The 70,236-nt window shown below is 51.5% G+C and overlaps 2 protein-coding genes and 1 long non-coding RNA gene across 3 annotated transcripts; 2 read left to right on the forward strand and 1 right to left on the reverse strand.

The window, feature by feature from the left end:
* The first annotated feature begins 33,826 nt into the window (after positions 1-33,826).
* Positions 33,827-38,202, forward strand: Fgf3 (fibroblast growth factor 3). The gene is made up of 3 exons (NM_130817.2): positions 33,827-34,145; positions 35,883-35,986; positions 37,437-38,202. The coding sequence occupies exons 1-3, from the start codon at positions 33,926-33,928 to the stop codon at positions 37,848-37,850; spliced, it is 738 nt and encodes a 245-aa protein (NP_570830.1). The 5' UTR covers positions 33,827-33,925; the 3' UTR covers positions 37,851-38,202.
* Positions 38,203-40,464: 2,262 nt separating this feature from the next.
* LOC108349678 (uncharacterized) lies at positions 40,465-51,079 on the reverse strand. Its single transcript, XR_001836064.2, has 3 exons — positions 50,926-51,079; positions 50,539-50,789; positions 40,465-40,896 (listed from the first exon to the last, which is right to left on the reverse strand). It is a non-coding gene; the product is annotated as an uncharacterized LOC108349678 (long non-coding RNA).
* Positions 51,080-56,598: 5,519 nt separating this feature from the next.
* On the forward strand, positions 56,599-60,455 carry Fgf4 (fibroblast growth factor 4). Its single transcript, NM_001389212.1, has 3 exons — positions 56,599-57,045; positions 57,443-57,546; positions 57,952-60,455. The coding sequence occupies exons 1-3, from the start codon at positions 56,718-56,720 to the stop codon at positions 58,126-58,128; spliced, it is 609 nt and encodes a 202-aa protein (NP_001376141.1). The 5' UTR covers positions 56,599-56,717; the 3' UTR covers positions 58,129-60,455.
* The last annotated feature ends 9,781 nt before the right edge of the window (positions 60,456-70,236 follow it).

Consider the following 70,236-nt stretch of genomic DNA (forward strand, 5'->3'; position numbering starts at 1 on the left):
GCCTTAGGCCAGCCAGGCTTCTTGGGGCTGTGAGGCCAAGACCCATGCATGATTTCTATAGGAGTCATGGACTCTGGGGCAGCCAGGCAGGCCTAGGCTGCCCCGCACACATGTGGGCAAAGGTTGAGCTGCCCACTCCAGCGAGGTGGGTCGGTGCACAGAGCCTTTAATCAGGGGCCAAAATTGCCCCCAGAAGGCACACACAGGAGCCATTAATTCTAGTTTGAGTCAGTTTAATAAATAACTAAATAAAGAAACTGAGCCTGGGCCTCCCAATTAGCCTAGATTCCTCAATAAGTGGTAGGTGGCTTCCCATTTTCCATTGCTTACTGAAGTAGCTGGGTTTGCTGTGGTACAAAGGTCCTTGTGGCCAGGATGCAGTTGGGGTGGGGATAAAGGACCTTGCAACTGGGAAGATCACCAATACTGTGGGTGACACTTACTTAGTTGCAAAATATACAAAACACAAAGGTATCCAGTCCTTCCATCTCCTAGGAGCCAGAGGACCGGTCCCCACCACCCCTCTGTGATCTCCCTGGCAGGTCGCGCTGGCAGCATATTCTTTAGCCTTAAGTCTGCTCGAGGAGTCTGTTCAGCAGCCTTGTGAGGTACATGGAGGTGCGGGTGCACACGGGGTCTGTCTGTGGGCTGTGGTGCTAGATGAGGTGGCACAAGCTCTTGATGTCTGTCCTCTGGACATCGCTCAGATCGGTGGGAGCACACTATCCTGCCTCAGTTTCCCTGGTGGTGATCTGGACTGAGGATCTTGTTCTTGGCTCTGCTTCCTGCCTTTGCCCACCGTCTCAGTCTGCTTTCTGTTGCTGTATTGATGACATGGACCAAAAGCAGCTCGAAGAGGAAAGGGTTGACTTCCCCTCCCAAGTTAGAGTCAATCGCTGAAGACACAGGCAGAAACTCCAGCAGAGGCCATGGACAAACGCTGCCTACTTACTGGCTTGCTCTGGCTCACTCAGCTCTTATATGTCCCAGGCCCACCCTGGGTACCACCCACAGGGGCTGGGCCTCCTACATCACCGGCAATCCAAAGAACGCCCCCATACATGCTCACAGTCCAGTCTGATGGAGGCAATCCCAACTGAGGTTCCCTCTTCCCAGACGTGTCTAGTTGACAACTGAAGCTAACCATGACACTCGGGTGTGCTCGTCATAGCCGCACATGAAGCCCAAGGAGTATAGGCCCATCCAACACTTGGAGACACAAGTAGAAAGCCACCAGGGCCATACAGTGTTGCACTAGGCGAGGGCTAGATCCCAAGTCCTAATTCCTTGACACCTCTCTCCGTCCAGTGTGCTTCCTAGGATGAGGAATCACCAGAATCCCCTGTCCTCAGAGTTTCCATCTCTGCCCGCTGCTGTCCATGTGGTCTAGGTATGAGGGCCTGTTAGCAATTTTCTTTTACAGGAGGTTATGTCCCTACAAATCCCTAACATGGAGACTTCAGCAGGGGGCTGAATGAGGCAACAGGACCTGTCTCCATGGCTGGGGATCGTTTTAGGAAGAGGAGTCAGGATGTCCCACAGAAGGCGTCCACATGAGGACACAGGGAGGTGACACTGCCTACAAATAGAAGAAGAGATACCTTCAGAGAAGTAGGCCCAAGACCTCTTCACCGTGAAACAGAGCTGTGGAATGTTGTCAGCGGGTCTGAGCCCACTCATGTATCTGGGGACTAGTGGCCTCTCAGACACTCCACTCACTGCTCCAGTACATGTGAGACATCAGGCAGGACCCACAGGTACTAAGTTCCCCACACTCCTACCTCAATCTGCTGCATTAGTCGCTAACATTCAAAACCAGCACAGAAAGTGCTTATGTGGACACTGAAGTGCCCATGTAGATGCATCCTGTACACTTAAGCTGTGGTTCTGAGGGGTCCCTAGGGGTGCCCAGCCCCTGGCTTTACCCTGTATACAGTGTTTGGCAGAGTAAGTCCTAGTCCTCAAAGCCCTGCCCTTCACTACTCTACAGTCTGTCTCAAGAGCCATATTGTACACTTCAACAATGTTCAAAAGAATCCTGACGTAGAAAGACTGGGGTCCGGGAGGTGGAGCCCAGCATGCAGTAGTCTCTGTGAACCTTCCTCCTCTGCCTCTGTAGCCTCCAAATTACTGTGGCACCAGACAACAGCAGCATCTCCCTCCTGTGTCCTTGTCCTTTGTGTGGATGTGGTGACTTCGAGTCTCAGTGGCAGCTCCTCAGTCCAGAGTAATGTAAGCGTCTCGCTCTTGACTTCCTATTTTGTCTTTTTACCTCTTTCTTTCAAAAGCTGTATTTACTGTTGTGTTTGTGTGGGAGGGTTGAGGTGGGTGGCTTATGTCATGGTGAGTCAGTTCTCTTCCACCATGAGGAAGCCAAAGGACAACCTTTCCTTTCTATGGTTCTATTCTTCTGTTCAGCTTTTTCAAACAAACAAACAAACAAGGTCTCTATGTAGCCCTGGCTGTCCTGGAACTCACTATGTCGACCAGAGTAGCCTCAAAGATTCATATCTCTCTGCCTTCTAAGTGCTGGAACAAGAAATGTGAACCACTATGCCTAGCCGTGTGTGTGTGTGTGTGTGTGTGTGTGTGTTGCCTAAATGAATGTGGACCATATGCATACAGAGTCTGAGGAGGCTACAAGAGGGCATTGATTCCCATGGAACTGAAGTTACAGAGGATTGTGAGTGACCATGTAGATGCTGGAAATTGAATTCAAGATCATTTGGAAAGGTAGCTAGTGTTCTTTTTAATTAATTTATTAATTTATATGAGTACATTGTAGCTGTTTTCAGACACACCAGAAGAGGGCATCAGATCCTATTACAGATGGTTGTGAGCCACCATGTGGTTGCTGGGAATTGAACTCAGGACCTCTGGAAGAGCAGACAGTGCTCTTAACCACTGAGCCATCTCTCTAGCCCTACAGTCAGTGTTCCTAACTCCTGAGCCATTTATCAAGCCCTAGTTCATTTATTTTTTTGACCTCTGAGCAGCAGCTCAAAGAAAGACCGAGTGACCTGTCCTCTGGTCAAAGTCAGGCGTTGTGATGAAGAAGAAAAGTTGTGAAATTAGGGCAGGCAAATGTGTCATGGCTAGGGAGTTTGTTGTTTTTTGAGGTTTTTGTTTTTGTTTTGTTTTACTTTTTTCCATTATTGAGGCTTGATTGGCAAATGAAAGCACATATATTTATGATAGGTTAGGTGTTTTATGGAATCATTGTGTATTGTGTCAATATATGTGACTGGTGACCTCACTGTGGGGTCCACACATCTGCAGGAGAGACTTCTGTCACCTTGGGTAGTCAAAGCTCTGAAGAGAGAGTCGCTGGACTATCAAGTGTGTTTTGTGAGGTCACCATGCCTCATACTGAGCACTGGGTGTCGAAGCTCCACCCCCACAGCTACCTGGCAACAGCCAGGTATGCTCTGCCCCACAGTTGCCTGGCAACAGCCAGGTTTGCCTGACACTATGTAAGGGGTTGCTTGCCCCCTCCTCGATCCTCTTGTTCTTTACTCTTTTTTTTATTTATTCATTTATTATATATAAGTACACTGTAGCTGTCTTCAGATACACCAGAAGAGAGAATCGGATCTCTTTACAGATGGTTGTGAGCCACCATGTGGTTGCTGGGAATTGAGCTCATGACCTCTGGAAGAGCAGTCGGGTGCTCTTAACCGCTGAGCCATCTCTCCAGCCCTTGTTCTTTACTCTTCTCTTCCCCTCTTCTCCTTTGTCTCTTCTCTCCCCGTTCCCCTCCCCATACCCTTCACGTGCCCATGGCTAGCCTTTATTCCTCTCCTCTTCTCCTCTTCTCTCATTAAACCTTTTCAGGTGGAACCATGTTGGTTTGGTGTGTTCTGTCTAGACACGAGCCAAGATTTAAACCCCAACACTGGGTCTTAGTCCTCTGAGGCCCCCAGCACTTCAGGGGTTCATCAGTTCCAAGAGATGACATAGCCACCATCCTGTCTGTCACTGTAGTGGGGACATTGAGGTCATGGTCAAGGCTAGCTGGGTGATTCACGATCTCTCGTCCAGGTTCACCAAAGCATTGCTGGGCTGGTAACAGCTGGCAAGACCACAGTCCAACTTCCTGTGAAAAACACATTGAGGAGAATTCTGGGTCTATAAGAAACGCAATCTTAGGATCCCAAAATCATCTCACTTGTGAAATGAACAAAGGGACTAGGGAGATGCCTCTGCTCGTAAGATCACAGCCTGCTCTTCCACAGGGCCCAGGCTTCATTTCCCAGAACCCATACAGCAGCTCACAAGCAACCATCTGTAACTCCAGATGCAGGGGGTCTCACACTTTTGTCTTCTGTGGGCACTGCACAACTGTGCACAGACATACATCCAAGAAAAACACCCATGCAATAAAATAAAATAAAATTTAAATAGTGAGCAAAGGATTCAGATGGCCTCTTTGGGGGTTCAAAGACAGATAACCCCTTACATTTGGCTCCTACTGTATGGCCATCCTACAGTATGGCCACAGGGACCAGGGTGAGGGGGGATGACCCCTCTGTGCCCAGGCTGTAGGAGAATGAATGATCTCACACCAGCTACCAAAGAGGGCTGACAGCAAGAGGAAACAGGCCTGCGACCTCCTGCACTCGACCATGCAGAAACTAATGCTGAAGCCACATCTGGAGGGCAGAGAGAATTCCCACTATCCCGAAATGAGAACATGTGTTCAGGGTGAGATGAGGGTTTCCATGCAGAAGCCCCTGATCATTTCACATGACAATTAGCAAATTTTCCCCTTGGAGACTTTCTTTACAAGTATTTATTGGTAGGACACACACCAAATAGCACACATATAGGGGTCAGAGGACAACTTGTGGGAGCTGGTTCTCTCCTTCCATCGTGTGGGCCTGGACAATCAAACTCTGATGGTTGGGCTTAGCCATAAGCACACCTTTACTCACTGAGCCATCTCACTGGTCCCAAACAAGGTGACTTTTGTCATCTAGGAAGACATAGCCACCCATACCAATCATCCTGGTCTCGCCCAGGGAGAAGAAAAATGGCTGCTTTCCCTGGGGCCACTAGGCCACATCTCAACCCCAACCCTTTGTGAAGCCACAATGGTGCTTTTCCCATGAAAAGTCCTAGCCTTGATGGCACCCAAAGGCAGAAGCCAATGCTTGCCCACACCAAATTCCTTTCTGAGTACCTGTCTTCTGAGGCAGGCAAGTGATCTTATAGGCATTTTCTACTGATCAGAGAAAAACTGCAGAGTCTAAAGAGTCTGTGATGTCTTGGATCCTGCCCCCAAGGGGGTCTGGCAGCTCAGGACCCCAGCTGTGCTCTCATATTACATCAGGAGCCTGAATCCAATGAACCCTTCCAGAAGATGATGGGCTGACAGTGGTGATGTCACTCATGATTGTTGCTGGAGCAAATCATGGTAGCCAGCATGCCTCAGGAGGTCCCTTGGGAGAGCGGCTAAGCTCAGGGTTGGGTTGGTGTCTTCCACAGGAATGTGGAACAGCTGGGTCCGGGGCAGAATGAAGCTCTGGGAGTCAGGCTTCATTGTCAACTTAGCACTTGCAGCTCATCCTGCCTCTGGCCCAACACTGTGTGGGGCCTTGCCACCCCTTGTCACCCGGCACTCAGTGTGATTCTAGAGATCTGTGCTACAGCCAGAGGAGCACGAGAGTGTCACAGAGAAAAGTCTCAGTCCACACTCCGTGCTCAGCAAGTCACAGACCTTCCCCTGAGCTGGGGACAGCCCCAGGAGAGAAAAAGAGATAGAAGTCACAGCTCCCTCCTCCTGGGGCTTCCCCACCATTCAGCCCTTCCTGTTTCCTGTCATCCACCCACATTCAAGGCCACTAGGAGCCATAAAGGCAGATATCTAAGGCCCAAGTGACCCTGGGCTAGGTGATAAGATTACTGAAGGGAAGACCACCATGGAATCTCACCCCTAGCCCAACCTACCCAGATCCCACAATCTTAAAACACATAGCCAGGCCTGGTGGAGGGATAAATGGCCCATGGATTGACACTTAGGGGTATCTGCTTTGAGACAGGGTCTGGCTACCTAACTCAGACTAATCTCTAATCTTAATTCTCTTGCCTAAGTTCTGTTTTACCCACTCCCCCCAAAGAGTCCTGAACCACGTGTGTCTGCCATAGTCCCACCTCTGCACCTCCTCCCTTATGCCAGCAAAAAAAACAAGACAAAACAAAACACCATTCCCCTCTTGTCTTGTGGGTAAAAATATCACCTTTCCCAAGAGGCCTCCTCCATGTATGTCCACAGCCATCTGATACAGCATCTGACCCTTTTCAATGTCTCCTGGGGTACATTGTATGGCAACCCTACTGCCATAGTTAACTTCAGCCATCAACACGCCTGGGAAGGGGGAGCTTCAGCTGGAGATCTGTACTCACCTATCAGCCTGAGGGAAAATCTATGGCGCAGTCTCTTGATTAATGATTGATGCGGGATGGCCGGACCCTGCCCACTGTGGGAGTTGCCAATCCCAAAAGCAGGCTGAGCCAGCCATGAGTAAGCAGTGCTCCTCCATGGCCTCTGCTACAGCTCCTTCCTCCAGGCTCCTGTTTTGAGTTCCTGCTCTGACTTCCTTAGGTGTGATTTGTGACCTGGGAGTTATTTTTGATCTTGGTGTTCATCCCAGCAACAGAAGAAAATTGGAGAACTTACTGTGTGGCCTCTGTTGGCATCTCTGATCCTTCTCCAGAAGATGCTATAATAACCCTGACTTTTCCCGAGCCCTGGGCTCTGAGGTCCATGGGAGGAGCAGCTCCCACTAGAAAGGGAAACAACTGCTGCCGATGCATTGCATGGACTCGAAGGCCTGAGCCGCACTCTGTAGAATATAAGATGCTCCTGTACTTCACCCCCCCCCCCAGTGAGGAAAAAGAATCTGACAGTTAAATCCCAACGAGTGCCACAGACCCCTTGGAGCTGAGCCCATGAGTTCAAGTGCTAACTGAGGGAAAACTGTTGAAAGGTTTCAGACCTTACAAAGGGACATCAGAGAGATAGCTCAGCAGGTGAGGACTAAGGACCTGAGTCAGAACCCACATGGTGAAAGGAAGCAGGTAACTTGACTTCCAGATAGATAGATAGATAGATAGATAGATAGACAGACAGACAGACAGACAGACAGACAGACAGGTAGAGGTAGACAGACAGATAGAAGAAAGAAAATAACTTACACAAGAGCAAAGTGACCCCTCTGCTGCCACCCCACCTCACACCACCCCCGTTGGTGTCTTTCTGGAACTCCTCCTTAGGAATCTTGAACCTGGGAAGATCTGTGTTACCAGTCTATGTCCCCAGATGGAGAAACTGAGGCATAGAGAAGTGACCAGCCTTCAGAGCCTTGGAGAACTGGATCTCATAACTGGAGTTGGAGCAGAAGAAAGGGAACCTGTCTGTCCCCATCCGTGCAGCTCCTTTCCCCTCTCTTCCTTAGCCTTCACCCTGATGGAAGGAAACCTGGTCCCTGCCTTCCTTCTTTCTTGAGGCTCAGGATGGGAGCTCTGTTCCTTCCACCTCTGTCCCAGCTGGCTCCTCCTGAACTCAGGATATTCCCTGCCTGGTCCTTCCTTTATTGCCCTATGTTGTCCCCTTTAACTAAGATCAAAGGTGGCTCAGGCCCAGGATGTGTCACTTGAGAGTCTATCCCAAGTAGACAGTCATCTAGGAGCTGAAGAAGGTGGTGGCTTTGTGAAAGCGGACTGGCCCAGAGCTGCAGGAGTCTTAGGAGGAGGAGAGGGCAAATGGCAGAGCTGTCCCATGATTCCCAGCTGACCCCATGAAGGGTGCCAGGCATAAATTTGCTCCCTTTTTGGGCAGGGCTCCCTCCTGCAGGCTGCTCCCCTCTCCTGTCTTTCCTCTTGACCACTGAGGACCCTGGAGCCCTGTGACAGCCTAGGGACCTTGGAGCCTTGGGAACTAAGATTGAGCCTCTGCTTTTTGGGGGATGACCAAAGAATTTCAGGGTGTGCAAAAGCTTCCAGAACCCTGGACACTCTTCAGGGCCTCCCTACTGTGGCTGTCACCTCCTCAGGCCTCACCAGACCATACTGAGGGTGGCCTGAGGGACAAGCTAGGGGAAAGCCACTGGGCGGGGGTTTGGGGTATAGACTGCAGGACTCCCAGTGTAGTTACTTACTCTGGAGTTCAGGCTTTGAAGCAACCTGTTGGGATTATTGTCCAACAAGGAGATGAGAGCATCTTGTCCCAGTGGTCTGTTGAGACATTCTAGATGGGGACTGAAAAGGAAGCAGCCTGAGACACACGGAGTCAAACTACAGGGAACAGGGAGCAAATTACCAGAAGGCCACTTGCCTTCTGCAAAGCCTTTCCTGGCACGGTTGGTGGCTTGAGATGGGTGCTGTCTCGGCAGCTCTTTTGATGACCCAAGAGAGTAAATCCTGGTGACTGGGTGACTGCACATTGTGGTGGGTTTGACTCTGTCACCTGCTCCCTGCTTTCCCCATCGGTGACATGGGAGAAAGTAACACTTGCTGTGAGGAGAGCAAAGCCACCTCTGCCAGAGTCTAGTCACATGTGAGGCTGGGTGACTTTCTGAGGTTTCGGAACCTAAGAGAAAATGAGGTCTACTCAGGGGCCCAGACAAGAACATGCAGCCAGGGGCCAGCCAAGACCATGCAGTCAGGTAGGGACCCAGAGATGTCCCCAGCCACCTGGATCCTCCTAGTTTAGCTCTGCGGCTAACAAAGGTTAGAGTTAACATATATCAGGAGTGGGGCAGCCATGGAGCCTCTGGCCACAATAGCGTGAGGAGAGGCCTGGTGGTCTAATCTCCCTCTGCAGGGGACTGGGAGCAGCTGGTGGTCGGAGTTCTTATAGTCAGTACGGCCTTCTCCATTCAGCTACCCCAGAGCTCAGAGGGACTGTCTCCGGGAGCTAGGCCTCTGATTCCTGCATAGATGCCTGGTGATGTGTCCCTTTGAACATCTCTCTAGGATTACACTCTGCCACCCCACTGTGGCCTGATGGATGGGTCCTGGCTGGGATAGTGGGCCAGAGAAAGGCTCTGAGCCAGGGTAAGCTGCTTTCTCAGCCCCGAACTGTGCTGACCTCAAAGGAAGTGCCTTGCCTGCAGAAACTATTCATACTCAGGTCTTTGTGGAGTCGGTTGGCTTTTCTTTGGTGCTTGAAGAAAGGGTCACTGGCTCCTTGTTGTCTCTGCGAATGCTGGAACCAGGGCTGCTGGCCACTGCGGCACTCAGGAGGCCACTCTTTGTTCTGCTGAGGTTTCCGAAAGTTCTGCCCACAGCTGGGGCCACTGTTTCATCCCAGGGCCCAGTGTCAGGCTGGGATTAAGACCCACCGGGCATGATGGCAGATACCTGGAATTCCAGCACTCGGAAGTCTAAGGTATGAGGATCATGCAGCAGGCTACAGATCGAGAGTCTCTGTCTCAAAAACTAAATAAGAAGGTAGAAGCCGATAGAGGAGAACAGTGACTCTCGGGGTTGAAATGTGTTGAGAAGCCACATCAAGTGCTTCGAGAAATGGGGCATCTGTTTGGCTGCAAATTGTCAGCCCAAAATAGCTATTGGCTACAAAAAGAAAACTAAGGCCAAGTGTGATGGTGCAGGCCTATGATCTCAGCACTTGGGAGACAGAGACCAGAGGATCAGGAGTTCAAGGCCAGCTTCAACTACGTAACCAGTTTAAATCCAGATAGGGCTATTGACTCTGCCAAAAAAAAAAAAAAAAAAAAAAAAGAGTAATGAAGAGAATGCTGGGACGAAGGTTCAGTCAGTAAAGTGCTTGCCATGCATGGGACTTGAGTTCCATCCACTGAGCCCACACAAAAAGACCCATAAGGTTAGGTTAGGCCTGGAAAGATCATTCAGCAGTCATAAGCATTTCCTGCTCTTGTAAAGGACCTGAGTTCAGTTCCTATCAGTCGCACGGTGTCCCATAAGCTTCAATTCCAGAGAACCTGACACCCTCTTCTGATTTCCCCAGGCTCCTGTACCCACATGGCACACACATACACTCAGGCACATACACATAAAATAAACGAATGCTCTTTTTTAAAGCCCGGTGTAGTAGTGCTTTAATCCAGTGCTGAGAAGGTAGAATATTGCTGGGTATTCACTGGCCAGCAGCCTAAGCCAATCAGAGAGCTGCAGGTTTAGTGAGAGACCCTGTCTCAAAAAGAAAGGAGGTGGGTTTGGGCTGCTGGTGATTATAGTGAACCTGGTTTGGGCTATGCCAGAGTCACTGTGAACCCCGAGGGAAAACAACCAAGTGCTTGAAAAAGTGGCACTTGAAGTCGACTTCTTACTTCCGTATGTGCCCACACATAAACTAAAAATAAAGGAAGAGAAGCAGGAAGTCTCTAGTGGAGACTCCAACAAATATCAGTGTCATAAGATACCTGGGATGCCAGCTGTAGACACACCCTACCTCCAATATGACTCACTATTTTGAGAATTTTTCTCCCTGGGTAGAGAGGACTAGGTAACATCTATCCCTTTCCTTTTAAAGTCTCAATTCTATCAAAGCGCTGCTAGGGAGGCGAGACATTTATTGGCCTTACTTATAGAGCATTGGTAAAGGGTGACTGGCCTGAGCATGGGCAACCTCAGAGCAGCTGCACTGGAAAGTCTTCACCCAGCATAGCCACATAGATGGAGTGCCCTTCCCAGCCAGGTCTGTCCCAGCCTATGAACTCTAAACCATTCACAATTGGATGAAGATTGCATACCAATGTCTGGGAGAACTGGCTGGTATCCAAGATAATGATCCCTGGACCCTCCCTCACAGACTCCTTCCATAAAAGGAAGCCAACAGACAACAAGCCCAGCTGTGAAGTGAAGATCTTTTGCAAGCAGATAGCTGCTTTGCTCAGAGGATAGCACTGTGCAACACCTACTTCCAGGGGCTGGAAGTGAAGACTAGGATTCCAATCCCAGCATAAAAATGGCTAACCTCAAACTGAGGAACTCTGCCCAGCAGACAACTGTGTAGAGGACAGGAAAGCCTAGAAAAAGTTTAAAAAGTGCCCCGGAGAAAGGATACTAAGACAGGAAAGGCTAAGGAGCCAGAGGAACCTGCCTAGGACAGACAAGGGCATGAGAAGGGACTTAGGGCCAAGAGTAATGCTGGTAGTTGGGAGAAACAGTGTACCTCCTCTTTCTCAGTCTCACTGCCCTGTGTTCAAATGAGGTGGAAATATTAAGGAGCACTAGGAGGGGGCTCTTAGCTGTGTCTCTTGCAAATTTTTTTAACTTGGAAATCATTTCTAAATTAAAACACAACAAAAAAATTCTGTGGTATGAAAGAATTCTACTTTTAGGACTGGAGGTTTGGTTCAGTGGATGAAGTTAGAGGGTAGCTTGCCTACACAGCCAGTCTGGAGAACAAAATGGGAGAAATAGCAAGAGTCCCTGCCACAAGGAAGGAAAGGACTGATTCAGGAAAGTTTTCCCATGACCTCCACATATATGCCATGGCATAGATGCACCTGTACACCTACACACACATGTGTACATGCATAACACATACACATACACATAAATCAAAACAGTAATTTTTAATAGAAAAAGAAAAAGGAAAGATGGGAGGGGTAGGGGGGAATGAGGAAAGGAAAGGAAGGAAGAAGATTCTTGCCATCACCAGAATTCCCATGGTGGGGGGGGGAGTGTGGTGTGTGCTGGTATCTGGAAACACAGTGCTGTGTGCAGTAGCACCCACTTGGAGATCACGTGGGTGAATGTCAAAAGACTGGGAGAGATTGTGGTCAAAGGCAGACTTAAGTCCACTGCTCTGAGCCTCCATTTTCCCATCTACAAAAGGAAGGTCACAGGTTTTGTCTAGTGAAAATGTGGCAAGAACAATGGCATAAGCAGGCCAGAGCCCCAGTGAGAGTCTGGCATGGATGGTATCCTACCTAAAAGATAGCACTCTACTGCCTGAAAGTTATGGAGCCCAAAAAAGACCAAGGGATACATCATGGCCTTAGGGGTGGCTGAGAGTATAGGTGAAGGCAGGCTGGGTGCTGGGAAGCATAATAGTGCCCTTAAAAGCTCAACATCAAGGAGACCAAGACTTACAGGCTTGGCTTTATAGGGAACTCCTCCTTTTTCAGGGATCTCCTCTCTACTTTGACATCTACCAGCTTGAAGCTAGAAATCAGACAGAGCTGTGATATTTACAAAGGTGCAAAGAGAAGCAGGACATGAAGATCTATGTTTTTTCAACCCAGCCACTGTGTTGTTTTATTGGTTTTTGTTCTTTTGAAGGTTTCTGTTTTTGAGACAGAATCTCACTGTGTGGCCTTGGCTGGCCTATAACATCCTATGCAGACCAGGCTAGTCTTGAACTCAAAGAGATTCACTTGCCTCTACCTTCCGAGTTTTGGGATTAAAGTGTACAACCACATCTGAGAAGGTGTTGGTTTTGTTTGAAATAAGCTATTACTATATTACCAAGGTTAGCCTTCTACTCCCAACCATTCTGCCACCTCAGTTTAATATTAGGATGACAGGTTTGAGCTGCCACACCTGGCTTTGCAGCTAGCCTTGACTGTGGGACATTCATACCCAGCTATAACGCCCTTTAATGTCAAACCCTAATCAAAAGTGGGTGGGAGCAAGTATCTGTTAGGCTTCTGTGCTTCCTAGCTAGCTTTTGTTTCTGGAGATGTACCATTGGTAGCAGGTATTTTGTGCATTTCCCAGGGTTTGTGCTGCAAGGTCAGCTAAGTGCAGGTGCAAGCTGGGACAGGCCTCACTTTCCCATTCTGTCCCTCCACCTCAGCTCTGCAGAACCCAGTGTCCTGCCTATGAGTGGATGCACAAACAGGTGGGCATTCCCACTTCATCATCCAAAGAATCAGTGGGTGAAAAGAAAGCATGTTTTGTTCTTGTACTTACACATCACGCCCAAATTTCCAAATATTTACACAGTGTCTCACTAACCACTCTGCCTCTAACTTCTCAGGAGGATCACATCTAGTCCTTTCCATGATGAGGAGAGCACAACTGCTCTCTCTGCTGAGCACTGGGAGCCCTAAGATGCCAGGCTGGTATTGTTCAGGCCCCTGAAATCTGGTAGACCCCAGAGGTCTCCTAGCTGCTGTCCACTACCTCTCTAGAGCCTGGAAGTCAGATGTAGCCTTTAACACTTTTTAAAATTCCATTTGTTCAGTGTGCATGCAGGCATGTGTGTGTGTATGTGTGCATGTGTGTATATGTATACACATGTGTGTGTGCACATTGGAGATCAATGGCAGGGCCTCATACATGCCACTGAGTAATGAGACACAACTCTAGTCATAAAGCATATTTTAAAAGCCAATCTAGGACTGTGAACATAGTTTAGTGGGTGGTAAAGTAGCTGTTGTACAAGCTGAGTTTGATCTTGAGTATTTACACACACACACACACACACATACACACACACACACACACACACACACACACACAGTACAGTTATCACCCAGTTCTGGGGAGAAGAAAGGAGGCTCTCTTGGTGGGTCTCATTGGCCAATCAACTTGAACTAATTGTTGAGCATCAATGAACATCCAAAACTAGAGTGGTTGACTCCTGAAGAAATATATTCAAGATGGACTTCTGCATCCCACATACACATGCGTCTGCATACACATGAATGTGTATATACACATTCATAAAAAATAAAATTAAAACTGGTCTAGACCTACTTAAATCTTGTTAGTGATCACACTAAACAGAAAGGACTCTGTTGCACAGGATAAAGGGAGAAAGAGACCCATGGAAGATGCAGATAGAAGCTACTGCATGAGGACCTAAATCTGAGCACCCTGAATTAGACCAGGGATCCAGGCTGACCCTGCATTCACTGCCTTACAGGCTTGGATTGTCCAGTCCTACTTGACTTGTTCAGATGGGGGGGGGGGCGTGACAGGACTCCAGCAGCAGCATCTCCATCCTCAGTCTCCCTATCTCCACCCCATCCTCTCCACCCTCATCATCCCCCTCCCCACCATCTCCCTTTCCATGCTCTTCATCCACCTACACAGCCCCTCCTACTCATTTCCCTCCTCCCTATCCCCATCATCTCCCTGTCAATCCTCCCCTCCCCATCCTCTCTATCCTCACCATCCTACACTCATCTCCATCCCCATCACCTCCCTGTCCGTCCTCCATATCCCCATCCTCCTAATCTCCATGTCCATCTTCCCCCTCCTCCTCATTTCTCTGTCTCCATCCTCCATATTCTCATCCTCCTAGCTTCCATGACTATCCTCCTCACCCATATCTTTCTTATCTCCATTTTCTCCATCTCCATCTTCCTCATCTTAGTTCTCCCCACCTTCTTCAACTTTCTTAAACTACTGGGAATTGGACCCAAGGCCTCATACATGTCAGGCAAATACCCATTGCAACTACACCAACTCTTCATGTTTTATTTTTCATGTTGGCCTGGGACCTGGGACCTTCCTATCTTAGCCCCAAGTACCTAGGACCACAAACCTGCAACCTGCATTCCTAGCCATCATCAGCTCTACCACCTTCAGCTTCACTGTCTTCATCATCATTTTCTTGACTACAAAGTTGTCATAGTTTTCCCTGTCATCACTAACGATGATGTTCAACTCATCATCTTCTTCATCATGATTATCTTCTTCACCATTCACTGTCTTTATCTCCATCACCACCACTGCCATCTTCACCACCACTACCATTATATTGACCAAATCATCATCTTCAACAACACCATCCTCATCATCATCACCATCATCATCATTCCCACCATCATCTCTACCACCACCATCATCACTATCCCCATCATCATCACCATTACCCTCAATACCATTACCCTCATCCTCATCACCATCACCATCATCACCATCCCCACTCTCATCACCATCATCATCATCACCATCACCACCATCACCATCCCCATCATCATCACCATTACCATCATCCCCATCATCATCTCTACCACCACCATCCTCAGCCCCATCATCACTTCCATCATCATCATCTCTCACCACCACCATGATCTCAATCAACACAAACATTTCATCACTAACATCATCACCATCTTCTTCACCAACACCTCCCACCTTCAAACATCACCATCATCTTCTTCACCAACACCTCCCACCTTCACCGGCAACAGAGGCACTGCCATTGTCCTTACCCAGCAACACTGCAGCACCCATAAACATCTCCTATACTAGGCAGCACACTGGCCGGCTATGTACCACCTCATTCTTCATCATAGTGTCCATTCCTCCCCACTTCTATTCAAAAGGGCAGTAACTGAGGCTCACAGGGCTGAGTGGCATGCTCTCAGCTCATGGTTGGAAAGTGCTACCCTGAAATGAGACTCAGACCTCCTGCTCTTCGCTGCCACCCACCCACGCCCATTCGTTGACTGCTGAGTCCGCTGCTCTGAGAATGGAGCTGGAGGGAGGAGACCCTCCTCTACCTTTGTTCCAAGGGCTTGAGACTGCAGCCCCAGCCTGCCTTGTGGACTGTGACTCTTCTCCATAGAGGTTCCCTGGGCGGGGCCTGCCTATTGATGAGGGTAAGCTATCAAAAGGCCACATCAAAGCAGGCCAGGGTGCTTTCAGAAAGGCAATTTACAAAATAAAATGAAACAAAAGCCTGCGGTGGGGTACTATGGCTTGGCTGTTCAGTTGTCTCAGCATCACCAGCACAATTGGATAAGACCGGAGCACTGGTGCTCCTCTCTGAGTAATGAGGTATACACCCAGCTCAGCGGTGCAGGTGACAGTGGAAGGGCCAAGCCTGTTTCCCTCATGCCCTGTGGAGGTAAGAAGCCTGGGAATTCTAGAGATAAATGCTGGTAGCTATGGCCCTCTCAGCTGCCAACTGACTCCCAATGCCTCAGTACAGCCTTAAGCATTGACTAATGGCCAAAGTTTGCAGACTTGGGATCCAGGGTATAGACGGTTCATCCACTGAGAGCTTCTGGCAAAACCGGATGTGGAACTATGAAGCCTGACTCTGGGGCCTGTCCTGTGTCACCAAAGTCCACCAGCCGCAGTTCCTGGGCCAGCTTTGTTTGACATGCATTGGGTTTTCTGGGTCATTAAATTAGTAACTGCATGAGGATGGATCTTGGAGAACATCCTTAAGAGTTCAGCCTGGGAGCTGGGGATGTGGCTCCACTGGTAGAGCTTTTGCCTAGCACCCATGATGCTCTGGGTTCCAACCAGGTGCGGTGGTGCACATCTGTCATCCCAGCACTGGAGAGGCAAAGATGGGAGGATCAGAAGTTCAAGGCCTCCCTTGACTACACAGCAAGTTCAAGGTTAGCCTGGGCTACATGAAACCCTGTTTCAAAAAATGTAAACAGCTGGGTGCAGGCCTTTAATCACAGCACTCAGAAGACAAAGGCAGGCAGATCTCTGTGAACTGAAGTCCAGCCTGGTCTATACATCTATATAGTGAGTTCCAGGGGTTGGGGATTTAGCTCAGTGGTAGAGTGCTTGCCTAGGAAGCGCAAGGCCCTGGGTTCGATCCCCAGCTCCGGGGGGAAAGAAAAAAAGAAATTATAGTGAGTTCCAGGACAGTCAAGCCTGCAAAGTGAAATCCTTTTTATAAATAAGCAAGCAAACCAACAAACAAACAAATAAATCTCTTTTTTTAAAAAAGTCTAGCTTGGGCAAACAGTTCCTATTAGTCATCTCTCTGGAAGCATGGCCTCCTCCCAACACTGACCTCCTCCCTCCCTCATCTATGGCGCAGCAGCCTGGCTCTGGCCCCAGCTCTGTGTGTCTCCAGCTAAAGGTGCTCTCCTGACCTCTCTGGGCATCCTCATATGACCTGGGGATTTAGACACACATCACTGACTGAGGGAAAGGTTAGTGACCCTGCCGTGAGGGCATGATTCCTGGACATTTCTGCTCTCTCCACCAATGAGGACGTCCTAGAGACTGGTCACCCAGCCTGGACACCTTAATTGCTCAGGTCATAGTGATGCTCTTGACCTTATTGCTATGCTATCATCAGTGTGACAGCTACTGCTGCAAGGGACCGGTGACAGGCTGCCTGGGACCTTCACTGTCCTAGGTGCCTGCTGTTGAGGCCTCCCATCTCCCTGGTCACAGACTCTGAAAGGTACAGCTGTTCTGACCCCACCCACAAAGCCAACAGTCCCCTCCCCTGGACACAGCTCTGCAGCAGCCTAGGCCCAGAGGGATGCTATGCAGAGAGGAGGAGGGGCTCCCTGCCAGCCTGGTACCCGGGCTGTGAAGGTGCGCCAGACAGCAGCTGCCCGGCTGCCCTTTCTTCTCCCAGCTTTTTGTTCAGCCCTTTTGATTTGGAAACAAGGCCCCTTTATGCATTAAGGGGCCTCAGCAAGCCTCACTGTCCCACCCATGGCCAGCTAGTTCCTTTTCATCCAGCTCTGGGATCGCGACGGCTGCAGGAAGGACCTGGTGGTGTCACAGAACCTGGGTGACTCAGCTTTCAGTGGGGCATTGTGGTCTCCCAGCTTTGATATTACAAGTGAGCATCGAAACAAAGGGGCTTCGAGGGGCTCCGGCAAGGGGATGCTGCTCTGTGGGCTCCCAGTGGCTCTCTGAAAGAAGGCTGTGTCCCAGGAGGGAAGATTGGCCTGTGACCCTGACTCTCAAGGATGACATTGAGCTGGCTGCAGTGGGGAGAGCGGTGGCTGGCTCCTCACCTGCCCTTAGTTCTTGGGTTCTCACAGGAGACTACAACAGCTCCTCTGACCTCTGCAGCCTTCCAGGAAGAATGGCTTGGCAGGTCTCCAGCCTAGACCAGCTGGGTCAGCCTGGAAGCGGGCCACTTCAGCCACCTCACTCTTAGCCTGTACACCTGCCTGACCACAGTGCAGGACCTTTGGAGAAATGAATACCAGGAGTTTCCAAGGTTATCAGCTGGGAGACTTCCAAGCCTCAGTTTCCAGGAACCTTGAGAGTGGACCTGGGAAAGCAGCTGTATGACCCTCTCTCTGAGACAGCTGCCCAAGTATGGTCACCCCTTGTCTACCTGTTCTGCCTGGTGCAGGAGAGGCTTCTGATAAAGAACTGAGGTTTGGGGCCAGGTGAATCTGCCCAACACTGGCCAAGAAAAGGAGTCTCAGCCCCTTGCCCAGCCTCCCTGGGCCTCAGAGGCTCCTCTGTGAAATGGGCAAGGAACTGACCACAAGAGAATTCTGTATACGCCACTTCTCCAGCACGTCATACACTGAACAAAGAAGCACATACCTATAATCCCAGCACTCAGGAGGTAAATCAGGAGGATAGACTTCAAAGCTAGCCTGGGCTACACAGACAACCCTAAGCTAAGTGAGAGGTTATCCTTAGCTACACAGTGAATCACAGGGCAGACTGGGCTACATAAGATCTTATCTTAAAAGAATCATCAAACTAAAATAAGTCATTCAAGGTTTGGTTCATGTCCGGTCTCCATGACCATAGTGCCTATCCAGGGATGGCCAGCAGACTGTGGGTAGCAGAGGCAGGTAAACACAGTGATCAAGGGCTGGCTGGGAGGAGTCTCAGCAGGCTGGGAGGAGTTTCCACTGGCTGGGAGGAGTTTCCACTGACTTCAGTTCCTGGGTTCTTTCTGGTGCCCCAGGTGGCCCTGGTGTGTCACCCTGGGTCTCTGAATCTCAGATTCCTATTCTGTAAGGCAGAGACGATGGCACCTCCGACTCCTGGTGGATGGCCATGCGGCTGCCACTGATCACTCCTGCTGCCCCAGGTGCTTGGTCCTAAGTTTCAGGGAAAAAGCAGGGCAGAAAGGAGTCTTTGTGAACAGCCTCTGAGGCTACAGCCCCTGCAGAATATCAGAGGCTTATTCTACTGCATGGAGATAGAACAGAGGACAGCTCCAGAGAGGGGCTTGAGAAACTGTTCTGTTCACCTCGTGATGCTTCCCATGGTGTCTATGGACACAAACCAGTTAGGTGCTGCACAGAATGCTTACAGCTGCCTGACCCTTTGCTGGCTGGGACAGCGGGTTGTCTGGTATCACCAGTGAGGCAACTAAGAGTCAGAATTCAAGACCTCCTGCAAGTTGCAGGACTAGGCAAGGAAAACCAGTGTCTGGGTGGCCATTCCAGGCCATGCTGTGGTTTGTTTTATCTCAGTCAATACCCTGAGCAGGAAAAGATGCTCCATTGGCTAGGCTGGGTGGGAGTGGAGGTGGGGGAGGACCTGGAACACAGGGATACCACTTAGAAGGCAGAGGTCAGAGCCCACAGATGCCCTGGTGGGGCGCTACACAGAGTAGGGATGTCACAGTGACCGTCCTTGGTCTTTGAGCATCTGAATTCTTTCATAATCCCCAGCAACAAGGTGCTGGGTTCTAAGACGCCCTCGTCACTGGTCCTTGGGCAGAGTCGTGGTAGGGTTTCAGAAAATGACCATATGGTCTTTGATCCTCCTCCCATGGAGAAGTGGCTTTGTGCCCCCTCCCCTCAAGCCCTGGTGGCTGTGTTTTGCTTGTAACAAACAGGGGTGGATGAGAGTGACTGTCGGAGCAGCAGAGACACATCCTCCCAGAAGGCCCTGTGGCTCCTGCTTTGTTTTCTGGCAAGGCTTGCTCCAGGGCCACAGCACACATGCATACACATGCACACATGCACACGCACACACACACACACACACACACACACACACACACACACACACACACATGCAAACACACACACGGCACACCATGCCCTGGCATCCAGCCCCAGAGCCCGGAGTCCAGCCCCCCTACCCCTGAGTCCAGCCCCATCGTCCAGCCCGGTGGCCCCAGCTGGTCAAGCCTGAAGTAGCACATGGGAGCAAGTCACCTCCTCACCTCCCGTTTCCATTTAATGCCCTGTTCTCTCAGCTTTCTTGTCTTTCCAGCTATGGCCAAGCAGCCTGAGGGAGCCAACACATGGCAGCATCCCTGTCTTTCCTAACTGGTGGAATCAGAGAGTGATGAGCTGAACTGACACTCTGAGTCCCAAGCTGGCTTGTTAGCAGCTGTAGGGGACAAGACACCACGTTTCCCAGAGGCTGCTTAACTCAGACAGTTCACACAACAGCCCTGCTACTCAAGGTCAGCTCAGGAGGAAGCAGGCTATGTAGACAGCAGTCCAGGGATGAGCCGGACCCAGCTGTGTGAGCCTCCGACATTGCCCATAATTTTAATTGTCAACTTGACACTAGGAAGAGTATCACAGTGAGGGATGGTCTAGGTCAGGTTGGCTTGTGGACTCCTCTGTAAGGGATAATTCTAGGTTGACGGACGTGGGAAGACACATCCTAAGTATGGATGGCACCACTCCCTGGCTCATTCCTGGACTGAGGAAGAACAGAAAAACCATGCTATAGCATGCAAGTATCAGCTCGTCTCTCATCCCGTGAGCGTGGGTGGGATGTCACCAGCTGCTTCAGCCTCTGCCCCCGCGAGTTTCCCACAATGATGGACTATGAGGTGGAACTACGAGCTAAAACAAGCGCTTTCACCCTGCCTTAGTTAGGATTACTCTCGCTGTTTCAGGACGGGTCGTGTGGCCAGTAACCTATGGAGGAAAGTGTTTGTTTGCCTTAGATATTCTGAATCCTAGTCTATTGAGGAAAGCTGACTCAAACTGGGCAGGAACCTGGAGACGGGAGCTGAGGCATGGGCCATGGAGGGGTGCTGCTTGCTGGCTTGTTCCTTGAGGCTTGCTCAGCCTGCTTTCTTATAGATCCCAGGATCATCAGCCCAGGGATAGCTGTGTGACTTTTCTGGGTCTTCACCTCTCTGAGTCTTGGCTTCAACTCTAGGGAATCACACTGAGGGGGCTCCCGGTTTTCAAGGTTTCTGGATGGAGGTCTGCCTCTGCTCCTCACTCACACTGAGAGAGCCTGTCACATCTGCACCATCTCCTCAGACATTTAACAGCTCTGGATCATGAATGCTTTGTTAATTTGTTTGGATTTAAGCAGGTTTAAGATAGGACCCCACTTTAGCCTGGGCTGGCCTGAAACTCTCTATGTAGCTGAGGCTAGTTTCCAACTTATGACAATCCTCCTGCCTCATCTTCTTTAGTGCTGAGTTACATGCTGCATGCAAGAGTCCCTAGAGAAGGAAGACTCCTTCTTCTACCCCACACCAAACCACAACTTGTCTTCTGATTTCCACATAGCATTGTAGCATGCTTGCTTGGGTTCCTGCACACACCCACATATAATTAATCAATCATTAATAAGTGTATAATAATAAGACACACCTCAGAGCTTGGTGGTGTGTGCCTTTAACACTAGCACTTTTGTGGCAGAAGCAGGTGGATCTCAAACAAACAAACAAACAAACAAACAAACATTAGCTCATTTAATCCATAACTGCCCTCAAGGGTAGGAACCAATCACAGCCCCTCTTCAGAAAAACTGGAGCTCAGAGAGCTCAAGCAACCTGCCTACAGGTGCTCAGTAGCTGAGGACAGAGCTCCTTCAGGACCTTTTACTGAAGAGCTCAGAGAATAAGGACTGTATGCACCTCAGGAAACTCAGAAGCAAAAACCAGAAACACTCGGAATCGTCTGGGGATCTCCCGAAATGGAGGACAACACCTATATACATCTTCACTTGAAAAACGTGACACCATCCATTACCTGCGGCCAAAGAAGACACAAAACCCAGGAGCCAGATTGATTGGCAGGGAGGGGTGGGGATGGGAGCGACCTTTCTTCTCTTTTCACTCTAAAGTCCACCGACCCCATTGTCTTTGCAACAAAAATAACTCATTTCCCCATGAATGACTTTCTTTAAAGTGTCACTTCCAAATTCCTGCTGGACTCTAGGAGCTGTGGTCGGGTGCCTGCTTGGAAGCAAGAAGCCATTATCTTCTCCCAGGGAAAAAGAGTCGTCTGTGCGGGGCTTTGATGCTTGGCGGTCCCTAAAAGAAGAATGGCATTTCTCTGGGCATGCAGGAATGTCCGGTGGGTAACCGGACCCACGCAAAGGGACACTGTGGTCCCACGTGACGCAGGAGGCAGAGGCTGGGAAGTGGGCTATGTGGTGTGTAACTCAATCGAGCATTTCCCAGAGTCTCAGATTCTAGGAGTTACTCAAGGGCCAGCCCACTGCAAACCTCCAGAGGAATATGCACTGAGCTGCAAGGTTCCCCAGTACTGAATCAAATCTCCCCCACCCCAGCCCCAGGGGCGGGGCTGGCAGCCTGGGGGTGAAGCAGAGGCTGAGGAAGAGCTGCAATGGACCCAGTCTACCAAGGACCTTAAGGTCCTGGCTGTGGAGTCCTGGCATGCACAGGAGAGTACACACTGTAGTTACCATGTTGGGAGGGTGAATAGGACATCTATCTCCCATGGATGAGTTCCTAGGGGTCCTCCACTCAGTTGGCACAGTGCAGTAGGTCAGACTCTAATGGCTCAGTTGGTAAAGTGCTTGCTGCACAAGCATGAGAATCTAAGTTCAAATCCCAAGAAAGGATGTATAAATCCAGGCAAGGTGGAGCATGCCTGCGGAGGCAGAGACTGGAGGATCCCATGCCTCTCTGGTCAAATGATAGAAATGAATCTTTGAGCACCAAATTCAGTGAGAGACTCTAGCTCTCCAGTGACAGATGATTGCAGGAGATATGACATATTGACTTCTGGCCTCCACATGTGTAAGCACACAACATGCCTGTGTACCTAAGCACACAAGCACACACATGGACATGTATACATACACAGAGAGCGGAAAACAGACTCTGATCTCAGAATGACCCACTCTTAGTTCAGTGCTCATTTTCCTCATCTGTACAGTGGGGATGCTCTACGTCAGTGGACACTGTATTTGCTTTCCCAGCACATAACGAGCTTTTAGGTATGTAGACCTTGCCAACCTTAGGCCCCTGACAACCACCTAGTCATAGGGATTCTGGCTAGGGAAGGTTGGAGTGAGGCAAGTCATTCTGGACAGGTGCAGGTGCTGAGTGGGCTCTTAGCAATCTGTCCTGAGGGCAGGAAGAAAGGAAGGGCAGGGTGTGCAGAGGAAGCTCATACAAGAGGCTCATAGAGAGAAAGACTGTCCGTCTCTGGGGCATCCTCCCAGGTGAGCTTTGCCCTTGCCTGGCACTCAGGGCCTGAGGAGAAATGAATGCACCCTCACCAAACAGGGAAGCCTCTGGTTCTGTGGCTTTCTGGTCAGGTCCCCAGCCCAGGAGCTAGTGACAAGAGTCTCATGTCAGGACAGAGACAGCTGCGTACTCCGACTAGTACCTTCCTTCCTCAGCTGCATGAGGGACTCCAGGGAGCCCTAACGACAGCTTTACCCATGATTCCTGCGCAGGCAGGACCTGAGTGGACAGAAGGCTCCATAACAAATCTCATTTGTTAGCGGTGGGAGATTATCTTGATAAGGTTAATTGAGGTGGTGTCCTGGTTACTTTTTATTACCGGCTTGACACAAGCTAAAGTCGGCTGGGGAGAGAGCGCCTCAGTAGAGGATTGCTTCCATCAGGGTGGCCATGTCTGTGAGGGACTGTCCTAATTAATGATGGAGGTGGGAGGGCCATTGTAGGGACAAGGCGTGCCCAGGCTGTATAAGAAAGCAGGCTGAAGGCCAGGCAGTGGTAGCAGCACGCGTCTTTAATCCCAGCACTTGGGAGGCAGAGGCAGTTGGATTTCTGAGTTGGAGGCCAGCCTGCTCTACAGAGTGAGTTCCAGGACAGCCAGAGTTACACAGAGAAACCTTGTCTTGAAAGGCAGACAGGCAGACAGGCAGGCAGGCAGGCAGGCAGGCAGGCAGACAGACAGACAGAAAGCAGGCTGAGAATGAGCCTCGGAGCAAGCCGATAAGCAGCATCTCTCCATAGTCTCTGCCCAGGTGTTGGTCCTGACCTCCCTCCTTTTACCTGAAAGTATTGGCTGAAATAAACCCATTCCTCTCCAACTTGCATTTGGCCAGTGTTTATCGCAGCAGCAGAAAACAGACAAAGATCAATGAGAAGACTTATCGGTGAGTGGAACTTCCCATATGTGGTCATGAAAAGAAATAGAAGACACTAAGTCAGAGAGAGCAGCCTTACCCCTCAGCTGGGGCTGTGCAGAAGATTCTGAAGAGAAAGATAGGCCTAGGACCCAGTGGTGGCCCTGATGGCTTCAGCAGATGACCTTGGGGCTTGTGCAGTAACTCAGGAGCAGTCCCTCAATGGAGTCTGTATGGGAGGAACGGCCTGAGGGATGCAATGTCCACGGGAACCTGGGGCTGAGCACCCAGCACGAGGGGGTCAAGCTACAAAAGTTGGGCTTTCTCAAGGTTTGGAAAAGGCTGATCTGAAAGTCAAAAGCCATAAGCAAAATGCATCTGGGGACACAAGGGTGGGGTCATATCATAACTGAGGCCATGAACTCCCCGGCACAATTCCACTAAGAACAATGACACCTAAGGGGCTATAACCCACCAGACAGTGGAGCAAAGTCCAGGCCCTAGAGCCAGGCCCTGCCCTTCTTTTGCTTCGACTTCATGTTTGAGCTATGTGTCTCCCAGGATTTCCTAGGGAGGGCTCACACATGGGAGAGAAGATGGGGAAAGGCCGGTGATCTGTCAGGGATGTTTGGGCAGACAGTCAACAGCTCTAATGTCTCATGGGCTTTGGTGCAGACCCAGTAGGGCAGGCAAGGGAAGGGTTAAAGGCCACTGCAAGGCGCGAGCGCATGTGTGTGTGTGTGTGTGTGTGTGTGTGTGTGTGTGTGTGTGTGTGTGTGTGTGTGTGTTGGGGGGGGGCAGCAGCCAATTTGTAGAGGTCAGGGGGCCACTCCTTCCTCCCAGGTGAGATCAAATGCTATAGGGACAAAGGGACAAAAGGGAAGGAGATTGACAGGGATGCTCTGAGGGACTGCACCCCAAGGGAACACCCCACCCCCACCCTGAGAACAAGTATGGCACGGGGGTCAAAGGTCAGGATTATAGCTTTCCTTTCTACCTGGAGAAAAAGTGAAGCTTGGAGGCTTCCATTCAGATCTAGTCCTGCTGGGGGAAGAGGTTTTGTGAGTTCCAGGGTTAGGACTGGAAGTAGGGTGACAGCTGCCATTGTGACTCCCAGACAGCCTATCCCCAGAAAGGCCTCAGGTACTTCTGAACATCCCTGTAGGAGCACTTGCTGGGAGGCACCAGCAGTTGCCTCCAGCCTAAGGACCTCTTGAGCTCAGCCCACTGCTGCAAAATCCATGGCTCAAAGAATTTGAGATTTGACAGAGAACAATGTTGGCCAATTAGCTACCTTGTGCATGGATCGGCCAGGTCCCGGGTGGTCCCCAGGTCCCTCTTGAAGTCAAGTGGAGCTTTGCTTATTTGCTTAAGGGATCCACCATCCAGTTATTAGATCAAATCCATCTTTCAGGGTCAGCTTTGTTATAGATTTGGGATGTTGGCCCAGGGCAAGGGACTGAGAAACCCTTACTCCATCCCACACTGGGTATCAGAGGGGTGTGTGTGTGTGTGTGTGTGTGCCCTTGGGAACCCAGAGACTTGATTCTCTCTGGGACTGGGATTGTGAACAATTTATGAGTCAGCCATTATCAATACTAGAAACCTAACTCAGATCTTTGGTGAGCGTTGTTCATGCTCCTCCCTTCTGAGCCACCCTCCAGCCCAAACCCCACACTGTTCTAAGACTGGGTCTCTTGCTGGAACTGAGCCACTAGACTGGCTGGCCAGGGAGCCCCAGTGACCCTCCTATCTCCCCACTCTGGAGCTCTGGAGCTCCGCTTTGACTATGCTGCTGAGAACTGAACTTGGGTCCTCAGTCTTGTGCCACAAGCACTTCACCCACTGAGCCATCTCCCAGGCCCCTGAAAGCCACTCTTGTTTGTGCTAGATCGTTTGCCTGGAAGAATCTCCATGATAGGCCCCAGGCTCAGGTTCTGCTCCTAGGAGAAAGTCCTGCTCTCATGTTGGACCAAACCCTTGGTGCACCTTGTCCAGTTTTACTGCAGGGGCCAGAGAGCCCATCTGATGGCCAGGGCAAAATCCTGTCCCCGGCTGCATCCGGCTTCACGGTTCAGGAATGTGTGACTGTTTTGTTAGTTACTGAAGTAACAACAGCCACTCTCAGGCTTGCCCTCCTGCCCAGCTCCAAGAGCAGCGCTCCCTCCCACTGTTGGTTCTGTTTTGGGTTTTGTTTTGGTTTTTGGGCTTTTGGTTTGGGGGGTTTCTTTTCGGTTTGAGGTTTTTGTTTTTTTTTTTTTATTAACTTGAGTATTTCTTACATACATTTTGAGTGTTATTCCCTTTCCCGGTTTCCGGGCAAACATCCCCCTAATCCCTCCCCCTCCCCTTCTTTATGGGTGTTCCCCTCCCCATCCTCCCCCCATTGCCGCCCTCCCCCCAACAATCTAGTTCACTGGGGGTTCAGTCTTAGCAGGACCCAGGGCTTCCCCTTCCACTGGTGCTTTTACTAGGCTATTCATTGCTACCTATGAGGTCAGAGTCCAGGGTCAGTCCATGTATAGTCTTTAGGTAGTGGCTTAGTCCCTGGAAGCTCTGGTTGCTTGGCATTGTTGTTCATAAGGGGTCTCGAGCCCCTTCGAGCTCTTCCAGTTCTTTCTCTGATTCCTTCAACGGGGGTCCTATTCTCAGTTCAGTGGTTTGCTGCTGGCATTCACCTATGTATTTGCTGTATTCTGGCTGTATCTCTCAGGAGAGATCTACATCCGGCTCCTGTCGGCCTGCACTTCTTTGCTTCATCCATCTTGTCTAATTGGATGGCTGTATATGCATGGGCCTCATATGGGGCAGGCTCTGAATGGGTGTTCCTTCTGTGTCTGTTTTAATCTTTGCCTCTCTACTCCCTGCCAAGGTTATTCTTGTTCCCCTTTTAAAGAAGGAGTGAAGCATTCACATTTTGATCATCCGTCTTGAGTTTCATTTGTTCTAGGCATCTAGGGTAATTCAAGTATTTGGGCTAATAGCCGCTTATCAATGAGTGCATACCATGTGTGTTTTTCTGTGATTGGGTTACCTCACTCAGGATGATATTTTCCAGTTCCAACCACTTGCTTACGAATTTAGATGTACCACATTTCTCTGAGGTGTGTTTCCTGTAGGCAGCAGAATGCAGGGTCCTTGTTGCATATCCAGTTTGTTAATCTATGTCTTTTTATTGGGGAGTTGAGGCCATTGATGTTGAGAGATATTAAGGAATAGTGATTATTGCTTCCTGTTATATTCATATTTGGATATGAGGTTATGTTTGTGTGCTTTTCTTCTCTTTGTTTTGTTGCCAAGATGATTAGTTTCTTGCTTTTTCTAGGGTATAGCTTGCCTCCTTATGTTGGGCTTTACCATTTATTATCCTTTGTAGGGCTGGATTTGTAGAAAGATATTGTGTAAATTTGGTTTTGTCATGGAATATCTTGGTTTCTCCATCTATATTAATTGAGAGTTTTGCAGGATACAGTAACCTGGGCTGGCATTTGTGTTCTCTTAGGGTCAGTATGACATCTGTCCAGGATCTTCTGGCTTTCATAGTTTCTGGCGAAAAGTCTGGTGTGATTCTGATAGGTCTGCCTTTATATGTTACTTGACCTTTTTCCCTTACTGCTTTTAATATTCTTTCTTTATTTTGTGCGTTTGGTGTTTTGACTATTATGTGACGGGAGGAGTTTCTTTTCTGGTCCAATCTATTTGGAGTTCTGTAGGCTTCTTGTATGCTTATGGGTATCTCTTTCTTTAGGTTAGGGAAGTTTTCTTCTATGATTTTGTTGAAGATATTTACTGGTCCTTTGAGCTGGGAGTCTTTACTCTCTTCTATACCTATTATCCTTAGGTTTGATCTTCTCATTGAATCCTGGATTTCCTGTATGTTTTGGACCAGTAGCTTTTTCCGCTTTACATTATCTTTGACAGTTGAGTCGATGATTTCTATGGAATCTTCTGCTCCTGAGATTCTCTCTTCCATCTCTTGTATTCTGTTGGTGAAGCTCGTATCTACAGCTCCTTGTCTCTTCTTTTGGTTTTCTATATCCAGGGTTGTTTCCATGTGTTCTTTCTTGATTGCTTCTATTTCCATTTTTAATTCCTTCAACTGTTTGATTGTGTTTTCCTGGAATTCTTTTTTTTTTTTTCTTTTTTTTCAGGGCTGGGGACTGAACCCAGGGCCTTGCGCTCGCTAGGCAAGCGCTCTACCGCTGAGCTAAATCCCCAACCCCTTTCCTGGAATTCTTTCAGGGATTTTTGTGATTCCTCTCTGTAGGCTTCTACTTGTTTATTAATGTTTTCCTGTGTTTCTCTAAGGGAGTTCTTCACGTCTTTCTTGAAGTCCTCCAGCATCATGATCAAATATGATTTTGAAACTAGATCTTGCTTTTCTGGGGTGTTTGGATATTCTGTGTTTGCTTTGGTGGGAGAATTGGGCTCCAATGATGCCATGTAGTCTTGGTTTCTGTTGCTTGGGTTCCTGCGCTTGCCTCTCACCATCAGATTATCTCTAGTGTTACTTTGTTCTGCTATTTCTGACAGTGGCTAGACTGTCCTATAAGCCTGTGTGTCAGGAGTGCTGTAGACCTGTTTTCCTGTTTTCTTTCAGCCAGTTATGGGGACAGAGTGTTCTGCTTTCGGGTGTGTAGTTTTTCCACTCTACAGGTCTTCAGCTGTTCCTGTGGGCCTGTGTCTTGAGTTCACCAGGCAGGTCTCTTGCAGCAGAAAAGTTGGTCTTACCTGTGGTCCCGAGGCTCAAGTTTGCTCATGGGGTGTTGCTTATGAGCTCTCCGCGGCGGCCGCAACCAGGAAGATCTGTGCCGCCCTTTCTGGGAGCTTCCGTGCACCAGGGTTCCAGATGGCGTTTGGTGTTTTCCTCTGGAATCAGTAATGTGTGCAGAGTGCAGTCTCTTCTGGTTTCCCAGGCGTGTCTGCCTCTCTGAAGGTTTAGCTCTCCCTCCCACGGGATTTGGGTGCAGAGAACTGTTTATCCGGTCGGTCCCTTCAGGTTCCAGCGGTGTCTCAGACGCAGGGGACCCGCTGCTGCTGTGCCCTTATCCAAGGGAGCCCAGAGGCCGTATACAGTTTCCTCTTGGGCCAGGGATGTGAGCAGGGGTGGTCGGTGTTGGTGGTCTCCTCCGCTCTGCCGTCTCAGGAGTGCCACCTGACCAGGCGGTGAGGGCTCTCTCCCACAGGGTCTGGGAGCAGAGAGCTGCTGCGGGCCGGGATCCGCAGGTTTCTTGAGTTTTGTTTGTTTGTTTTTTGTGTTTTTAAGATGGGGTCTCAAGTGTAGCCTGGCTGTTTCCCTGTGTGGTCCTGATGACGTTGAAGTCACTGCGACCCCCCTGCCTCTGCTTTCTGAGTACTGGGGTTAAAGGTGGGTGTGGCCACCCCTAGCAGGCTCCACCCTTTTCTCACACTCTTACCCTGGAGTTCTCACTCCTGTCTTGATTTTCTTCCAGATACTTTCATGAATCCACCCCGTATGTTAACAGCAAGGACCACAGCCCATTGGCCAAACTGTCCCAAGGCTTTTCAGAGACTGTCATTATAGTTTACCACAATCCTGAGGCCTGCCTCTTGTTTTCCTTTGTTATTTGAGGACAGGATCTCTCCTTCCATGTAGCTCTAGCTGACCTGGAAGTTGCAACATAGACCAGGCTGACCTTGAACTCACGGAGATGCCTGTCTGCATCCCAAGATGCTAGGAGTAGAGGCCTGTGCTACCACAACCAGCTCCCTGTTTCTGTTAACAATTAAGGAGTCGGCGGCACGAAAGGTGCGTAGGCCCACAACCACTTCAGATACCCATGTGGCAGAATCTCAACTGGGTTCGTGTCCAAGTTCAGCTGGCCCTCAGAATTTCACTAAGGTAGGCCCCCAATAGGGTAGACCTCTGTGTCCAAGAGGTCCTGGCTGACTTTGACCTGGTCCTCAATTGTCCCTAAGGCATCCACACTCTTGGCCCAGGGTTTTCCTCTGTGACATATGTAAGTGTCCATGGGCCCTTCCTTCTCTGCATCTTCCACGATCCGGTTGGAAGGAGTTGTCTTTACCTGGACTCCAGGCACCAGCATTGGTGAAGGTGGGTGTGTACAATCCTGGTTACAGTCCTGGCCTGCTTCCTTCAGTTCTCTCTTGCCCAGAGCTATTTTCCTGTATTTCTAACCACCTGCCTTCTTGACCTTGGAAGACCCTGCTCCCACCCTCTCTCAGGCTGTGAATGGACCCCATTGCCAGTGCTTCAGATGCTGCCCTGCCTTCCCCTCCTCACACAGAGGGAACCTGAATGTGTGCTGTACGGGGCAAGCACTGGGCCTCCATTGTAGTCTCCCCTCCCATACAGAGCAGAGCTTAGTAGAGCATGGAGGGGGTGGAGGGGGCATAATATGGTAATGGAGACCCTGTTAATTGCTTCCAAATGGCCAATTGCAGCCGTTTGACTAATTGGTCTCTTCCAGCCCCACCTTCCCGCCTGGACACCCCCAGACCTGGCCAAAGCCTGCTTAACACAGCTCCCAGGGTCTCTGCTCCGGAAGTTACCCCCTCTGATCTCTCTGGTTATTGGGTCTGGGTCCACCTCCAGCCCCTACACCTACATAGAAACTCAGGAGAAGAGAGGCAGGGAGAAAGCGCCCTGTGATATCCCTGACTTTTGGCCCCAAACTCATTCTTTACTTCACTACCAAGAGCAGGGGAAAGAGACCCAGTATGCTAGCTGGGCACTGACCTGGGGTCACTGTACCTCTGAAATCCTAAAAGCAGCCCATCTTAGAGCTCTCCCAAGCTCAGAGAGGTGAGCTAACTGGCTCAGGAGCACACATCTGGGAGATGGGGGCAGTCTGCTGGAGTCACCTGTCATCAGGAGACATCTGTCCTTTTTCTCAGTAAGCTGGGGTTGATTCACTTGAGTCCCTGGGCCTTCGCATGGGTGCTCACTTGAAGCCCAGGCTCCAGTTCGGTGGAGCCTTTCCTGCCTGTTGTGGGGATCAGCCAGACACCTTCCACAGGTGCAGTGGGGAGGAGAAGAGAAAGGACCACACGAAGGTGCAGATGGGCTTTTTCAGTCAGTCCAGGATGGTGAATGGCAATGGTGTGTCTTTGTACACCGTACAGGCAGATATCCATACCCACATGGGACGCCATGCACAGTGTAGACTCTCCCCAAGTCCGGTGGCTACATCCTGTGGGCTCTTCATCCCACATGTCCTAGGAGCTCTGAGTAGGGAAGAATACTCCTGCCCCTGTGGGACTTGATGTCTACATGTGCCCAAGAACAGTAGCAGATTCTGGATACTGAGTGTATCCCTTCCCCAACATGTTTGAGAACCTTGGGGTGGGTTCTGCTCCAGAAGTACAAACAGCAGTTTGGACAGTATGTTAGGAGCAGGGTCTCATCACCCACCCCCACCGTGACACACTTCCTCCAACAAGGCCGCTTCTTTTTTTTTTTTTTAATTCTTTTTTTCGGAGCTGGGGACCGAACCCACGGGCCGCATCTTCTAATAGAGCCTTTCCTTAGGGCAAGCACATTCAAACCACCATAATGTGTGTGTGTGTGTGGTGTGTGTGTGTGTGTGGTGTGTGTCTCTGTGTGTGGTGTATGTCTCTGTGTGTGTTGTGTGTGTGGTATGTGTTTGTGTGTGTGGTGTGTGTGTGTGTGTGTGTGTGGTGTGTCTCTGTGTGTGGTGTATGTCTCTGTGTGTGGTGTGTGTCTCTGTGTGTGTCTCTGTGTGTGTGTGTGTGTGGTGTGTGTGTGGTGTGTGTTTGTGTGTGTGTGTGTGTGTGTGTTAAAATGTATTTATTTTTATGTGTATGGGTATCTTTTGCCTTCATGTAGGTATTTGTACCAGATAGGTGCCTAGTGTCCTCCTAGGCCAGAAGATGGTGTCAGATCTCCTAGAACTGTGGTTACAGACATTTAAGAGCAACCAGGTGGGTGTTGGGAACTGAACCCAGGTCCTCTGCAAGAATGGCCAGTGTTCCTAACCAATGAGCCATCTCTCCAGTCCCTTTCTTAGATGTGTTTGTTTCTAAGACAGGGTCTCAAGGCTGAGGCTGGCTTCATATCTACTTCGTGGTTACGGCTAGCCTTGACCCCAGAATTCAGTTTCCACATCTCCAGTGCTGGCATCCGGCTTCTGCACTTCTCTTGGCCAGGCACGGGGAGGGAGCCGGCTCCAGGTGCTATGCTAGGGGTGTTTAGGGAGGAGATGTCTTCTTGACTCTGCTGTGCTATCTTAGGAGCATAGGCCACCAACCCCACACTGGTCATCAAGACACCGGGCTGTCCCACATAAAGCAGATTCCACCAATGACTCCAGGGTTTTAGCAGGTCAGTGACTTAGTCTTCAGGTTGCCTAAGGGTTTCCAGGGGCTAGGTCTAGGGCAGAGACCCTGCAGACCCTAGCTAGAACAGAGGACCTGGGAGACTGCTGAGGATGCTCGGCTGTGGGGGGCATGTGTATTCAGCTTTCTGGAGAGGGCTCACTGAGGACTTGCTGCCCTACATGAGGTCTCAGGGAAGAATATGCCCCAGTGTGTGCTATTTGCATGCTATTTCTGTAGCATGGAGTTCTCCCACTCCCTGCCCCCAAACACTTCTCAAGATCTAACATCGACAAGGGCTTCCCACCAGACTCCTCCCAAGAGCTCAGGAACAATGTAGAAGCCAATGCTGCCAAGCCACTGGGTCCTCAGACACACCTGAGGGTAGATGCTGGCCAGGGGACCATTGAAGGCACAGGCGAAGGATGTGGGGTGGGACCTTTTCTCATGATACCTAGGGAAGTCTTCTTTGAGGCCCTTGGAGACAAGGAACTGAAGTCAAGAGCTCAGGGTCCAGGAAGCTATTCCCTGAACCTAGACTCCCCCTTGGCCTGCCAGGTGGGCATGCTTTGTGGGATCTTCTCTCCCTTCTGTTCTGTTGCCCTCTGTTTCTCCACGTCTCTCCTCCTCCCACGGCTATCTTCCTTCTTTCTCTTCTACCTGATCTCTCCCACCCCTGCCTCTCCCACCCCTATTCCTGTCTCTTCCTAGATCTCCTGGGCTCTAAGACTCAGACTCTATTGTCTTTGCTCCTATCTGTGCAGACCCCTCTCTAGACCACCGTTGGGAAAGACCACTCCTGCTCAAGGTGTACAAGCTTCCCTTGGTACCTTCTGGTCATTTAGGTAGCTTCGAGACATAGCGTTCCAGGGCCATCGGGCCACAAGACTGGACGCCTAAGGACAGCTCTACGGTGTGAGAAGCGACCTGCACCGACCCGACCCAACCCCATCTCTCCACGCGCCGCCCTCCGCAATCGCTCTGGATTAGGCGCCGCCTTTCGTGAGCGTTTGTTAGCTAGACTTCCCCGCAAGTTGTTTGCGCAGACATCAGTCATCCGCAGTCCCATTGTGCACCCAGGATTGATGTAAGGCGGGAGGGGGTGACAGGACCTAGGGGCGGTTGCCTTTAGGCCTTGCTCTATAATTTTCCGAGGCATAATTGGTCTGGGGACGGGGGCGGGGCGGGGACCTTTCGGAGGCGGGAGGGGGCGCAAGGCGCACGGCGGAGGAGCGGCGGCCCGACGGCGCTGGCCGGGGCGCTATGCGCAGGCGACACCCGGCCTGAGCCCCGCGCCCTCGCTAGAGACCACGGCCGCCTTTTGTTGCCAAACGCCCTTTCTTCAGAACTGTGTTCGGCAAAGAAACAGGACCCCCATTCCTGGGTGAAAATTCAGTCTTCTCTCTCCATCTCCCTCTCCTCTTTCTTGTCTTCTCTCCGTCTATCTCTTTCCCTCTCTCTCCCTCTCCACCCGTCCCTTTCTCCATCTCCACCTCTTTCCATCTCTCCTTGTCTCCCCTCCTCTTCCTCCCTCCCCGTCCCCCACCTCTTCCCGGTCTCCCTCTCCCTCCCTTTCCCTCCTAGCCACAGTCGAGCCGGCCTGGCGCGCGAGCGTGTGCTCCCTGCGCCGCGCCTTCGTGAGCCCCGCGCTGGCGCAGCCGCCGCTGCGGGCGGGCGCGATGCCGGGATGGGCCTGATCTGGCTTCTGCTGCTCAGCTTGCTGGAACCCGGCTGGCCAGCTACGGGGCCCGGGACGCGACTTCGACGCGATGCGGGCGGCCGTGGCGGCGTTTACGAGCACCTCGGCGGGGCGCCCCGGCGCCGCAAGCTCTACTGCGCTACCAAGTACCACCTCCAGCTTCACCCGAGCGGCCGCGTGAACGGCAGCCTTGAGAACAGCGCCTATAGTGAGTGTTCAGGTTGGGACAGGGAAGTGGGGTGGCGGAAGAGATCGGAGGGCTTGGTCCCCTGTCGCCACGTCCCGGGTGGGAGCAGAGCTGAGGTCGGTCCGAAGACGACACCGCGGTCCCAGCTACCGATCTTAGAGAGCTGCCCTCCCGTCCCGCTCCCCCCAGGAACTGCGCGGGAGGCGACCCCGGTTCTGACACGTTTGTATTTCTCAGTGAAAAGCCGTTGGACAAGGATTTATCGCCCTCTTTATTGTTTTGACGACCCCGGGGCGCATGGCCAGTCCCTTTCGTCCTCCTTGCTCTCAGCCGATGCGCCGAGGACACTCCACTAGACAGACCTCGGTTTCCGCGACGCGGTGTCTGGGGACAGGCTTGTCCCTCGTCCTGCGCCCTACAAGAGCACGACAGGACAGACAGGCGTCCCCGCGTGTTTCTGATGCGGCTGGCACGCATCCACGGCCTGCAGCTCGATCATACCCAGGGCCAGTTCCCGAGCATTGCAGGGTTTGGCTTCGTGGGTTCGGTACACGCGAGCGGAGCTCGACCAGTAGTGTTGAGCGCCGCGTGGGAGGGAAGCTGCGCAAAGCTCACCGCGCCCGGGGCGCAGGAAGCAGAGCAGGGGGCGAGGGCGGCGGAGGGAACCGCAGCTTCCTCCTGTAAAGCCGCAGCCCCGCGGGGGCGTCCTAGGAACCAGCCCCTATCTGGAGCGCGGGGCGCTCCTCATGCGCACCCCTCCCCAGTTGCCTGATCCTGGGCGGCCCCAGATGTAGAGGAGGGGCACCTTCACTGCCACACCTAGGGGCACTTAGGTGGGTGCTTGTCTGGCGCCAGCTCTAGAGGCCTCTTACCCTGCAGAATCTCAGTACTGGTCCCGGTAATCTGGACCGCGCTGGGTCCCAGAGGGCGCTCCCGGGAAAGGGATTGAATCTTCGATCCACACTCTCTGGGGTCTTTAATCTTCGCTCCCCACCCCCAAAGCACTATACTGTTCACTGCAAGGAGCTGGTAGAAGTTTGATTGGTTTTGTATTTTATCTGTTTTGTGTGCCACAGTGTCTCTCTCTCTCTCTCTCTCTCTCTCTCTCTCTCTCTCTCTCTCTCTCTCTCTCTCCCTCTCTCTCTGGAGTTGGTTCTCTACTTCCATCATGTGGGTTAGTGGAACAAACTCTGGTGGTTAGTGTTGGTGGCTACTCTGCCATCTGTGCTGAGAGATCGTTAACTTGTGTACCTACTCTAGGGTCTGGGTGGGTCCTGACACCTTTCCTCAGCACCCACTAGGGGTGACATTATGATTGGGCTGCAAGGCCTAGCTTCCCTGACAGTCTCTGGGCCACCTCCCCTTCTGAGTCTCCATCTGCTCTGGGGTTTGGATCCCCAAACCATCATGTGTGGCCTTGGGCAAGTTACGTGTCCTTGGCTTCTGCTTGCTAGACCAAGCCGTTCACAAGATTGCACAACTGCCCAGGTTGCATCTGAGGTATGTGGCAGGGGCAGGACATTCCCATCATGTCTTCTCATGAGGTTAGGATTAGTGTCTCAGACACAGTGGCTGGATGTCCACTTCCTCACTGCCTACCCAATGTTTTCTTCCTGCTAGGACTTCCAAGCCCCATCTCTACCGGGTGGTTATGATTGCTCACCTGTCCCGGTTTCCTAAGCCTGGGCTGAGGGGCTTGCTCAGGCTTAGTCTCTACCTAGGTAGAGAAATTGATGGACCCTTCTTGACTCTTTCCAGGCATCCTGGAGATTACTGCTGTGGAGGTGGGCGTGGTGGCCATCAAAGGGCTCTTTTCTGGGCGGTACCTGGCCATGAACAAGAGAGGACGGCTGTATGCTTCGGTGAGTTCCATCAGTAGTGAGCAGGTGCTGACGGAATAGCCATCTGGCTTGAGCATCTGATTGGGGGACAGAGAGGATATGAATGATAGACCACTTGGCCCCCAGGTCATGCCAGACTCAAGCTTGTTCAGATCCCTCCTGGGCTTCTGAGTGCCTGCCCAACACAGACCTTAGGTGTTCTGGAAAATGCTCTTCCCACCTATCTGAAGTCAGTCTCTTTCTCTGAACGTCACAATGGTGGAGACAGGAAGAGAGCATGGCAGCAGGGGATGATGAGGTTGGGGTCCAGGTGCTTGGACTAGAACTTTCCAGAAACCCATCTGGGACGTCCACAGACTTGCAGACAGGCCCCAGCTTCTTTCAGCTGCCAGCTGGCATCTAAGGCCTCTTCCTGCAAGCCTGTCCCTGGCTGTCCTGGGTAGTGTGGCTCCCTGTGTGCTGTATCCATGAGCCAGTGACACTCCACAGTCAATCCCCACCTCCTGGAAGCCATAGAACACAGCTTCCCACAACTCCCTCTACTGTAAGGGCCGGCAGAATGTGATGCATCCACTGAAGTCAGCACACCCTCTACTCCTGCCTCCATAGCTGAGAGGACCAACCAGGGGCCATGATGGGCCATCTCCTCTCTTAGCCTCACCGCCAGTCACCTCCAAGTCCTCAGACATGTGGGCTCCTTGACTTAGTGTCTGTGTCTTCAACATGCACCTCACCTCAACTCACCTCGACTCACCTCACTTCCTGCTGCCTAACCCCAGAAGTAGCACCTTGTCACATAGGCCTCATTCCTTCCCATTTGGAGCTGCTAGTCACCTAAGCTGGCAACCTCTCTGCCCTTCAGCTTGTCCATTCATTGTCTATCATCCATTCATCCATCAATCCACCCATCCACACAGTCATCTACCCACACCTCCATCTATACACTCATTCACATATCCAAACCACCCACCCACCTATCCACTCAAGCATCATCCAACATCTATCCACCTAGTACCATCCTTACTCCCAATTATCTAACCACCTATACATTCATTTGTCCATCCACCTACACAGCCACTCATTCACCCAGCAACATACCTAAGTACTACCCACTCGCCCATCTATCCACCCATCTATCTATCACCCACCCATCACATCCATCCACCTGTCCAGCGGCCCACCAACAACACATCCACCCTCTGACACACCAGCCAGCCAGCCACCTCCGGCATGCTCTACCTACCGTAAGCCAAGCACGGAACCAAGTGCAAGGCTACAGCCCAAAGGATAGTGAAGGAAAGTCCCTTGAAGCAGGGCACAGTCTTGGAAAGGTAGGATAGCCAGGCTGCCTACACAGTGGCAGGTGTGGACAGCTGGTCCAGGCAGCCTAGGAGAGAGGGAGGCACTGGGAGCTGTGGTCCCATTGACATCATGGCCTCCATGGCTGTTGACTGTGCCTTCTGTCCCACAGGAGCACTACAACGCAGAGTGTGAGTTTGTGGAACGGATCCACGAGCTGGGTTACAATACATATGCTTCCCGCCTATACCGCACGGGGCCCAGTGGGCCAGGGGCTCGACGGCAGCCTGGTGCCCAGAGACCTTGGTACGTGTCTGTGAACGGCAAGGGTCGGCCACGCAGGGGCTTCAAGACCCGCCGCACACAGAAGTCTTCTCTCTTCCTGCCCCGAGTGCTGGGTCACAAGGACCATGAGATGGTACGGCTGCTGCAGAGTGGCCAGCCACAAGCCCCAGGAGAGGGCAGCCAACCCAGGCAGCGGAGGCAGAAGAAGCAGAGCCCAGGTGATCATGGCAAAATGGAGCATTTGCCAACCAAGGCCACTACAAGCGCCCAACTGGATACAGGGGGACTGGCTATGGCTTGAGTGGCCACTTGGAAGCCCTCTGAGACCAACCTCAGCAAGCACCCAAGATCCACTTGGAGACCCAGCCTCCCCACCCTTGTCTGTGGGGTGGCTGCATGGGGGACCAAGAACTTGCATGCCTTTGGGGGCTTTTAAAGAGCAAGTGCCAACTGCTGAGGGACTTGGGTCAGAGACTCTGGAAGACTCTTCAAGATGTGTGTGGAGTTACATGAGAGGGAATTCTAATTACAGGGGTCATCCTAACCCTGGGTGGAGCCCAGCCAATGGCAGACAGTCCTGGCAACCTGAGGCAGTGGAGAGTGGAGGGGCTGTGATTCAAACATTAAAGGTGTCTGTCTGTCTTGCTACTTAACAGCTGGGATGCAGGCTTAGGATGCCCTGAGGCTCCAACTGAGATATTCTGTCGAGGGTGGGGAAGGCAGTGGGTCTGTAGGATTCACTGCGTGGTGTCAGGAAGGTTGTGTTCTGAAAACGGGCTGAGGTGCTGCACGCATGCATGTGTTTGTGGGCTCTTGTGTCGCAAATACCCACAGGCATGTGTGTAGAAGGGTGTCAGTGTATTTCTGAGAGGATGTGTGTATGAAGCATGCCCACACATGGTCCTGGACTTTTGACTTCCAGGCCTCTGTGTGTGTGTGTGTGTGTGTGTGTGTGTGTGTGTGTGTGTGTGCGTGTGCGCGCGCGCACATACGCACACATGTGTATGAAGTGTGGATCTAGAGATTTGTTCTGGTTTAGGATCCCCTCCCTCCCTGTGTTAATTTCCTCATTGATGTGAGCAAACACCTGACAAGAAGCATTTTAAGGGAGAAGGGATTTACTTTGGCTCACAGTCTGAAGGCACACAGTCACTCATGATGAGGGGAAGGTGGGATGATGAGGGCGGATTGAGGTTGTGGAGGCAGAGCCTGCTCACATCTCCATAAGCCAGGAAGCAGAGGGGGGATGGCTGGGGCTCAGCAGAGAGAGATGTGTGGTGCCTAGCCTTTTCTCCTTTCAGGCTCTTAGTTTGACGGTACAGGAAGCCATGGCAACAGGGCCTGAGGTAGCTGGTTACGTTGCACCACAGGGCAGAGAGAGATGAACACTGGTGCTCAGCTTTCGACTCAGTCTGGGGTCTCAGTCCGTGGGATGGTGACTCCACATTCTGGGTGTCTTTCCTCAGTTGAACCGTTCTGAAAACTCTGTCACAGACAAGCACAGCGGAGTGTCTGCCAGGTGATTCCCAACCTAGTCAGGTTGTCCATGGAGATGAAGCATGCCCCGCTGGGAGCTATGTGTTTCTCTGAGAACTGCTTTTTTCAGGTGAAAGACCTCAGGCAGGGGTTCCTTTCTTCCTCTGTTCTTGCTACCCACCTCCAGGACTCCAGGCTCTCCTGACAGCCAACCCCAAGACAGGCCCAGATTCCTCTGCACCTTTGTGATGAGACCTTTGGCATGGAGCTGCCCTCGGCCTCAGGATAGGTAGATGCAGCCTCAGCCCCTCAGCAGGCCTCAGACCTTAGAATTGTTCCCCAAGGAACTGGCATCCAAGGTGACAGTGATAACAGGGCTTTTGTTCCCCAGAATGAGCCAAGCACCTCAGCAGCTCCTGGGGAGGAATAGGGGACTGGGAAGTGTCTGTCAGATGATATTTAAAGCTGACCCAATAGGATTCTGGGCCACTTTGGCAGCTGATCTTCTTCCAGGGGATCTGTCCCTTGCTCTTGGTCAGAGACCAGTGGCTTCACAGGGACCTGGGTTAGGAGGGAGGTGGGAGCGTTCATGTCCTGCTCAGTTCATATCAACCATTTGACCCTGGTTGACACAACACACTCTTGTCTAAAAAGGGTTGTGCTAGATATGAGTGGCTTATAGGAGGCCATGCACGCTCAGGGAAGGCAACACCCCAAGTCATTAGTGTCCTTATGAAGAGATTTGGCTATAGGCCAGGACACACACACACACACACACACACACACACATGAGACCCATAGGCAAGCCACACAGACACTCAGAGCATCCCAGCGGTAAGATTTTTATGTGGACCTGGGGCCTAAATCAAGGTGAAGCTTCCACGGCTAAGTGGCTGGAGACTGCCAGAACCCCAGAAGCTCAGGAGGCACAAGTGAGCCTTGAAAAACCTTGCCCACCACCTTGACCGTGGACTTCTGGCCTTCAGCCTGTGACAATACATTTCTGCTGTTTTGGTTGGTGATATTCTGTTTATTCCTTGTTGTTTTGTTTTGGTGTTTGTTATTGTTGTTTGGTGTGTGTGTGCGCGCGCGCGTGCACGTGTGCACACGTGTTGCAGTGGTAGAGATAGAATCTGAGGTCTAGAACATGCCACACGGGCCATTGAACCACATCCCAGTGCAGTTGTGACATTTGTTTCAGCTTCCCCAGAACCATAACACCAGATCTTGGGTGAGCCTAAAAAGAAGAAGGGCCCATGGTGTAGAGAGGGGACAGATCAGCTCCCAGGCTCAAAGTTACCCAAGCTCCTGGGAGGTCAGAGGCCTCAGCCTAGAGGTAGCATGGGCATGTGAGGAAGCAGTGTTTCCTTCCACACAGAGGGGACTGGAGTAGGTCAGAGGAGGAACCTCAGAAGAAGAGTAGTGAGGGGTTTGGGGGGGTAGGAGGCCGAGTGGGGGTGGGGGTGGGGTGGAGGTAAGAACAGCCCAGGCTCTGTGAGTAAAGCCTTCATGGAGATTTTTCCCAGGAGGGTCAGGACTGAGCATTTAAAGTGGGACCGTCGTGAGGATAGGGTGGCAGCTCTGAGTACACAAAGTTGGACCAAGGATAACCACAGCAGCCTTGATGGAATATCCCACAATCCAGTGAGAGCAGGACTCCAGGCCGAGTTGGCAGACACACCTGAACTCAGCGGTGGCGGCGGCAGCACTCGATGCAGGGGACCAGAGTTCTCATCCCCATCCCGACAGATAAAATGTGGCCAGACACACGGTGAATATTACTCTGCCTCAAAAGGGAGGAAAATGCTGGGAGAGGGTTTGCTGCTGAGAGACAGAAGTCAGTCCCACGTCCCGTGTGCAGGATGCCAGATCTACAGAGAGACAGGATGATCTGTGTTATTTCAAGGCTAGCCTGGTCTACATAGGTTCAGGATAGCTGGGGCTATATAGAAAGACTCTCAAAAAAACAAAACAGGAAAGGGAAAAAACCAAATATGAACTGCATGGGACTCTGAGCTCACCCCAAAACTGTGCCAGGAGACAAGACACAGGTCCACACAGACACCAGCAAGAGTACCAGCAGTGCCTACAACAGGGAGCCAGGAGACTGCGAGTGGGTGCAGCCCTTTCCCGGTGAAGAAAATGTTCTAGAAAGGGCATCAGTGACAGCAAGGCATGCTCAATAAAAATTGATCAAGGTCACACCTCAGACAAGGGGACTGTGCAGCTTGTTTTAATGAAGACCTGATGCTGGAACTCAAGCCCAGGCTGATCTGAAACTTTTAACCATCCTCCTGCCTCCAACTCCAGAGTATCAGGATTATAGGGGTGAGCGCTCCTGCCTGGCCAAGTTGAGCATCTCAAGAGTTGCATCTGGAGAGGTCCAATGTAAGTGCTGGGACTCTCAGGTCTTCCTGTGACAGCTCTGTGGGTCAGGACCACCCCATGCAGTTCTATTACCCACCAGCAGGTGGCAGTGGCCTCAGGGATGAGCTCAGGTGTGGAGCTTGCTGGGGGCTGGGGGCCCACTATTTCCAGGTGAGGACACTAGTGGGGGTCTCTGCAGGTGATGGCTACTTGGGTGAGTCATGGTTGGCCACCCCAATAGGCTCAGGATTACACAAGATGGCACATGTGCAGGAGTAGGGGCTGGCAGGACAGGTGCTGTAGCCAGGAGAACCAGGACAGGGATATAGCTCAAGGGACTGGCTGAGCTTGGAAGAACAGGAGGGCTGGAAACATTTTCCACGCCATGCTGTGGTGGCTGACTGCTTCAGTTTCCCAGATGGGACAGAAGGGGAACTGAGACCCAAAGAACAGAAGCTGCTTGCTGGAAAGTGGGGAAAGCAGGGCTGTGACCAGACCCAATGTGGGCTCTAAACCCCTGCTGCTCACAGTGACTCACATGGTGCTCAGTTTCCTGTCTAAGACCCTGATTTTTTTTTTAGTTACTCTTTTTTTTAATTAATTTTTATTTCTATAAGTACACATAGCTATCTCCAGACACACCAGAAGAGGGCACCAGATCTCATTATGGATGGTTGTGAGCCACCATGTGGTTGCTGGGAATTGAACTCAGGACCTCTGGAAGAGCAGCCAGTGCCCTTAACCACTGAGCCATCTCTCCAGCCCTTTAGTTACTCTTTATTGCCAAGAGCTGACACTGCCCTGGACTCTGAGACAATGAGATAAAGCAACTGTGGCATCTGAAAGGCATTGGCACGCTGGGAAGAGGACCAGACTGCAGAGGGCACAGATCCCAGGAAAAGGATGTGAGGAGCAGGTGGTAACGTCCACAGAGAACATCTCTTTTCTTCCTCAGATCATAGACATGTCTAATCCCTCCTTGTGCCTAAAGAGACAAAGTGAGGTCAGGGTCTTAGCTACCCTAGGGCTAAGTGAGGGGCTAGAGGTAGAAGGAGTTCCTAGTGTAATCACAAGGAAACAAAGGTTTAAACCCCAGAACCAAGCCTTGGAGAGTCGTTTTTAGCCGCAGGATGACACAGGGAGGCAGACCGTTGGTGATCTTTTCTAAGGGTTCTCCATTGCTGGCTCTTTGGATAGCTTCCATGAGATCTTTCTCATAAGGAAAACTCCCCATTCTCCTCCTGGGAGAACACCAGCTGCCCATTAATCTCAATCTCTAGAAAGACCCTATCCCCACCCTCAATCCCCCGCCCCACCCCACCTCACTCCCTACCCCCATTCAATTCTGATTCCATCTCCGTGTCCGGCCCGGATACTCCTCCTTCACAGCGCTCACCAGCTCCAGGTAGGTCACCTCAAAACTGCGGGGTTTACAGCTTCCACCTCCCCGGGACAGGGCACTACAGACATCTCCCCAGCTCCCCACTCATTACTACCTGCTCCACGGCAGGGCCTAGTACCCTGATCTAAACCAGGGGTCTAGTCAAGCATGGTGGTACAGGCCTATCATCTCAAGATTCAAGAGGCTGAGGCCGGAGAATAACAAGTTTGAGGTCAACTTGGACTAAGGGTAAGGTCTGTCTCCAACCAACCAACCAACCAACCAACCAACTAACCTACCAATCAAACAACCCACCAACCAACCAACCCACCAACCAACCAACCAATCAACCCACCAACCAACCAACCAACCAATCAACCCACCAACCAAACAACCAACCAACCCACCAATCCACCAACCCACCAACCAACCAACCAACCAACCAACCAACCCACCAACCAACCAACCAACCAACCAACCAACCCACCAACCAACCAACCAATCCACCAACCAACCAACCAACCAACCCACCAACCAACCAACCAACCCACCAACCAACATGGCTCTGAAATACAGCTCACTAGCCAGACTGTGCTCCCAGGTGGCCTGGATAGAATGCCAGTGCCCAGACTGCTAGCAGCTCTTGCTTGCCTTTCAGGCCAGGAACCCCGATTTCACTTTAATTTATTATTTATTTACCTATTTATTTTGGTAAGTGCTCTTAGCGGATAAACCAGCCCCTGGTGACAGGGTCTCCCCATGTAGCCCTGGCTTGCCTGGGACTTGCTGTGTAGATCTGGCTAGCCTCAAACTCATAGATATCCCCCTGCCTCTGCCTCCCAAGTGCTGGGATTAAAGGAGTGCGCCACCACACCTGGCTAGGTATCCCTAATAAAGTGTACCCTAATGCTCATGAACTCAGTGGGCACACCAAGAGCTTCCGTGTGAACGGGGGCTTTGCACTCAATCATCCTGTGGGTTCTCCTGGTGACCCTTCAGCTTGACTGAAATGATCTCCACTTACAGATGGGTAAACTGAGGCATCGGAAGGGGTTCAGGCAGAAGGCTAGATCTGAGAGGCCTGGAGTAAGACCGCTCCACACCAATCAGGGACCCAGGAAACTCCCACCTTTTTCCTCTATATTTGTAATGTGATATCTGCTCAGCTGAGGCACAAAATGGCTGCTTAGGTGAGACCACAGGGGTGGTGCTGTAATGGCTGGTGCTGTGGTCACCTCCTGCATCAGATGAGGCTGTCTCTCAAATGGTGGGGTAGACCTGCATGCTGCTCCACACAACCCCCACCCATACCTACTCTGCTTTCTCATCCAGCCCTAAGCACTAGCTTCACACACCTAGCAGAGAGGAAAGGCCAGAGCAGTGTGGCCCACACCATCCAGACATCAGCAAGAGAGGTAAAACCAAGAGATGCTCTAAAGGGACATGGCAGGGACAACAGATGATGCTCTGAGCAAGACCATGTGTGTGGGGAGGCAGCGTCCAGGCTGAGACCCAAAGGACAAGAAGACACAATGAGTAGGTGGTGGCAAGTACAAAGGCTCTGGGGGGTGGGAAGGTCCTGGCTACAAGTAGCAAGGCCTGGCCACGGTCTCAGCATTTTGTCCCCAGTGTGGTTGGGGCTAGGGCTAAGGCCAGGCAGAGACCACCACATTCCATGCTCCCCACAAGCTGTTTGGTGGCTGATGCTGGCCTGCTCTTACCGCCTTCCTCACCCTTGCAGAGCAAAGGAGCACCAACCATCAACAGGATTTACCTTCAAGCCCCAGAGCCCCCTGCAGGGTCTGCAGGATTTTGGGTGATGTGCTGGGTCTCACTGGCTGGCCTTGAACTAACTTGCTGTAATCCTCCTGCCTCGGCTTTCCGAGGCAGTGTTTATAGATGTGAGCCTGATTGGACTTCCTGTACTAGCAACATATCTTGTTGACTGACATTGTATTAGTATAGTTTGCCTGTGAGCAGCCTCAGTGTACCTCAGTTTCTCTGTCCACTTACACTCCCCCACAACCTCTGAAGTGGGCAAAGCCTTAATGAAGCTTCATCCCTTCATCCAAGCCCCCTGGAGGTAGAAGCAGGAGGCCATCCTACTTTATACATTGAATTTGAGATAGCTTGGGCTACTTGAGACTCTATTTTTAAGTTGAAAAATAGAGTCTGGGAGAGGCTGGAAAGAAGGCTCAGTGTTTAAAAGGGCTCAGAGGTCCCAGCACCAAGGTAGAATAGCTCATGAGGACCTGTAACTCCAGCTCCAGGGAATCAACACCCTCTGGCCTCACAGAGCTAGGACAGGGAGCTAAGAGCTCATGCCTAGCCCAGGTCAGTCCCACATGGGTAGACAGAACATGAAGAGGTCAGGCTATGGAGAGAGGTGGCAAAGCATCATGGCTATGCCTCTGTCTGCACTAAGAAAGGCTGGCCAGTGTCCAGAACCAGGTCAGCAATGATTGACATCTTAACGAACTCTACAGCCTTAGTTGAAGTGATGGTGTGTTGGGGGGACCTGGCTCCCTGCTCTCAGGGGCTCCTGGCCCATCCCGGAGACAAACACATTTGTCCACACAGCGAGCTTCACAAGGGACCCACACATGTGTGGTCAGCTGGGCAGACAGGGACTCGTCTCCTTGACACTTCGGCACCTCCTCTGCTGCTCTGGTGACTTCCCAAGGATGCAGGAGTGGCTGCGAGGCCGAGTGTCCTCTGAGAACCATCACAGCCAACAGGCTTTATTTTAGTTTTTGCAATGGGTTTGCTGTCAGGATTTCCATGGGTCTCTCGGAGCTCCAGATGCTGGATCTGTATTTAACTCGGACGAGTGGTGGAGAAGCTACTGACCTGGGCAACCTGGTTCCTGGGGGTGGGGGGTTGGGGGGGTGACCCCTAGGCTTGGAGTGGCTATTTTAAAGGAGGCTGCCATTTGGTCTTTGCCAAAATAGTTGAAAGACCCCCAAAATAGCATCCGGGTCTGCCCTGGCTTAGACGGCATCACATGCAGGCTTAGAGCAGGCGTGTGGTCTGCCAGCAAGCAGGCAGCAGAGACTGCTTGTCACCCAGGACACGGCTTAGGAAAGGCCTTTGGGCTGCCTCACAGGGCCAGTGTCCCTAGCCCTGCAGGGTAACATAAGGGAGGAGGAAGCATAGGAGGGGTGGCCAGGTCCTGAGAGCCCAAGGAGCTGGCCTCAGAGCTGCGGCTGGGTCAGGTGTCCTTAGTGGGGCCCCAGGTTTTGGGCAGCATAGGTGGCTTCCTTTTTAGATTATGGCTATGGGGAAGGGAGAATATATCTCTCTCCCTGAAGGGAACAGAGAGGTCAAGACCTCACTCAAGGTGTGAGGGAAGTGTCTGTCACCTAGCAAGGCTTCCTGAGTTTCTTAGGTTCCAATGAAGGCAGGGGAGTGGGGTGTACAGGGCCTGGCTTAGTGGGGTACCCTGGGCTTGGCTTAGTGGGGTGCCCAAGACATGGCTTAGTGGGGTGCCCAGAGTCTGGGGAGAGCCAGTGTCAAGCCAGGTTCTAGAAGTTATTTTTTCTTTTTTAAAACAAGTTTTGTTTTCTTTGCTGTTTCTTTGAAACAGGGTCTCACTATGTAGACAAGGCTGGCCTGGAACCACAGAGACCCTCCTGCCTGTCTCCTCAGTGCTGGGATCAAAGGTGTGCGTCACCATCAAGCAGCCTATACCTTTAATCCCAGCACTAGGGAGACAGAGGCAGGCGGATCTCTGTGAGTTCGAGGCCAGCCTGGTATACAAAGTGAGTCCAGGACAGCCAGGGCTACACAGAGAAACCCTGTCTCAAAAAAAATAAACAAACAAGAAAAGGTACAGGCCACTGCAGCAGGTCACATGTGTGAGCATACGCATAGTGAGGGCAGATGTCCACGGAGTCCAGAAGAGGGAGTTGGAGTCCCTGGAGCTATAGTGACAGTTGTGAGCTGTCGTTTAATGAAGGTGCTGGGACTCTGACCCGGATCTTCTGCAAGAGCCACAGAGCGAATAACGACTAACCCGTCTCTACAGTTCTCTGGAGGGACTTTTCCAGAACATGTGTGGCTCAGTGAGGCCCCCAGTTTGACAAATTTACTCAGATCCTGCCTCCAAGATACCAGACCGAACCTGCACTTACAAGTGCTCCCTGCCCTCTGAATTCCAGTGTGAGGAGGGGCTATAGGGGTTCTGGATCAATGGGCCAACAGAGATGCCCTGACCTGGATGGCTGAGTCACTGGGTGAGTCTTTGAGCTAGATGGCAGATCACTAGGTAAACTGAGGCCCCGGAGGTGTCCATGGAGCCCCTCCTCCCATGAGCTGTGAACATACTTGTCCCTTGGGCTGCTCCTGGGGACATTGGTGCAAGAGGCAAAAAGCAGAGAAACAGGCAGGTGACCTTGAGCCGTTCCAAAGCTCCCACACAGAGCACTCAACCCCGTCCCAGAAGAGTATTTGTGAACGTTGCACCAGTCCTGCCCTCAAAGGGGCTCTGCTGGATTTTTCCAGGTCTCCAGCGATGAACCTGTCCAAAGGCAGGCCGGTCTCTCCCCAGAGGTCAAGGTGAGATGAAGCCAGGAAGGGAAGGTTCTCCAGCCCCACCTGCAGTTACTGAGCAAGGCCCACACCTCCTACTGTCAGGAGAGGGAACAGAGATGCACCCTGAGGGGCTCTGGAGAGAATGGCTGTAGGCTTAGGAGTTCCCCTTTCTCCACTCTCCCTTTCTGGGCTTCTTTCTTCCATTTAACACCCTTTCCCTGAGGGCTGACTTAGCTGACTGTAGTTTGGACAAAAGTCTTCTGTGTCCTTGCAACTTGCAGGTGGCAGACGCCCTAGTGCAGAACCCACAAAAAGGACCCTGCACTGTCCCTGAGCAAGGCCACCAGACACCTTCTTCCCTCTGCTCAGGTCTGGGAGGACCCCAAGGAGCAGTGGTGGATACAGTTATTGTCTCTCATGGGCCCCAAACGAATGTGTGTATAGACAGTCTAGAATCAAATAGAGCAGTGCCTGGAGCTGGCGGTCCATCCTTCAATGCCTGAGGGGAAGGGAATCTTTGCACTGTCAAAATATTAAAAGAGGCCCCTAGGGCCCCTGCACATGGGACATTAGTTAGTTAAAGAAGCGGAGTTGGGGTTGGGGATTTAGCTCAGTGGTAGAGCGCTTGCCTAGCAAGCGCAAGGCCCTGGGTTCGGTCCCCAGCTCCGAAAAAAAAAAAAAAAAGAAGCGGAGTTATAGCAGAGGGCCAATGGAGCTCTTGCCTAACACAAGAAGCGGGTTCCACCCCCAGCACCACAAAAACAGGAATGGAGGCTTGAGCCTGTCAACTCAACACTCAGAAAGCAGAGGCAGGCATCTCTCTGGGAGTTCAAGGCTAGCCTGGTCTACGTAGTGAGATTCTGTCAATAGAGAGGTAGATAGGTAGGTAGGTAGGTAGGTAGGTAGGTAGATAGATAGATAGATAGATAGATAGATAGATAGATAGATAGATAGATAGATAGATAGATAGATCTCAAGCTTGATCCCTTAAACCCACATGGTTTTTCTTGGTAGAAGGCAAAAATGGACTCCCACAAGTTGTCTTCTGACCTCCACATTGGTACTGGAGTATGTATGTGCTACTAAACACAAGTCCTACAGAGCCAAACTTGGTGGCTCATGCCTTTAATTCCAGTACTCAGGAGGCCGAGTCAGAGAGAGCTCTGTGAGTTCAAGGCCAGTCTGGCCAAAAAGCAGGCTCCAGGACAGCCAGAGCTGCACAGTAAGACCCTGTCTCAAACAAACAAAAGAACATAATTCTAGAGAGGTGGGTTCTATGGTTAAGAGCACTTATTACTCTGGCAGAAGACCTGGGTTCAATTCCCATCACCCACAGGGTGGCTCACAACCATCAGTAAGTCCAGTTTCAGGGGGTCCGATGTCCTCTTTTGGCGTGTAAGGGCACTGTATACACACGGCGCACACATGCAGACAGATCCACAGATACACTGCTAATGCTGTCTGCCCAGCATCTGTGAATGAGGTATTCTGTTCCGGAACTCACTGCACCAAATTCCATTCCTACTGTGGAAGAGTTATGGGAAAATTGTCTTCTACAGTTCCAGTATTTGGGTTTCACGAGAGGTTATGGGGTTTGTAGTAATTTATACGAAAACTTGGATTTCAGACTTTGGACGGTGCAAGGAAGGCCTGGTGTGGTGGGAGGCTGAGGCAGGAGAATTGCTGTGAGTTCTAGACCAGTTTGAATTAGCAGCATAAGACTGACTCAGAAGAAGAAAGGAAGGGCAGGAGGCTAGGAGGAGCCACTGAGTCTCACGCATGAGGTCTCCTTCTGATGGGGCCAACCTGTCTCACGACACATTTCCTAAAACTCTACCTAGGAACATCATTCTAGCTCCAACGTTACAGTAAACCAGTGGGGCTCAGAGAGAGCAAACGACTTCCCCGGAGCCACACAGCCCACCAGGGAAGGATGGGGCTCAGCTCCTCTGCAGTCTCTGTCCTGGGACCTGAGAATGCTCATCTATGCTGGGGAAGTGAGTCGTGCCAGTCAGGGAAATTTGCAGGATTTCTTTCTGTCCATTTTCCTTCCCCCTTTGAGGAAGAAAAGGGAAAAGAACCACGCATGGCAGGATGTCACTCCCAGCCAGAGCCCAGTCTAGAACCTTCCTTGGGCTCAGCCCATCTGGGGCTGGGGGCAGGGCACACAGTGGCCAAGTCTGACCTTTAAAATGACCTTTTCCCATCCCCATGGTAATTCCTCTGAGGTCTCCCAGGGCTGTGAGCTCCTACCTGCTCCACCCACACCCTTACACACACATGCCAAAACTCCATCTTCCCCTGATCCTGTGCCCACACCAGAGGCAGACTCTTTGGGTCTCCAGGAGAAACTAAGGGCCTCAATTGTTAGGTTTATGGGGAGAAACAAGTGAGGGAGAAACCACCCTAGACTGTGCTGCTCCCAGTCTTCCTAATACAGTCTCTCTTTCACTGGGACCCAGTTGGGGACTTCAGGCCTGAAGGCATTTCCAGACACATCCATGTAGTAAATGGAGATCAGGAATTCAGGCTTTGTATCCCCTTTATAAAGTACACACACACACACACACACACACACACACACACACACACACACACACTCCTCACAGGCCCCTCCCCAACCCCTCCATATCTCCCCTGGTACCCCCCCCCACTCCTCACAGGCCCTCCCCACGTCTGCCCTGGCACTCCCCCATTTTTTCAGGTACCTGGAGTACCTACTTCCTGAAGGCCACTCTTTTTCAGCCTCAGGTCTTGCTCTAGGACTGTCAGCATAGATACTCTGGGTAAAGACTCACTGATGGGGATGGGCTCTGGGCAGGTCTCAGCTCCCCCCGGTCTTGCTTACCACTATTCTCTGAGAATGGAGGTAGGGAGGAGGACATTCCCCTCTCCAGCTTTGGGGAGCTTCTCCTGGCCTTGGTCTTTGATTTGCCTAAGGATGAGGGGACTGGGTGTCACATCTGTGGCCTCCTAGTGAGCAGGTGGTTCCTGGTGGTCTTGTCACCTCATGGGGCTTGCGGCACCCAAGGGCAGAATTGGATCCTGTGCTGTTACTACTAGATAGCTCTGTGACCTGTGACCTGTGACCTTGAGCTAGCTGTCAAGTGCTGTGTACTGTAGTAAGCCCCCCCCCCCCCGTCATGGATTAGAGGACACATGACAGAGCTTGGCCAGGCAAAGGCAGTGCCAAGCCTAACTAAGCCACCCACACCTAGCCTAATGAACTTACCTAGAAGAGAAGGCTTCAGAGTTCCAGTCACCTGGTCCTTAGCCTGTGCAGTGTCTGGTTCTGATTTCTTCCATGTTTTCCAGCAACACAAGAAGGCAGATCAGAACCCCGAGAGTCAGAGGGCCAGCAAACTGCTGCTAGCCAGCTCGGCAGTCAGCCTGGGCAGGCCAGAAGAGTCGTGGAACATGTGGCCTGGACCCCATATACAGGCAGGGCGGCAGTGCATCTGCATCCCTAGTATCCTGACCTTTCTAGAACCAAGCACAGATGGGCCCATTTAGGTCTTAGAGAATTCTCCAAAATGACAGATTCAACATCACAATCTGACAGATGGGCCAACTGAGGTCCTTCTCTCTGATGCCATGGCTTCTGGCATGATCCACATACCTGCTCCTGGGGCTTCTGCTTTACTGATCCACAATCACAGGAGCTGTTACAGTCAGACCCTAGTGACCAGCACCAGGACAAAACCTGGCAAAGAAACAGAAGGCCATTTCTGGGTACAAGAACTCCATAAAGAGCCAGGTGCCTGGGGTTGGGGATTTAGCTCAGCGGTAGAGCGCTTGCCTAGCGAGCGCAAGGCCCTGGGTTCGGTCTCCAGCTCCGGGGGGAAAAAAAAAAAAAAAGAAAAAAGAAAAAAGAGCCAGGTGCCAACCTTAAATCCCAGTACTTGGGAGGCAGAGTTAGGCAGTTTAAGGACAGCCGGGTCTACAGAGCTAGTTCTAGGACAGCCAGGGCTACACAGAAAACCCCTGTCTAGAAAAGAAGGAGGAGGAGGAGGAAGAGGGGAGAAAGAAGAAGAGGAAGACCCCCATAAGCATAGAAGTGTGGTTGCGGGCTGGAGAGATGGTGCAGCGGTTAAGAGCACCGACTGCTCTTCCAGAGGTCATGAGTTCAATTCCCAGCAACCACATGGTGGCTCACAACCATCTGTAATGGGATCCGATGCCCTCTTCTGGTGTGTCTGAAGACAGTTATAGTGTACTTGTATATGATAAATAAATAAATCTTTAAAAAAAATATTGAAAAGAAGTGTGGTTGCCAGGAAACAATAGTTATTATAGACAGAGTTTTGTGTAACCCAGGCTGACTTCAAGCCATAGGTAAAGAGGGATAACCTTGAACTTCAGATCCTCCTGCCTCCACCTAAGTTCTGGGACGGCAGGTTAGCACCACCACACCCAACTTAATGTGTCTGGGGATTGACTGTGGCCCGGGCCTCGCTAAGTGAGCATTCTTCTAACAGCCCCGACCTCAAAATGCCTTTTTAAAGATGTCCTTAGCCAGGTTGGGTGGTGGTGGTAGTGCAGGCTCACACATTTATTCCCAGCACTCAGGAGGCAGAGGCAGGTGCGTCTTGGAAATTTGAGGCCAACCTAATCTAGGACAGCCAGCCAAGGCTACACAGAAACCCTGCCTCGAAAAACCAAAACCACACAAAACAAAACAGAAACCAAACTTATCCAAGCTCAGGGGCTCACCACGGAGCTGCAGGTGATGAAGTTCACATCAGCCTGTTCTCCATGGAGACTGTGTGAGAGAAGAAAGCCTGAAGGGCCACAGAGAGGGCTTGGTGTGTAAGAACGCTTGCTGCCAAGCCTGACAACCTGAGTTCAAACACGTTGAACCAAAACCAACTTCTGGAAAGAAGAGAACTTGCTCTTGCCAGGGACCAGGGTTCTTTTCCCGGCACCCACGTGGCAATTTTACAGTGATCAATGACTCCACTTCTGGGGGGATGACACCCCCTTCAGCCCTCCTTGGATAGTGCTTGCGTGTAACACACATGCATGCAAACTCAGTGGCAGGGGTGTTGGCCTCTCAGTGTGACATCATGGTCCAATCCCCAGTACTGCCAAGTACCTGGAAGGCCCAGCAGTGCCCCCCACACTCCATTGTAGAATTACGATGTAAGCCAGCATTCTCAGGAAGGGCTGAAAGGGGTCAGATAAGCAAGGGTAAATTGGTGAGGGTAGTGGCACTGTGTGTCACAGCAGCTCCAAGGGAGAATCCTGAGGGTCCACAGAAAAAACCAAGGGGCCACCAAAAATGTGACAGTCTGGGCGGTAGAATATTATTCAGTCTTCAAAAAGAAGGGAATTCAGACACACACAGCACCTGTACCTGCTGAATAAATGGAATAGGTTCCAGGCAGTGAGCCAGCCCAGGCACAAAGGGCCACACACTGCTAGGCAGATCCCTGGAGTCCCTAAAGCCCTGAGCTCCACAGGATGTGGGCTCAAAGGGGTGGGGGAGGATGAGTCAGCATTTGAGGGGAACACAGTTTCAGTCTGGGGAGATGAGAACATTCTGGAACTGGATGGTAGTGTCTACAGGACAACAGAACAGTACTGAGAGCCAGTTCTCTCCTTCCACCGTGTGGGTTCCTGAGTTTAAAGTCAGGCTTGGGGTCCTGCAATGTGCCTTTATCTGGAGGGCGATTTTTTTTCTTTTTTTCTTTTTTTTTGGACAGGGTTGAGACAGGGTTTCACTATGTAACCTTGGCTAGCCTGAAACTCTAGGTTAGTCTCTCAGAGATCTACCTGCCTCAGCCTCCTGAGTTCTGGGATTAAAAGCGAGCACCACCAAGCTATGCCAATTTTATTTTGTTTTTGTTTTTAATGCTAAAATATTAGCTGACCTCCCCCCTCAGTTTGGAGGCCCAGAGGAAACGCGTCAGCTCTGAAGTTCTCAGCAGACCCACCTGCCAGGCCTTCCCCCACCCCCATCCGTCTGCATAAAGACATTGCTGAGACAAGAAGAGGGATTTAAACTGGGAGAGCCAAGCTGATTTGTAAAGTTTACCCTGGGCCCTGCCCAGAGAACAGCCTCCTTCTGCCTTGGGCCCAGAACCTAATTTTTATGCATTCTTATTCTTATGACAATGAAGCTGCTGATCTTACTTAACAGCTAAGCTGGCTACCTGGAGAAGTCCTGCTCCTAAGGAGAAGTAGTTATTCAAGGGGATGGCTCTGGGACTTTTTAAGGAATAGGTCACACAAGGTCACACTCTGAGGGCTGGCCTGGGCTGGACTGCAGGCTTCAAGGTGTCCTGCCACTGGCTCACCTGTCAGCCTCCAGACTACTGGAGGATGATTTTTGTGAACATTCTCCACAGACCTGGGCCACTCCTCAGAGACCAGAACTTGCTGTCAGCCAGGCCTGATCTGAGGCACCCTACCACCACCACCCCCCCAGACTTTGTGCAGTCTCTTCTCAAAGTCCCTCCCCCCCCCCTTTGCCTTGCTGGTACCCTGTTCCCTACATCTGGCCCTCAATTCTCTTTGTAGCTGAGGGTAACCTTGAACTTTTGATCCTCCTCCTGCTTCCAGCTCCCTATGGATGGGATTGTAGGTGTGCACCACCATGCCGGGGTTATTCAGTGCTGGGGATAAAGACTGGGGCCTCACGTGTGGCCGATGAGCACTCTACAAGTGAGTCACATCCACAGCCCACAACAGCCACCATTTCTTGTGTTCGTTTTGTAGACTGGGACATGAAGAGCACTCTACAAGTGAAAAGTCATATGTAACAACGGGTTGGAGGCTAGACTTGAACCCAGAGCTGGTGGTTGCAGGGTGTGTCCCAAGTTCATAATAGACTAGACATTCAGGGGCCTGTGGCAGGGCAGAGGGGCCCAGGACCCCAACTCAGATAAGCCAAAGCCACCTTACTCCATCCTGTCTGTCCCAGGCACTTAAAAGCTTCAGTCTCTAGCCTGAAGCCATTGGCAGACTTGCTCCCAGCCTGGCTTAGCCAGTAGCCACTGGTCCACAAGCATCATTGAACACTTACTGTGTGTGCTCCAAGGCCTGGAGCTAGACCTGTGATCACACCATGATGGTAACAATTTCAGCAGGGGGAGGGGCGATAATAAATGGAGGCTTCTTTTGTTTTGATCCGTGTATCCCTGGCTATACTGGAACTGAATCTGTAGACCAGGCTGGCCTTGAACTCAGAGATCCTCCTATCTCTGCTTCCAGAGTACTGGGATTAAAGGCACATGCTCCCACCTTCCAGCAAATGAAGATTTTTGTTTGGGTTGTTTTTTGAGACAGGGTCTTATTCTGTAACCCAGATTGGCTTGGAACTCATTAAATAGACCAGGCAGGCCTCAAATTCACAGAGATGCACCTGTCTGCCTCCTGGGTGCTGGGATTAAAGGTAGGACACCAAACCTGGTCCCAATAAAGGTGTGAATTGGCTGCAAGCAGAGTGGGGGGGGGGGGCGCACACAGATATCAGGGAGACTGAGGTCCTAGGGCAGCCTAACGGAGGAGGAGTCCTGCGCCAAAAGATCTCTGGGTCTTCCTTCTAGGGAAAGGGCTGGAAGTTGGACAGGCATGAGGTAGGGAGTCTAGTGACAGACTAGGGTTAGTCCACATGAGTCTTATCCTCCCCGGTGCTCCCATATTCTCCCTAACACTACTGAACATGGAGAAGAGCCTGAAGCACTTACTGAAGGTTCCACAGCCTGGAGCAAGAAGCAGGCCCCACAGGAGTTGGAAGATAGTGCCCAATTGTGATCCTCCTGACTACTTCACTGTCAAGAGCACCCCACAGGGTGTAGTGGCCAGCAGTTCCTTCGGCAGTGTCACAGAGCCAGGGATGCACTCCCAGATTGAGTTGGGGTAGGGGAACCTGTTTGCCACCAGAAGCTGAAGTGCAGGGCAATGACCTAGATCTGACCCAGGCCTGGGTCCCAGCCTCTGAAAGGAACACCCAGGAGTGCCCAGACAAAGGCCTGCAGCCCTCCTCACTCACAGCAGGGGAATTAGGGACCCTGGGATGGGAAGGGATGTTTCTCAGCAGGGTGTGTGTGTGTGTGTGTGTGTGTGTGTGTGTGTGTGTGTGTGTGTGTGTGTGTAGCTGGCTTTGCTCCCTGGCCAGCAAGGCCAGCAGCAGCTCTACCAGTCACTGGAGGACCCGGGTATCCCAGGCTGCCAAGTGCATCAGAATGCCTCATTAAGAGATTTGGAGACATGGTCTAAACCCCACTAAGGGATAGGTAGATGTTCAAGTGTATCCTCTGGGGCTCAGGACTGACCTGGCTGCGTTCCCTTTGGTGTTCTGAGTAAGGACCAGGAATGATTGGTGCAAGCCCAAAGACAGAGGGCAGAAGGAAATCACAGCTCCCAGAAGCTCCTGCCCAAGCTACTGATTCCTCAGTGAGGAGTGTGGCAGGCTCTGAGGCTCCTCCATCAGTGGCCAGGTCACCTGCTGGCTCCAGGCTCCTCAGATACCACAGAACAGGGACATTCACACCTAGGTGAGCAGTGCCAGGGCTCTGCCCAGTCCACCCCCATCAGGCCATAATGGCCACAGTTGGGGGAGGGGTGCTGGTGGGGGAAGGGACCATTCCAGAACCTTAGGGTTTGGCATGCTCCTGGGTTGGGAAGGTCTGGCCTCCACACTTGGAAATCCCTGCTCTGGAGTCAGAGGTAGGGAACTGATGACTCTAAGAGCCCAATGTTCTGCCAGCTTTCTGTCCTTCCTTCCCTTGGGGTACCTACGAGGGGAGTGCGGGTCTGTGCTTGTCCCTTCATGTCCTTGACCTGAGTTCTCTTAGAAGCGCCCACTCCCGTAGTTCAGGCTTCCCACCACCTGGAAGACCGTTACATTTCCTAGCCTCTGGGGCCAGACCATGTCTTGCTTCCCTCCTATCGTGCTCCCCCCAATCCCCGGCCTCCTTAGAGTTACACCCTGATAGCCAAGCCACTGTGACTTGCTGCCTCCCACCCTAGCTCAAGCCAGTCCTTGCCAGCAGAAAGGACCCAGGTTCTGGCGGCTCCCAAGGGTCCCGTAAGGAAGGAGTATAGGAGATGCCCTGGGGAACAAATAACCAAGGGGCGGGATCAACAGGTTCGAGTGCTGGGCGGAGACAAGAGTGAGGGGTTGGGGTCTCTCCAGGTGACAGTAGCCACCGCCCAGCCCGCGCCTCCTCCCCCGGCGGTGATTGGCAGGCGGCCTGCGCCCCGGCTCCCAGGCGACCGACGCCCCGCGGGCAGGCGAGTAGGAGGGGGCGCCGGCTATATATACCACTGCTCGGCGGGGCTGGGCGCGCGGGGACTGTCCCGCCACCGGCGCTTGCCCGTTTGCTCTCGTGGCTTCGACTTGCGCGCAGCACTCACCGAACTCACGGCCCGCCGCTCGGGCTCACGCACGGCCCGCGGGCCGGAATGGCGAAGCGCGGGCCGACTACAGGGACGCTGCTGCCCGGGGTCCTGCTGGCCCTGGTGGTGGCCCTGGCGGACCGAGGGACCGCCGCACCCAACGGCACGCGGCACGCCGAATTGGGGCACGGCTGGGACGGCCTGGTGGCCCGCTCGCTGGCACGCTTGCCGGTGGCCGCGCAGCCCCCGCAGGCGGCGGTCCGCAGCGGCGCAGGGGACTACCTGCTGGGCCTCAAAAGGCTGCGGAGACTCTACTGCAACGTGGGCATCGGATTCCACCTGCAGGTGCTGCCCGACGGCCGCATCGGCGGTGTGCACGCGGACACGAGGGACAGTGAGTTCGGGGCGCGCCGAGAGGGTGGGGTCCCGGGCAGTAGTAGTCCTGGGGACCGAGTGGACTCGAGCTCCGTCCCCTTGGGCTCGAGGACTGCGAGCGCACCCGGCGGTCGGGCTCCGCCTCCCGCCTTCGGAAGCCTGGGCTCCCGGTGCCGAATTCCAGCGCTTTCACTCGCCCGCACCCACGGGAGCCCGGGACAAGCGCCCAGACTGAGGCCGGACTTGGGGGCTACCGGCAGACAGGAGACGAGCTCTTAATGCGTTGGGGACCCTGGGCTTTTCACCCCCACTCACCCCAGCATCGAGATCCCAAGAGTCTCAGAGTCGGAGGGTCTGTGTGAGCCCAGGGTCACCTACTACGCTTTTCTGACCTGCGTCCCGCCCCCCCCTCCCAGGCCTTCTGGAGCTCTCTCCGGTGCAGCGGGGTGTGGTGAGCATCTTCGGAGTGGCCAGCCGGTTCTTCGTGGCCATGAGCAGCAGGGGCAAGCTCTTCGGTGTGGTGAGTGCCCTCGGGTCTGGCTGGGCACCTGTTGGGGACAGTGTGCAAGACTAGCAGGATTTATAAACCCTTCACCCCCAAACACTTGTGTCTTGGTCACAGAGGACTGGCAGTAGGGTCGCCAGGTCTTAAGGTTTTCAGCCAAAGTAGCCAGAGGCAGGCTGAGTTTCCAAACCAAGAAAACTTACCCGATTCCCTCCTGCGTGGGTTACTTACTGATCCAGGGAGAGAGAATTGGGCCCCAGCAGGCAGGGCAGGCGGCAGGAGATACTAAGTGGATAGGGGCAAGTCCGCCTACAGTGGACTTGTCACCTCCTTGAAGTCAGGGTCAATCCTGACTCCCCGCTTACTTCTTGGGCCCCGACTGCAGCAGGTCCCTGGCTCACTCCGTGTCCTCTTTCCCAGCCTTTCTTTACCGACGAGTGTAAATTCAAAGAAATACTTCTCCCCAACAACTACAATGCCTACGAGTCCTACGCATACCCGGGCATGTTCATGGCCCTCAGTAAGAACGGGCGGACCAAGAAGGGGAACCGAGTTTCGCCGACCATGAAGGTAACCCACTTCCTTCCTAGACTGTGACTCTCCGAAGCCCTGCCTCAGCCTCGGAAGCACACCCGACCCCTCAGGAGGAGCACTTTCTCTCGATGGATAATTGTTTGCAAAAACAAGCCTAAGATATTTAAATTAATTATTTAAATATGTATATATGGACAGCCAATTATTTATAAGTCTATGTATTTTCATTTTCTGGCGGAAAATGACCAAAAGAACAAACAAATCAAATGCAGCTCGGACCTCTTTGGTACAGTGGGACAAACTTTTTCCTTCACTCTCAAAGATCGGGCTGTGCTGCTGTTTCATATGTGCCTCTAAAACGTGGTGACATCAGATTCCAAGGGTGCCTGGCCCCTCTGTCTGGAAAGGCCTGCTTGGGTCCTCTGAGTCAGTGAGAGGAGGACCCTAAGCTTCCTCCTGTCCCGGAGCATCCTGCAGCAGCCGCTCCCTCAGCTCCCTTTGGTATGAACCCTGTCGGATCGGTTTACTCCAGGGACAGAAGTGCGTCCTGGAAGTCCTCCCGCCTCTGTTTTTAGATCTCCAAGACTGATCTTTGAACTCTCTTGCAGTCAATCTTCTTGGACCTACCGGATGGGAGACCCTTAGACAACTTTATAAACTCCTGTTTGCCTTCTTTTTTACTGGCCAACAGGGCGCATGGCTTGTAGCCACTGGAACTTTGTAAATTCCCTGGAAAAAGGAACTAGGAATGGACAAGATGCGTGTGCCACAACTCCAACTCTAGGGATGAAATTGTTTTGTGATAGAGGATGACATGTCGGGGATATAACAATGTATTTTGCAAAAATCAAATTGAGAAAAACAGGCTTCCCTGAATTTGGGGGTCTTTTGTATTGGGACTCCATAATTTAAAGGTGAGCTGTCCTTCCCATCGGGGCAGCCCTTATGCAGGCAGACTGCAGGAGTCCGCATTCCAGTGCTGCGCCAATGTGAAACGCATTCTATTCCCATCTACCTCAGAGTTCCTGAGTCCCTGGTGGCCAAGCTGGAGGCTCTGCTGGGTGCGTCTGCCTGTTTCTCTTCCACATGTAGCATCTCTCAACCCGCTGGTCTCTTGTCACGTTTCAGCTATCTTTACCCAATGATTTACTTTTAGTAAGGGGTATTCATGGTGAAAATATGCGCGGCCAGCTGTCGGAGTGCAGTATATGGTCACCAAGTCAAGTAACCCTTATATTTTTCTTTATATATTTTACGAATGTCACCCCTGTCACCGAGACCGAGATGGAGGAGCAGGGTCGGCGGCATTTAAAAAAAGGGCTGAGGTGAGGGAGGACATTTAATTTTAATGAATGACTTTGGAGTTTATACAAAATGACCTTCGCTCACTACAGCGAATGTCTCAAATGCTTCTCCCCAAGACGTTAAGACTCTGCTGGGAGGCTTCTGAGCCTCCTCCCGAATTAACTTTATGAGAGGGTACAGACAGCAAGACGGGAAAATCTGATTGGCATTTTTTTTTGTCTTTCACATTCCTTTAGAAGAAAACTCTTTGTTTGAATGCTAATGGGATACTTAAAATACTATTCTGCAGCGCTGCCCTAGAAGGAAGAAGCCACGCCCCAAAGTTGAGGTGGGAGCATGTCCCAAACTTCCCTTTCTGTCTGGGGCTCACAGGCTGATACAGATTTTGTGTTTTTTAAGCCAGGCCCTAGACTCCAAGAGTGTTGGGGAGAAGATAGTTGAAGGTCTTTTGTTTTTGTTATTTTTTAAAGACTGGGTCTCTTAGCCCAGGCTGGCCCTGAACTTGCTATGTCATTAAAGATGACCTTGAATTTCTGATCCTCTTGCCCCATTTCCAAGTGCTAAGGTTACAGGCCTTGCCCACCACACCCACTCATTAGGTGATGGGAATTGAAATCGAGTGTGTGCTAGACCACTCAGCAGAGCTAAGCCTCCCTCTTTTTTGTGGGGGAGGAAATGTGGGGGTCTTATTCGGTAGCCCAGGCCAGTCTCCTGCTTGAATTGTGTTGAGACTACAGGTAGAAGACTCCTGCTCTGCTCTGATGGGATTCTCTGCTGCTATGTTGCCTCAGGCTGGCTGTGGTCCTACCTGACACCTATTACCTGTTTCTTCAGCCTGTTAGCTTCCTTTCCTGTGCCCAGGGACAAGATTGTATCTTTGGAACTTTGTTACTAAATGGATTTGGGTTTCTGTATCCGCCCCTGTTACCGAGTCGGTCTGTAGTTACTACAGGTGTCGACCCAGAGATGGTATGTGCTATGCACACTGGATGCTCCATCCAAGAGAAGCATTCAATCATGTATAGAGAGCCCCCACGGACTGGGAGTGACTGAGAAAGATATTAAAATGACAAACGTATCTGGAAGCACCTGTGTCTGTTTTTATCTTTTTCTATTTGCAGCTGAGCAGGATAGGAGCCGGGAGACTGGTTTTTGCCAGCTCTGTGTCCAGCAAATGTGGCTTGGAAAACAGTCCCAAAGGCAAAGGTGTCACCAAGTTTTACCACATCCTAGTGTTTTCCCTCAGTGGGACGCTGTTGCTGCCTACCCAGTCACTGACCCGGGTCTATAGATCTGTGTTTGCACCCTGAATACTTGCCCCATGAGGCAGAAACTGGTCAGGATGAACAGTCAGCACATAATATATGTGGTTGACTTCAGCCAACTGCTCTCCGTGAAAATAGGGGATCAAATTACAAGTCATAAAAGATAGCGGATCACAGGTTGACTGTTTCGTAAAGTTTTTGCTCATTTATTTTTGGAGACCTCAGCAGGCAAGGATTCCAGTCCTCCTGCTTCATCCTCTTAAAATCTAAGATTATGGGTTTGTACCACCACACCTGGTTGAGATTTGGTCTTAATTTTCCATATTTATTTATAACTCATCTGTATCAGGATGTGTTTAGAGCTTGGGGTTTGCTTTGCCCTTTGTTTTTAAGCCGGAATTCTAGCCCACAATGGAGTATGAGACACTATTCTCTTAACCCAAGTAGTAGCCTGGCTGGTGGTGGCACACACCTTTACTCTCAGTACTCGGAGGCAGAGGTAGGTGGGTCTGAGTTTGAGGCCAGCCTGGTCTACAGAATGAGTTCCAGGGCTATTTCAAAGAAATCCTGTCCTGGAAAAAGCCAAGAAGCAAGTAGGAGTTAGGGATGTGGCTCAGTAGGCACAGAGCACCTGCCTAGAGCACAGGAGCCTTGCCTTGGGGCCCCAGCATCACATAAACAGGGTGTGGTGGTGCACACCCGTAATCCCAGCACTTGGAGGTGAAATCAGAGGATCCCAAATTCAAGGTGACCCTCCAATACATTGTGAGTTTGGGGCCAGCCTGGGCTTATGTGAGAACCCCTTTCAATAGTAGTAGTAAGTGACCAGGGCAGGCCACCTATATGATCATGCACAGGGCAGACTCCAGAGAAACCCCTCAAGCGTGCCCAGCCCTGAAGGGACCTGGCCCAGTTATACTCCCAGCCTTCAGGCTAACCGCACGCCCAGGCCTTAAACCCCCCAATCACAGTACCCTGAGAAACTGACTGGTGTGGGCGTTATTCATAGATGGTCAGAAGAAGCAACTAGAATCTTCAACATCTACCTGTCTAGTTGGCTCTTGGACTCCTCAGCAAAGCTGTCCCAGTTAAACAAGGTGGCCATAGTTGGCTTACTGGTGTTTCTGGATTGGCCACCTCCAGCACAGAAAGACTGGGAGGGGCGGGGGCTCTCTGTGTCAGGCACTGAGTGGAGCTGAGTGTGTCTTTTGTTCTGGTTTAGTTTTAAGGTTTTTCTGGCATTTTTTGTTGTTGTGTATGGGCTTCAGGGTAGGTCATATGCACAGAGAGAACTACTTAGAAGTCAGTTCTTGGTCAGGCATGATAGGACACTCTAATCCCAGCACTCAGAGGCAGAAGGGTCTCTGAGTTTGAGGCTAGCCCACTCCACATACTGAATTTCAGGCCAGCTAAGTAAGATCCTTTTATTTATTTTTTCCTGTCCATCACTCTCCGGCCGTATATCAGGTTTGGCAGCTGCCTTTGTCCACCATGCCATTTCTGTGGCCTTTGTTTTAGGGGTTTTTGGGTTGTTTTTAGTTTTGTTTGAGACAAGATCTCACTATGTAGACCAGGCTAGCCTCAAATTCCCAGCAATCTGCCTGTCTCTGTCTCCTGAAGACTAGGATTCAAGACATACACCACCACACCTGGTGACTGGGGTTTTAATTTATGGGGAGATCTTGCATACAGTCCCCAATACCACAGGTTATGTGGTTCAGTTTCTCACCTTTGGGCAAATTGCTCAGGTTAGTACCTCTGGAGTGCAGTGGATGAGCCGGGGGGGGGGGGGGCAACTCCCTTTCTTCAGAGAAACTTTCAAGTGTTATAGAGTTACTGTAGCCAAATAGAGACCTTCTAGTGGCAACAATGCCTATAAGAGAAGCCAGAAGGGGGGGCTGGGGATTTAGCTCAGTGGTAGAGCACTTACCTAGGAAGCGCAAGGCCCTGGGTTCGGTCCCCAGCTCCGGAAAAAAAAAAAAAAAAAAAGAGAAGCCAGAAGGCATACAGAGCTGCTGTCCTCCTGAAGCTACCCCAAGTGACCACATGGTACTACCCAGTCAGCACTCACAGTCGAGTGTTCTTGGCCAACTGTCACTTAAGTGGTGGCTGGAAGAGATAACCCACCACAAGGCATGGTCCATCTTCGCCTCCCTGAGTGGTGCGGCATCCATCTATGGAGTCTGGAAAGCATGGAACTCAGGAGGAGGAAGATGGCACCTGGCAGGTGGCCTCACTCCTTTAAAGGACCACTTACAGCATGTAAATCAGTTGGGGGCCCTGGGCAGCTGGCCAAGCCCAGAGCATCCCTTTCTGAACAGCCTGCATGTATGTGCCCCACACTTGCTGGAGTCCTACAGCATAGGCACAGCTCTGTCAGCTGCCTCCAACCCCTCTGCTCTCCTCTCACTGAGAGGCATGTATGCCCTTCTGCTTCTTGCCAACGTTGGCAGAAATGTCTCTGTGACTTCTGAGGCAGGCCACCCTCAGTGTTTTGAGCTACTACAGGGTTGGGCAGCCAAGGTCCTGAGTCTGTTGTCTCTGGAGGAAGTAGATCGGTCCAGAGCAGCCCCAGGAGGTGAGTGCTCTCTTAAGAGCCCTTATTGAGCTGGAGTTTTACATGATGACAGCCCAGCTTTCAGTCAGGCCCTGTCTTAAAAACCAAACAAACCAGAAATCCAGCAGTAGGGAAGTAGAGGCAGGAGGCTCTTGAGCTCAAGGTCGTCTTCCTATACAGTGAGTTGGTGGCCAGCCAGCACTTGTCAGGTCTGGTGATGAACACCATCAGGTGCTAGTAGCAGGCAGATCAGAAATTCAAGGTCACCCAAAGCTACATAGTAAGCTTCAGGCCAGCTTGGGCTACTTGAGACCTTGTATCAAAGACCAAAATGTTTTTAAAAAATTTTTTTAAAAAGGAACTTTTAGAGGTGTTGTACTATGGGAGTCTCTCTGGCTTTGGCTCCTGGTTAGCCATTGTGTGTCAGTCCAATGCTACTAGTGGCTGTTCTGGACACAAGTGGGACGTGCAGGGTCTTCCAGTAGAAGCAGAATCTATTGCTGTGATTAAACACTCTGACCAAAGGCAGCTTGGGGAAAGGAAAGGGTTTATTCTGCTTCCAAGTCCAGTCTGTGAGAGAAGAGAGAAGTCAGGACAGAAACTCAAGGCTCAAGCTCGAAGGGAAGCGGCATTGCCTCTAACAGGAAAACTCATGTACAGCCAAGGAGTGCAGCAGGAACCGTGGAGAGTTAGCTGACCTGCTGACTCCTTCTCAGGGTCAGACTCAGCTAGCTTTCTTCTACAGCCCAGGACCACCAGGCCCTGTGGTGTAGACCTTTAATCCCAGCATTAGGGATGCAGAGGCAGGTGGATCACTGTGAATTCCAGGAGAGCCAGGACTGTATAATGAGACCTTGTTTCAAGAGAAAAGAAAAGAAGAGAAAAGAAAAGAACAAACAAAAATTACCCAGGATCATCTGCCCAGGGAATGGTGCCACCTACCAGTGGTCTGGGCTCCCTTACATCAATTAACAATCAAGATAGTCCCCTACAGATATGGCTGCCTGCCATGATGCTCTTAGCAATTCCTCAATTGAGACCCAAGTGAGCCTAAGCTATGACAAATTGTCCATTAAAACTAAGATAGGATCCAACTGAGAGAGAGCCTCTATAATGCTAGGCCAGCACCCTGCACTGAGCTACACCTCAGCCCTGTACTTTACTTTTAAGCCACTACATTTTCTTATTTATTGAGTATTACTTAACTAATCAGCTGGCTGATTGATTTTGAGACAGGGTCTCAGTCTGACCTGTAACTCACTGTGTAGACCAGGCTGGCTTAGCAGATCACAGGACTAAAGGTGTGAACCACCACAGCAGGCTAGATGTTTTCTTAAATAGTGTGTATATGTGCGTGAGTATTGGAAGCAGCAGGATCAGAATCAATGTCATCTTTAACTAGAAATTAAATAGCTTAGGCTGCATGAGATCTTGTCTCGAAAAACAAGAAAGAGTGAACGAAAGAGAGAGAGAGAGAGAGAGAGAGAGAGAATGAACAAAAGAAAGAAGAGAGAAAGAAGAAAGACAAGAAATAGGAGTAGTGGTGTGCACCTTTAATCCCAGAACTTGGTAAAAAGAATCAAGAATATATCTATGAGTTAGAGTCAACTCTGTTCTGCATACTGAGTTCTAGGCCCAACTCAGGCTATATAGTGCAACCCTGTCTCAAAATAAAGTAAAGCAAAATAGGAAAAAGGAAAAAGGGGGGATTTGGAGGAGAAATCAGGCTCCTGCGGCAGCACTCCACCGGCAGTGGTCTGGCTAGCAAACGTCTCTTGTCCCATTTCTTCAGGTTGGAAATTCACAACTGAGCTACCTACCTTGGGGCTGGCTCTTCACTCCACAGGTCCCAGATCGTGTCTTCTCCCTGTGTCTGAATATGTTCATCTTTTTTGTATCTGTGCCTTGATCTCTACCTATAAGAACACGAGCCCTACCGGGTCAAGGCTCACAATAGTGACCCCATCTTACCCAGTTCTGAGCTACTGTGGGTCAGCCTCCAGCAACAACAGGTTCAGAAGTCCCCTAGAACAAAGCCTTCTTGTGAGCTTTGGGGACATTGTCATACAGAGTCAATCTCCGATCTCTCCTCTAGCCATCAGAGCTTGGCAGCCTGCCCACGTCCCAAATTAGAAGAGCGATGGAGGGCACGCACGTGAAGATGGCTGAGGCAAAGCATCACTCTGACCCAAGCTAGCCTAGACCAGCCATGAAAACAGGTACAGGCTCTAGGGCCAATGGGCAGTGCCCCCAGACCTGCCTTGGTCACCTTCCCTCCCATTCCCCAGGGAGCCCCTGACTCTTCCAAGCCTCTTGACGCCAGCCCAGGAGGCTGCAGGCTTCCAGAGGGGCAAGCAGACCTGGAGAAGACCTCAGTCTCCAGAGGCCCTTTGAACCCCCCAGGGCCAGGCTTATTTGTACTTCAGAGCTAATGTCCCTTGGGTTACATTTGCCAGAATATGCCGATGGCCTTAAATAGCTCCTAATTACCTTCCAGATGGACAGCGGGGCAATGAGAGGCCAACCTAGGTTGCTGTGCCTCCCCCAGACACAGAAGTGCACTGAGGGCTCCAAAAGGGATCTAGGAGCCTGGGCCCAGCCTCAGCAGGGATTCGGCTTGGCTGAAAAACCCTAGGAAAGCAGGTGCCAAGACACTGTCTACTGCCCCATACAACACCAATCCCTCTTCCTCCTCACTGGAGGGGCTACAATGGACGTCTGAGACCCATTCCTAGTGGGCAAAGGACTTGCATGTGTCTGTGAAATGGGAAGTGAAAGAGATTCCCAGATGTTTAGGGCCCATCCACACTGAACAGGGCTGTGTTCCCGTGGAGCAGGGCAAGGGCCACTGGTTGGTGGCTCTGAAGAACACACACTTAACTTCCTCATGGTCTGGCAGCAAGCAACTTGGCAGTACGGTTGAGCAGGACATGTCCCCTCCCCAGATCCAAAGCAGATTCCTTCTTGCTTCCTACAGTTCCTGGGCTCCAGGCAGTGGGTGGTTGATGGTGGCTGTCCCTCAGTTCTCTGCTCTGTCCCCTCCTCTTCTCTGAATGGGCACCTGATGCTAGATTTAGGTCCACTCAGAACCCAGGATGATCCTTTTGAGAACTTTAGCTATATTGTCTCTGCAGAGAGTCCATTTCCAAGGAAGTTTCCAGACGATAGAAGGTGTGCCCATCTTCAGGAGGAGGAGGGGCAGCAGAATTCACATTCTGCTTCCTACAGTTAGGGAAGCACTGCCCATCCCCAGCTCCACAGGGTTGGCTGGGCTGTGCATGGAACAGGCATGGGACTGGCCTTCCAGCTCTATCCAGTGTGCTAGACCAGGCATAGGGGACAGAGGAGCTGTCCCTGTGTGGAAGTGTCTGGGACTGGAGAAGAGACATCACCATACTCAAGTGAATCCCAAAACACTGTGGGGCCAGAGCAAGCCATGCAAGTCCTCCCTGTCCAGCCTGGTCCCAGGGCCTTTGCACTTAAAGCTCCCTTCCCTGAGCTCTCCCAACCCTCACATTTACCTCTCTTCTCTTTCTGTCTATGCCACAGACTCTGAGCCTGTAAGAATGAGATCCCATATCATCTGTCTCTTCGCTGAGACTCCCCCAGGAGAAGGAACCAGCATGCAAGAAGGACAGGACAAATGTTTGTGAAGTGAATGAGTGAGCGTGAACAGGAGGCCAAGGATCCGGTCCCATCTGGGAAAGTATTTCTAAACTTTGCCTTCCTTCCTGTTGGGGGTGAAGGCCTAGGTCTGTTTGGGGACTTAGGGTGTTTGTTCCTGCAGAGCTGAGGCTGGCTCATTCCAACTAGGTAAGAGTCAAGCAGCCCCCCACCCCCACCCCCATGGAGCATCAAACTGCCTTCACGCCTGGTGCAGGGGCCAGGCTGACCGTTTGCTGATGTGTGCAGTGCCCAACTAGGGCCCTTTTGGTGAGAAATGTGCATTTTCGCGAAACTCAGCCCAGGAAATCCTTGGCTATTCATGTGCTAACACAGGGTCTAGTCCTCCATGGCTGCCACAACCGGAACCAGAAGGAGCGCAGAGGGGCCTGAGGCTGGCCAGGAAGCCAGTAAGGGAGGCTGAGGCCTCTCTTCCACAGTGCTTTCCCTGCAGGGAGCCCACGGGTGTCAGATCTCTGATCCCTCACACACATTTTTTGGGCCTTACTTGTTCCAGTCAAGGTGTCACATGGTGTTCAAGTCGCCTGATTTCAAGCCCTAATTTAGCTGTTGACAATAACCAGGTCTATGAGCCAGTGGCCACATCCTCTCCCAGCCTCACTCTTCTTACCTGTAAAATGAGTACACTTGTTTTGTCTTCAGCGTCTGACTGTGTGAGCAGTGGAGGTTCGAGAAATGGCCCCCATCTGCAGCACTGCTCCACTCACTGCTCTCAAAGCTAACTCAAACCATTGGTCCAGCTCGCTGACAAGCTGCTGATGTGGGTCCCATCACTCAGTATATTGACAGGATGTTCAGGAATCTGAGGTCATCCTTAGCTACCTAGCCAGTTGGAAGATACCCTGGGCTACATGAGACTGTGGTCCGACACCAAACAGTATAAACATGAACTAATCCACCATGGGACACACTCATGCTAACAGGTTGCTTGGGTTATCAGAGGCTCGAATGTAGCCCTGCCTCTTGAGACCTCCCCCACCGTTCCCCACAGGAAGTTGTTTCTCAGCTCCTTCTTTCTGGAGTCAAGGATTCTCCCACGCTCCTGTTTCAGAGATTGTGTTACTGAGAGACAGAGACCCTCCCAATGGGGTTAGAAGTGGTGAGAAGCCTGGTTGGGGCTTTAATCATGGCTGAGGAACCATGCTACTGTTCCTGAGGACATGGGAGGGATTAGAAAGTGCCTCTCGCATGGGTACATGGGCATGGTGGCCAACAGTGCCCGGGCTGAGGCCCTGGCATCTCTCTTGCCTCCTTCTGTGATCTCCTCCCCAATAAGTGAGGCTGGCTACCTGTCCCTGCAGGGGTCCTGTCCTGCCTGATCTATGATTCTCCCGGACAGTCTCAATGCTGACACTAGACATACGGCCCACAGAGCATCCTCTACCCTTTGCGTCCTGCTTGTGACTGTGATAAGCTGAGGAGGGGACACACCTGCTCCCTGAGTGGGGCCGGAGCTCCTGGCAGCGAACTGGTGGTGAGAGAGAAAATGAGAAAATGAGGCATTGTCTTAGAAGGTAGTGAGGGGTCAAGGAAGGAGAGAGGGGGCTTCTGGGAAATGCTCAGGGTGCTGGATGGCCAGGAGAATATGAAGCTGTAAGGCGAAGCTCTAAGAGGCCTTGCTCAAGAGCGGTCTAGAAGCCAGCGTCAGCAAGGTCTTCCAGAGCAGGCAAGGCATGCTGAGTGGAGGGCATCCGAGGGAGCTAAGGCTGGGGGCTGGATCAGAAAAGCTCCAGGACAGCAGTGGGGAAGGATGTTGGAGTGACAGGCAGAGGCCATGGAGCCCAACAAGCCCTGAAATCTACCAGGAGTAAGCTGGAGCTTGGGACAGGGGCCTTGATTACTTGGTAGGCAGAGTTTGCTATGAGATCAGGCTGTATGGGCAGGACACTGAGACCAGCCTGGTTCCCTGAAAGAAGTGCAGGGAAGCAAATAGGGAGTGGCCATACCGGACTTAACAAGTACCACTGAGGACAATTGACACCCCCTCCCAAACCCGCATCCCTTACAACCCCGCCTGCCACCACCCCAGTTTGGTAATAGGGACCATGTTGCTTCAGCTCAGAACGGCGGCATTTGTTTGTTTCTTTGCAATAGGCTGTTTATTTTCCAGCTTATAATAGGCACCCACCTCCCTTGTCATGAGCTCACAAACCGAAGAAAGAACGATAGGAATTTCCCAGCAGGACAAGGGCCCATAGGCAGCCTGCCTCACAGCCAGGCAGCTCCATCCGGCCCCCTCATCCCTGCCAGCCCAGCACCCAGGCTTAGAGCCAGCAGTAGCCCCAGCAACATCCCCAAGGGTTCCGTCAGGGCTGATTCTGGACTCAGCCATCCACGATCATTTTTTCAAAGATCCGTGGAAAGATCCCTCAATCACTGGGCAGTCAGTCTCCAGCTTGCTGGTGGCAGCCAGCAATCAGGGACCCTCTCAGTTGTCCCCAGGCTTCCAGCCATCAGCTGAGTGCTCAGGGCCCTGACAGGACAAGACTCGACAGGCAAAGGGGCGGTAGCAGGCAGAAGCTGGGGTACCCCTCTCCCCCCAAAGTGAGGTCTTTGCATCTCTGCAGTATAATCTTGGACAAATCACTTAATCCCTCTCTTCTGTGCTCTGTCCAGCTACTAAACAGTACTTAGGTGGCTTGGGGCCCCTAATTAAGCCAGCTGGCATGGGCCTAGAGTTTCAGATGAAAGGCCGATTGAAGTACAAAGCACTGTGGCCCAAGCAGGGCTGCAAGTCTGTAAGAGAGAGGAATGGGGTGCTCTACTTAGAGGATGCTGGGCCTTGGGGCCATTCACACAAGGTGGGAACAGTGTCCCACCCTGAGAGGTGTCTCTGAGCCGCACTCCCTGAAGCCACCTCTTTCCTGTCCCCTCACTTTGCCTGCTGCAGAGACTCTGGAACTACTGAGCATAGCACCATTGCTGACCACAGATCCCTCCTGCACTGCTGTCCCCTCCTCTGCTCTCTCGCTCTGGTGACCTGACTTCTGTTCTTTCAAAGCCAGTTTAAGATTATCCTCGGCGACATAGCAAGCTCAAGATCAGCATGAGCTACACAAGACCCTGTCTTAAAACACCCCAAACTCAATACAACGGCAAAGTAGATATTCTGGACCAAAAGTTGGGAATGGTGGCCCGCACCTGTGATCACAGCTGCTGGGTGGGGCCCTGAAGCAGGAGGATTTAAAAATTGAGACCTGGGCTGCAGAAGGAGACCCACCATGCATGGGGTACACACCTTAAATCTCAGCACTCTTAGGCAGAGAGGCAGGTGGATCTGTTAGTTCGAGGTTAGCCTAGTGTACATAGTAAGTTCAGGGCCAGCCAGAGCTGCACAGTAAGACCCTACTGTCTCAACAG

This window comes from Rattus norvegicus, chromosome 1 (genome assembly GCF_036323735.1).
Source record: "Rattus norvegicus strain BN/NHsdMcwi chromosome 1, GRCr8, whole genome shotgun sequence".
NCBI classification, from domain to species: domain Eukaryota; kingdom Metazoa; phylum Chordata; class Mammalia; order Rodentia; family Muridae; genus Rattus; species Rattus norvegicus.

Excerpts from the sequence above, each read along its gene's own strand:
- Fgf3 (NM_130817.2), top strand. The coding sequence starts at position 33,926 with ATGGGCCTGATCTGGCTTCTGCTGCTCAGCTTGCTGGAACCCGGCTGG. Across the intron at positions 34,146-35,882 it reads CCTTGAGAACAGCGCCTATA|GCATCCTGGAGATTACTGCT; the intron begins GTGAGTGTTCAG and ends GACTCTTTCCAG. Across the intron at positions 35,987-37,436 it reads GAGGACGGCTGTATGCTTCG|GAGCACTACAACGCAGAGTG; the intron begins GTGAGTTCCATC and ends TCTGTCCCACAG.
- Fgf4 (NM_001389212.1), top strand. The coding sequence starts at position 56,718 with ATGGCGAAGCGCGGGCCGACTACAGGGACGCTGCTGCCCGGGGTCCTG. Across the intron at positions 57,046-57,442 it reads GCACGCGGACACGAGGGACA|GCCTTCTGGAGCTCTCTCCG; the intron begins GTGAGTTCGGGG and ends CCCCCCTCCCAG. Across the intron at positions 57,547-57,951 it reads GGGGCAAGCTCTTCGGTGTG|CCTTTCTTTACCGACGAGTG; the intron begins GTGAGTGCCCTC and ends CCTCTTTCCCAG.